The sequence below is a fragment of the Hordeum vulgare genome, chromosome 6H (assembly GCF_904849725.1).
Source record: "Hordeum vulgare subsp. vulgare chromosome 6H, MorexV3_pseudomolecules_assembly, whole genome shotgun sequence".
In the NCBI taxonomy this organism is placed as follows: domain Eukaryota; kingdom Viridiplantae; phylum Streptophyta; class Magnoliopsida; order Poales; family Poaceae; genus Hordeum; species Hordeum vulgare.
In genome coordinates, this window is record NC_058523.1 from 120,657,197 (window position 1) to 120,729,285 (window position 72,089).

Here is a 72,089-nt window from a genome sequence, read left to right on the forward strand (position 1 = left end):
GATTACGTGGCCAGTCTACAAAGTTGCTTCCATCATCTTTCAACCTAGTTTCTCTAGGAACGTATTGAAATTCAGGGTTGCTACTGCGTGAGCCATTGATCTACAACCTAAAATATTGCAAAGTGGACTTAGACTATGTTCAAGACAATTAGAGTTTAACTAATCAAATTACTAATAAACTCCCACTCAAATAGCCATCCCTCTAGTTACTTGAGTGTGTCATGATTCAAATTCACTAACTCAAGTCCGATCATCACGTGAGTTGAGTATAGTTTTAGTGGTAAACATCTCTATGCTAATCATATCAACTATACGATTCATGCTCGACCTTTCGGTCTCTTGTGTTCTGAGGCCATGTCTGCACATGCTAGGCTCGTCAAGTTTAACCCGAGTGTTCCGCGTGTGCAACTGTTTTGCACCCGTTGTATGTGAACTTTGAGTCTATCACACCCGATCATCACGTGGTGTCTCGAAACGACGAACTGTCGCAACGGTGCACACTTGGGGAGAACACAATTTTATCTTGAAATTTTAGTGAGGGATCACCTTATAATGCTACCGTCGTTCTAAGCAAGATAAGGTGCATAAAAGGATTAACATCACATGCAATTCATAAGTGACATGATATGGCCATGATCTTGTGCTTCTTGATCTCCATCACCAAAGCACCGACATGATCTTCTTGTCACCGACACCACACCATGATCTCCATCATCGTGCCGCCATCGAGGTTGTCGTGCTAAGTTTGGGGGCGGCAGAGCCACGTGGGCCCCACAAGCTTGGTTGTCGCGGCTAGGGGGGTGGTCGCAGCAATAGGGCTTGTGGCCCGCTGGCCCATCCCCTCCGGTGGATCTTTGCGCAGGTATTTTTCATATTTTCCAGAAAAATTCTCCGTAAATTTTTAGGACATTCCGAGAACTTTCATTTCTGCACAAAAACAACACCATGGCAATTCTATTGAAAACAGCGTCAGTCCGGGTTAGTTCCATTCAAATCATGCAAATTAGAGTCCAAAACAAGGGCAAAAGAGTTTGGAAAAGTAGATACGATGGAGACGTATCAACTCCCCCAACCTTAAAACCTTGCTTGTCCTCAAGCAACTCAGTTGACAAACTGGGAGAGAAAGAAAAACTTTGACAAACTCTGTTTGATCTTGTTGTTGCAACAATGTCTAACTCATAACCAGAATTTCAGCAAGATCACAAGTTAACCACGTAAGCAAGTGACACAAAGGTCTCACGGTAAACTAATATCAATGGCATAATCAGCTAGCGAGCAAATAATAATGAGTTTCAGATACCAACAATTCAATCAAAACAAGCATGAAGCAATATGAATAGGTGGTATCTCGCTAGCTCTTTCTGAGACCGCAAAACATAAATGCAGAGCACTTCAAAGATCAAGGGCTGACTAAACATTGTAATTCATAGTAGCGAAGATCCAGTCATAGTCATACTCAATATCAATCAAAAGCAAAGCATAAAAATGACAGAGGTGCTCTCTAATTGGTGCTTATATAAGAAGAGGATGACTTGACAGGAAAATAAATAGACATGCCCTTCGCAGAGGGAAGCATTGATTTGCAGAGGTGCGAGAGCTCAAGCTTTGAAAACAGAGATAATAATTTTGGGTGGCATGCTTTCATTGTCAACGCAATGACCAAGAGTTCTTGATATCTTCCACGCTACTCATGCTATAGGCGGTTCCCAAACAGAAAAGTAAAGTTTTAACTCCCCCACCACCAATCATTCACACTCCACGGCTAGCCGAATCCTCGGGTACCGTCCATACTAACATCAATCCGGGGGGAGTCTTGTTTTACAGTTATGTTTTTGATTTAATCGTGGAAGTGGGCATTCCAATTACCGGCCCCTTTCTCGTGAATGACAGTGAATAAACACATGTCGAGGATAACACGCCTAACATGGAAGATACCAATAGCCCCCTGTCACCACATGAGCGGTTCGGGCATGCAAAATAGGTTATTTCTTGAAGGTTTAGAGAATGGCACATGCAAATTTACTTGGAACGGCAGGTAAATACCGCAAATAGGTAGGTATGGTGGACTCCCATGGAAAAACTTTTGGGTTTATGGAAGTGGATGCATAAGCATTATTTCTCTTAGTACAAGTGAAGGCTGGCAAAAGACTGGGAAGCGACCAACTACAGAGCGACAACAGTCATCAAGATGCAATGAGTTTGACTAACATGGAGTGCAAGCATGAACAGGAGATAAATCACCATGAACACGAACATCATAGAGGCTATGTTGATTTTGTTTCAACTACATGCATGAACATGCGCCAAGTCAAGCCACTTGAATCATTCAAAGGAGAATACCATCCTATCATACTACATCATAGTCATATCAAAATCTATGTTGGCATTCAAGACAAACCATTATAAGCTCCTAGTTAAATAAGCATGGCATCAGAAACTATGATCTCTAAGTTGTCATTGCAAACATGGTTCTCTCACAACAAAGCTGAATCTGGGATGACAAGCTAGTCATATTTACAAAAACAAAATAGATAGAGTTCATACCAGCTTTTCCAGTCTCAGTCACTTCATCATATATCATCATTATTGCCTTTCACTTGCACGATCGAAAGATGTGAACAATAATAAGAGTGCTCATGCATTGGACTAAGCTGAATATGCACGCAAACACAAAGGAGAAGACAAAGTAATATGGCTCTTTGAAAGCTAAATAGGTATGCATGCAAAAGCCACTAAACATTGTAACCAATATCTTCTACCTTGACCCAAAGAAAAAGAAAACTATTTACACGGGAAAGCTCCCAACAAGCAAAAGAAGAAAGTAAAATCTTTTTGGGTTTTCTCAAAAGGACACAAAACAAGAAAACAAGAAAACGAAAATAAACTAGCATGGATAATACAGTGGCAAAGTGTGAACACCGACGAACAAAGTGAAAGCATAAGCATGAATGTAAGGTCGGTGAGAACACGTACTCCCCCAAGCTTAGGCTTTTGGCCTAGCTTGGTCTACTCCCAAGGCGGGAAATAACCAGCTCCGGGATACTCCAGAGCGGGCTGTGGATGCCACTGCTGTGTGAGCTCCTCTGGCTCCCACTCATAAACTGGCGCCTGGTACTCGACTGCGGCTCGGGCACGGGCACCTGTGGTTGGGCTAAGCCCCAATATGCGTATATGTCCGAGGGCATAATAGTGTACCTGCCTGCATGAAGATCGAACAAAGAAGGAGCAGGCAAAGTAATAGTTTCTCGAGTACCCTGACTAATTACCAAGTTATAAATCATCCATCTACTAGCATCTCTATCCAGAAAATCATGGCGAACCATGCTGTCATAATCCAGATATTTCTCAGGAAGAAGCATCTCTTCTTCCTCGCGAAGTCTAATAGGTATCTCAAAGTGTCTAGCAAGACGAGTAGCATAGATACCTCCATAGACGACACCTTTGGAACGGTTTGTGTTCAACCGCTGAGCTACTATAGCACCTAGGCTATAAGTCTTAGTGCTATAAAGGCCTTCGCGCAAAACCGCAAGGTCTGGAGAGCTAAGTGATCCAGCCTCCCCACGGCCAATCAAACATTTTTCCACAAACAATGAGAAGTACCGAAGCACAGGAAAATGTATGCTAGCAATTCTAGCGCGAGACACTCCTCTCTCCTCTCCAACAGCAATAGTACCTATGAAATCCTCCAAGTCCCGTGGACGAGGATCATGAATATCCCCAACATAAGGTAATTTGCATGCATTGCAAAAATCATGTAGTGTCATGCACTGGGGGATATCGTACAACATGAACTCAACCATGGGAGGATTATTTCTCGGATAAAAGTTAAAGCTTTGAACGAAAATATTTGTGAGGAGGAGGTATTGTGAGCACTTATCTTCAATGAATGCGGTAAGACCTACGTTCTCCACCAAGTGATAAAACTCTTCATAAAGCCCGGCGCCGCGTAAAAATTCATCACTTGGCCACTCGCACGCTCGAACTTCTGTGACTCGAGGAACCACGTACTTGGGGTGGTTCTTCTCATCCTCCTTGGGGTTACGGCTTGAAGAGCCTCTCAAGAACCTCCTCATCTTTTTCCTTTTCTAGCTGTGAAAAAATCTGAAATTTTTAGAGACTTCGAAAGAAAAGTGAATAAAGATTAACCCAACTCGTAGCAACTACTCCTACTAGTGTCTAGAGACCGTATCACGCACTAAAACTACTTGGGACCAGCTAAAATCAACATTTCAAGCTCAAGAACAGGGTCACCAAGGTAGTAAGAATACGCGAAAGATAAAGCACTAGAGCAAAAACTAATTGGACCAATGGAGGAGTCACTTACCAAGGAGCAATTTCCCCAAAACGGTTCGGAGAATGATGCTTTGAGCAAGGAGATCAAAAATCACAGCCAAATGAGCAAGAACATGGGTTTGATCTGCAAAACAATTTTTTCTGGAGGAAGAAGAAGAGGATGGGAGCTAGAATGAGTGGAGGGGGGCCCTGTGGGCCCCACAAGCTTGCTTGCCGTGGCCAGGGGCTGGCCGCGGTGACAGGACTTGTGGCCCACTGGGGTGGCCCTAGGCCAGCTCTGTGTCCCAGTATTTTTCAAATATTCCAGAAAAAATCATACTAGATTTTCAGGACCATCGGAGAACTTTTATTTTCGAGGTATTTTTCTCCGGGACGCTAAAACAGAAAACAGAAAAACTAAACTAAACCTATCATTTTTATTCTAAGCAAAAGAAAGTGAAAGCTTAAAACAGAGGTATGTGACTCTTTGATTCATCCATTTCATGGTCATCGAAAGAAATCCGTCAATGGGGTTGATCAAATCCTTATGACAAAACTTTCTCGAATCGCAAAAGAGAATGGAGAATTTTCGAATAGCTGATGTTTGCTGTGTATCCCTTGCAACGGCGCCAGAAATAGTTGTGTCGACGGCACCAGGAATCCTTCAGCTGCGACTACGCCTTAAGGGACTTCCTAGGCAAGTATGCAAAGGATTTCCCCCGTGGCCTTGGAGCCTTGCATTGGTGTTCCCTCGAAGCGAAAAGGGTGATGTAGCACAGCGACGGTAAGTATTTCCCTCAGTTTGAGAACCAAGGTATCAATCCAGCGGAAGAGTATCTCAAGATCCTGCACAAAGACAAAAGCTTGCACCCAACGCTATGAAGGGGTTGTCAATCCCTTATAGATTGTTTGCCAAGTGAGAACTGAAAGCAACAAAGTAACAAAGCAAAGTAAAAGCGGAGGTGTAAACGATGGATGTGAATAGACCCGGGGGCCGTAGTGTTTACTAGTGGCTTCTCTCATGAAAGCAAGTAGACGGTGGGTGAACAAATTACTGTCGAGCAATTGAGAGAACCGCGCAAAGTCATGACGATATCTATGCAATGATTATTTCTATAGGCATCACGTCTGAAACAAGTAGACCGATACTTTCTGCATCTACTACTATAACTCCACACGTCGACCGCTATGCAGTGTGCATCTAGTGTATTAAGTCCATAAGAACAGAGTAACGCCTTAAGCAAGATGACATGATGTAGAGGGATAATCTCAAACCAATGATTAAAACCCCATCTTTTTACCCTTGATGGCAACTACTTGATGTGTGCCTTTCTACCCCTACTGTCACTGGGAAAGGTCACCACATGGTAGAACCCAAAACCAAGCACTTCTCCCATTGCAAGAATCATAGATCTAGTTGGCCAAACAAAACCCAAGAGTCGAAGAGACTTACAAGGATATCAAATCATGCATATAAGAAATTAGCAAAGACTCAAATATATATCATATATAATCTGATCACAAATCCACAATTCATCGGATCTCGACAAACACACCGCCAAAGAAGATTACATCGGATAGATCTCCATGACGATCATGGAGAACTTTGTATTGAAGATCCAAGAGAGAGAAGAAGTCATCTAGCTACTAACTACGGACCCGTAGGTCTGAAGTGAACTACTCACGAGTCATTGGAGGGGCGATGATGATGATGAAGAAGCCCTCCAACTCCAAAGTCCCCTCCGGCAGGGTGCCGGGAAGGGTCTCCAGATGAGATCTCGCGGAAACGGAAGCTTGCGGCGGTGGAAAAGTATTTTCAAGGCTCCCCTGATTTTTTGCGGAGTATTTGGGAATTTATAGGCCAAAGACCTAGGTCAGGGGGCGGCCAGGGAGGCCACAAGCCTGCCCACCGTCGCCTCCCCCTAGTGGCGGAGTGGGGGCTTGTGGGCTCCCTAGAGCCCACCTGGCTTGGCCCAAAAGCCCCTTGGTCTTCTTCCGTTCGGGAAAAAATCATTTCAGGGTTTTTCTTCCGTTTGGACTCCGTTCCAAAATCACATCTGAAAAGAGTCAAAAACACGGGGAAAACAGGAACTGGTACTTGGCACTGAATTAATAAGTTAGTCCCAAAAAAGATATAAAAGGTGCATAAAACAACCAAAGAAGACAAGATAATAGCGTGAAACCATAAATAATTATAGATACGTTTGATACGTATCAATAGCCACTAAGTCACCTCAATGGGGATATGTATCTCCCCAACAAGCAAATCATACTTCATCTTGACACGAGGAATAGGGCATTCAAAGCTCCCAATAAGAATCGATGAAGTTTTTTCGATAGCATTGATGCAATGTACTTGATATCGTTTCTTCGAAAAGTGCACGGTATGCTCATTACCGTTGACATGGAAAGTGGCATTGCCTTTGTTGCAATCTATAACAGCCCCTGCAGTGTTTAAAAAGGGTCTTCTGAGGATGACAGCCATGGCATCGTCCTCGGGAATATCCAAGATAACAAAGTCTGTTAAGATGGTGGTGTTAGCAACCACAACAGGCACATCCTCGCAAATGCCGACAGGGAAAGCAGTTGATTTGTCGGCCATTTGCAGAGAGATTTCAGTGGGTGTCAACTTATCCAGTTCAAGTCTACGATAAAGAGAGAGCGGCATAACACTAACACCGGCTCCAAGGTCACATAAGGCAGTTCTTACGTAGTTTCCTTTAATGGAGCAAGGTATAGTGGGCACTCCGGGATCACCAAGTTTCTTAGGAGTTCCACCTTTGAAAGTGTAATTGGCGAGCATGGTGGAGATCTCAAGATCTGGTATCTTCCGTTTATTAGTCACGATATCTTTCATGTACTTGGCATACGGATACATTTTGAGCATATCAACTAACCACATCTGCAGAAAGACGGGTCTTATCATTTCAATAAAGCGCTCAAAATCCTCATCATCCTTTTTCTTGGATGGCTTAGGAGGGAAGGGCATAGGTCTCTGAACCCATGGCTCCCTTTCTTTACCATGCTTCCTAGCGGCGAAGTCATTCTTATCGTATCTCTTAGGCTGTGGGTTATCAGGATTAACCGTAGGTTCAATCTCCACATCCTTATCATTGTTGGGTTCAGCATTATTATCGTTGTTCATATTGTCACCAGGTTCATGTTCATCACCAAATTGTGTTTCTGCATCAGACGCAGAAATATCATTTGGTTCTTCAGGTGTGACAGTATTCGGTGAACTAACATGCAGGTTTCTATCATCCTTCTTCTTCTCCTTAGGATGACTGGGTGCATCTGCATTAATTCCTTGAGAATCTTGATCGATTCTCTTAGGATGACCTTCAGGATATAAAGGTTCCTGAGTCATTTTACCTCCTCTAGTAATGACTCTGACGGAGTTGTCATTTAATTCATTGAGCAAGTCATTCTGAGCTTTAAGTACTTGTTCTACCTGAGTAGTAATCATAGAGGCATGTTTACTCAGAAGCTTCAGATCATTGACATTTCTGTCTACACAAGCACTTAAATGACTAAGCATATGAGTACTTTGTTCCAAATGTCTGCTAACATAATCATTGAAACTCTGTTGTTTGGCAACAAAGTTGTCAAATTCATCAAAGCATAGGCTAGTAGGTTTATCAAAAGGAATATCACTCTCATCAAACCTACGCAGAGAATTTACTTCCACTACCTGTATCGGGTTATCGAGACCATGGATTTCTTCGATAGGTGGTAGATTTTTGACATCTTTAGATCTAATGCCTTTCTCTTGCATAGATTTCTTGGCTTCTTGCATATCTTCGGGACTGAAGAATAGAATACCTCTTTTCTTCGAAGTTGGCTTAGGAGGTGGTTCGGGAATAGTCCAAGCATTATCATTGATCAAGATGTTTTTCAATAGAGTCTCAGCTTGTTCTACAGTTCGTTACCTAAAAACACAACCGGCACAACTATCTAGGTGGTCTCTAGAAGCATCGGTAAGTCCATTATAGAAGATATCAAGTATCTCGTTCTTCTTAAGAGGGTGATCAGGCAAAGCATTCTATAGCTGGACGAGCCTCCCCCAAGCTTGTGGGAGACTCTCTGTGATAACTTGGCTTATTAGGGATGATAGACTACTCATATCAATAAGGAATTCCTTCTTTTCCGTGAGCCCATTCGAACAGAACTCTCAGGTTAAGCATGCTCAACTTGGAGTAGTTCTAGGATGGGTGACCGGTCGGGAAGTTGATCTCGGGTGCGCATGAGTGAGGACAAAGTGCGCAGAAAAGACTAGTATTGATATGTGGGGCCAGTCTAGATCCCGCGAGGAGTAACGACCGCCGACGGGTGTGTCTGGGGCATTACAAGTTTGGTATCAGAGCCGACCCTCGCGGTTACACGGATGTTTGCGGACAGGTGTGCGTGTTGGACATATGCCCTAGAGGCAATAATAAAATGGTTATTATCATATTTCCTTGTTCATGATAATCGTCTATTGTTCATGCTATAATTGTATTAACAGGAAACAGTAATACATGTGTGAATAAATAGATCACAATGTGTCCCTAGCAAGCCTCTAGTTGGCTAGCTTGTTAGTCAATAGATGATCATGGTTTCCTGATCATGGGCATTAGATGTCATTGGTAACGGGCGGATACCATAGGAGTGCTTTGGGTGTATCAAACGTCACAACGTAACTGGGTGACTATAAAGGTGCACTACGGGTATCTCCGAAAGTGTCTGTTGGGTTGGTACGAATCGAGATCGGGATTTGTCACTCCGTGTGATGGAGAGGTATCTCTGGGCCCACTCGGTAGAACATCGTCATGAGCTCAATGTGACTAAGGAGTTAGTCACATGATGACGTGCTACAGAACGAGTAAAGAGACTTGCCGGTAACGAGATTGAACAAGGTATAGGTATACCGACGATCGAATCTCGGGCAAGTTCTATACCGACACACAAAGGGAATTGTATACGGGATTAATTGAATCCTTGACATCATGGTTCATCCGATGAGATCATCGTGGAGAAAGTGGGAGCCACCATGGGTATCCAGACCCCACTGATGGTTATTGGCCAGAGAGGTGTCTCGGTCATGTCTACCTGTCTCCCGAACCCGTAGGGTCTACACACTTAAGGTTCGATGATGCTAGGGTTATAGGGAATTGTTATACGAGGTTATCGAAAGTTGTTCAGAGTCCCGGATGAGATACCGGACGTCACGAGGAATTCCAGAATGGTCCAGAGGTAAAGATTGATATATAGGACGGATGGTTTCGGACACCGGAAGTGTTTCGGGCGTCACCGGTAACGTACCGGGACCACCGGAGGTGGCCCCGGGGGTCCACCGGAAGGGGGCAACGACCCCGGGAGGCTAGATGGGCCAAGTGCAGGAGGGAACCAGCCCCTAGGTGGGCTGGTGCGCCCCCCACAGTCAGCCCAAGGCGCAGGAGGTGGAGAGGGGGGAAACCCTAGGCGCTGGTGGGCCTAAGGCCCACCTAGGGGTGCGCCACCCCCTCCCCGTGCCCTGGCCGCCGCACCTCCCATCTGGGGGGGGCTGCCGCACCTCCTAGGGTGGTAACCCTAGGGGTGGCACCCCCCTCCCCTCCTCCTATATATAGTGGGGGTTTCGGGGCTGTTTTGCACACAGTTTTCCCTCTCCCTCGGCGCAGCCCTGCTCTTCTTTCTCCTCCTCTCTACCGGTGCTTGGCGAAGCCCTGCCGGGAGACCTCATCTCTCCATCGACACCACGTCGTCATGCTGCTAGAGATCTTCCCCAACCTCTCCCTCCTCCTTGCTGGATCAAGGTGCAGGAGACGTCACCGGGCTGCACGTGTGTTGAACGCGGAGGTGTCGTAGTTCGGCACTAGATCGGAATCACACCGCGATCTAAATCGCCGCGAGTACGACTCCATCAACCGCGTTCTAGTAACGCTTCCGCTTAGCGATCTTCAAAGGTATTAAGATGCACTCACCCCTCTCTCGTTGTTGGTCTCTCCATAGGAAGATCTGAATATGCGTAGGAAATTTTGTGAATTTACGCTACGTTACCCAACAGTTCCATCCAAGCCAGGTTTTCTATGCGTAGATTTTATGCACGAGTAGAACACAAAATGTTGTGGGCGATGATTTGTCAATTGCTTGCCGCTACTAGTCTTATTCTTTTCCGGCGGTATTGTGGGATGAAGCGGCCCGAACCGACCTTACACGTACGCTTACGTGAGACTGGTTCCACCGACAGACATGCACACCATGCATAAAGGTGGCTAGCGGGTGTCTGTCTCTCCCACTCTAGTCGGATTGGATTTGATGAAAAGGGTCCTTATGAAGGGTAAATAGCTTTGGCATATAATCGTTGTGGCTGTCACGTAGGTAAGAAAGCGTTCTTGCTAGAAACCCAAATCAGCCACGTAAAACTTGCAACAACAATTAGAGGACGTCTAACTTGTTTTTGCAGGGTTTGACATGTGATGTGATATGGCCAAAGTTGTGATGTTGCATGTATGATGTATGAGATGATCATGTTATTGTAATAGGTTTCACGACTTGCATGTCGATGAGTATGGCAACCGGCAGGAGCCATAGGAGTTGTCTTAATTTATTGTATGAGATGCAACGCCATGTGCTTACTACTTTTACTTCATTGCTAACGGTTAGCTATAGTAGTAGTGATAGTAGTAGTTGGCGTGACGGCTTCACGGAGGCACGATGATGGAGATCATGATGATGGAGATCATGGTGTCACGCCGGTGACAATGATGATCATGCGATTCCTAAAGATGGAGATCGAAAGAGCAAAGATGATAATGGCCATATCATGTCACTATATGATTGCATTGTGATGTTTATCATGTTTTTCATCTTATTGCTTAGAACGACGGTAGCATAATAAGATGATCCCTCTTAAAATTTCGAGAACGTATTCCCCTAAGTGTGCATCGTTGCGAAGGATCGTTGTCTCGAAGCAGCACGTGATGATCGGGTGTGATAGATTCTAACGTTCGCATACAACAGGTGTAAGCCAGATTTACACACGCGAAACACCTAGGTTGACTCGACGAGCTTAGCATGTACAGACATGGCCTCGAATACAAGAGACCAAAAGGTCGAACATGAGTCGTATGGTTGAATATGATCAGCATGAAGTTGCTCACCATGGTGACTAGTCCGTCTCACGTGATGATCGGACACGGGTTAGTCAACATGGATCATGTATCACTTAGATGACTAGAGGGATGTCGATTTAAGTGGGAGTTCATACTTAATTTGATTAAATGAACTTAATTGTCATGAACTTAGTCTAAAAAGTTGTCTTTATAAATATTGTAGATGGCCAACGTCAACCTCAATTTCTACGCATTCCTAGAGAAAAACAAGCTGAAAGATGATGGTAGCAACTATGCGGACTCGGTTCGCAACTTGAAGCTCGTCCTTGAAGCAGCTAAAAAAGCTTATGTCCTTGATGCGCCGCTAGGTGACCCTCCCGCCCCCGCAGCAGCCCAGGACATTCTGAACGTCTGGCAAACGCGGACTGATGACTACTCTCTGGTTAGGTGTGGCATGTTATACAGTTTAGAAACGGGGCTCCAAAGGCGTTTTGAGCAACACGGTGCATATGAGATGTTCCAAGAGCTGAAGCTAGTTTTTCAAGCTCATGCCTGTGTCGAGAGATATGAAGTCTCCGACAAGTTCTTTAGTTGTAAGATGGAGGAGAACAGTTCTGTCAATGAGCACATACTCAAAATGTCTGGGTTACACGATCGTCTGACTTCACTTGGAGTCGAACTTCCAGATGATGCTATAATTGACAGAATCCTCCAGTCTCTCCCACCAAGCTACAAAGGTTTTGTGCTGAATTACAACATGCAAGGGATGGATAAGACCATTCCCGAGTTGTACTCGATGCTCAAGTCTGCAGAAGTAGAAATTAAGAAAGAGCATCAAGTGTTGATGGTCGGCAAGACCACTAGTTTCAAGAAGGGCAAGGGTAAGAAGAACTTCAAGAAAGACGACAAAGTCGTTGCCGCGCCGGGTAAGCCAGATGCCGGGAAGAAGAAAAAGAATGGACCCAAGCCTGAGACTGAGTGCTTCTATTGCAAGGGAAAGGGTCACTCGAAGCGGAACTACCCCAAATACTTAGCGGACAAGAAGTCCGACAACGTTAAAGGTGAAAAGACCTCGATGACGCCTAGAGGGGGGGTGAATAGGCTATTTAAAAACTTCTTCGGATTTGGCCTGAACCTAATGCGGAAATAAAATAAAGAGGGTACTTGTCAAGCACCAATCCTAAATGCACTAGGCACTGCAACGTGTATCAACAACACGATCTACCAAGATGGACACAATACAGTAACTAACAAGCACAGGTAAGTTACACAAACTTACTTGAGCTATATCACACGACAAGTAGGTGAACAACACAAGATACTAGATCACACTATATCAACACGATATATCAAGGGCTGCAAGTATGAACGTGTGGATATAGAGGGTATGCTTGAATGATTAATCTTGTACAAGAAATAGCCAACACAATATAATGAGCACAACCAATATGCAATGTATGTATGCTCAAATAACACAAGTAAACCACAAGTAAGGAGTTAGGGTTAAGGATAACCAAGGTCACTGAGACAAAGATGTATCCCGATGTTCACTTCCTTGGAGGGAAGCTAGTCATCGTTAGAGAGGTGGATGTTACCACGAAGGCACACCAACGCCACGAAGGCTCACCCTATTCTCCCTTTGAGATAACACCACGAAGGCGTTTCTCAACCACTAGTGGTAAGCCTTTGAGGTGGCTTCCAAACCCTCACAAACTTTTCCGGGGGAAATCACACGGATTGATTCCTCTCCGAAGAACTCCTACCGCCTAGGAGTCTCCAACCTCCAAGAGTAACAAGATCACGGGGAATGCTCAAAACTTGCTCAAATCACAAATAGCTTGGGTTGAGAGAAGGAGAGGGAGACGATCTATCTTTTGATTGGAACAACTCTCAAAGGGTCTCACAAATGCTCTTGTCATCTAAGATTTGGAGTGAGCAAATGTGTGTGAGGTGGAAATGTGTTCTTATGAGAATAAGGCTGTGTTGGGCAACCCTCTCACGAAGTGGGAGGGGGTATTTATAGTGGGGAGAGAAACACAGCCGTTGGGGACACTTTAAGTCACACAGGGTCCGGACGTCCGACAGTTTCCGGAAGCCCGGGGGTCCGCGAGGGGTCAGACGTCCGACAGGGGTCGGTCGTCCGAGGCCACTAGATATCACTGAAAATACTGTTAATTGAACAGCGATCGGACGTCCGGAGAAGGCCGGAAATCCGAGTTATTCGACTCAACTACTTCTGGTGGGAAGTTCCGGATTTCCGAAAGGGGACGGACGTCCGGCCCTCGGACGTCCGCAGCGAGCCGGAAATCCGAGTTATAGAGCACATGTTCTTCTGGTGCAGGGCTCCGGATTTCCGAAGCTGGTCGGTCGTCCGACCCTTGACCGGCCGTCGCACGTCCGGAGGGAGCTAGAAGTCCGAGTTATATGGCTCAAGTTTCTGTGGTGCATACTTCCGGAATTCCGAAGCTGGTCGGATATCCGGGCCTCGGACGTCTGGAGGGAGCCGGAAGTCCGAGTTATATGGCTCTGATTTCTCTGGTATAGGATTCCGGATTTCCGAAGCAGTCGGTCGTCCGGCCCTCGAACGTCCGCAGGAAGCCGGATGTCCGAGGCACTGGTTCTGTTTTCAGATAACAGCAAAGCAGTGGAGATGTGATCTGAGCAGAACAGTGAAGATGTAGTTTGAGCAAGTTCATCGCAAAACCTGTGATCCCCTCTTAATAGTGCGGGATCCCTAAGGACTCAAGAATCATAAAAGAGTACTGATGATCCATACTTGAGTGTATACTTTTATTCGCTGATCATCACTCCGCACCACTAACGTCAAAGGAACTGATACCTTTGAGTTAGCCCTTTCACTTGAGCTTGATGTTGTTGTTCCTTCTTGGCTCAAGTTGAAAGCAAGACATGATGAAGTCTTCAAGTAGCTTTCCCATACACAATGCGGAAAGCCTAGCTTATGTATTCATCTTCATTTGTCCACCATGTGAACATCCACAAGAATCAAGCATGTAGTGCTCAGGAATGCTTATCTTGATCTTGTCCTTGTTAGCACATGAGGTTGTCCTCATCAACACATGATCATTGACAATAGTTTCAATGATATATTCGTGCTGATCCACTTGAACTTGCACACCACAATCTTGATGACGATCACCACTTGACGTCATCCTTCATGGGTTGTATGAGATCTTCCTTTTGACGCAAGCCTAATGGAAGCACACCTAACCCCCACATAGGAGTCTCACAAAGACCATGGGTTAGTACACAAACACGTAATGGAAAATGCTTACCATACCATGGGATCACTTGATCCCTCTCGGTACATCTTATACGCTTTGTGTGTTGATCATCTTGATTTACTCTTTGTCTGAGATCTTGATCAACCTAGTGTTTCTATGACCATTCTTTGGATAATACCTTGAATAACATCTTGGTCATCATATAAACTCCTTGAACCCAACATATGGACTTCAAGAAGTGCCTATGGACAAATCCTATAAATATAACTTAAGGCAACCATTAGTCCATAGGAATTGTCATCAATTACCAAAACCACATATGGAGATATATGCTCTAACAATCTCCCCCATTTTGGTAATTGAAGACAACCACTTCAAGAGAGTTTATATAAGTAAATAAGCATAACCAAGCGCACACATACAAGGTAATAATGCATGTGTGCAAGATGTAAATGCTTACGCAATAAAAGCAAAACCCTCTAAACATATCCAAAGTAAACTCTCTAAACTTCTCCCCCATTGGCATCGATTGCCAAAATGGACGAAAAGTTTAGAAAGCCAATATAGTAGGTGGTCCTCCAAAAAGTGTGTACTTCTCAGCAAATGAGTGCAGAAAAATACACAAATACAATGATAAGTAGTTGGAGGAAAACAAACTATATTGAGGACCCAAAGATTGCAAATAAAAGGATCGTATGCCACAAAGACATACAAAGATAGAGGCAAGCAATCAAAAGATTCCAGATGGAACAAATAATCATATGGTCCTTCGAACCACATGAGAAAAGATATTATGATAAAGGCAACATAGTGCTTTATCAAAAACTAGAGAAGCTCCCCATGATTTGTGCACTTAATATGAGATTTTTGTATTTGACACAGGTGCACAAAATAGGATCGTTGCTCCCCCAAAATTTATAAAACACACAACGAGTGCAAGAAGATAGATGAGACAATGAGCATATCAATTGCACAAAACAAATGGTTGAGCAACATGTAATTGAAGCAGCTTAAGAATAGGCTCAAACAAAATAATGTGTGTGAGTCATGGAAAAGCACTTGAGAAGACTAAGCTAAGGATGAGCATTACTCATCAACATAGTCTTGATGAAATGAGATACAAAGTGCAAGACATATCATTTCCACACACACATACTAGAAAATGGGTTCACAAGCTTACTAATAAACAAAATAAGAACCACCGCTTGTGACAACCCATTGTGAAGATAGGAAGTAAGAACCTTGCCAAGAGGAGGGATACTAATTGAAAATGGCAAAACCCTCATCAAGACAAGCATGAGGAAAAAATAATCTTCACGACCAAAGAGTGCATCAAGATGTAGTAAAATAAGATACGCACTCAAAATAAAACCTTTCACGAAGCCACCAAAAACTGAAAAAGGAAATGCAATGATGATCGTGAAAGAAAAGAGGATATCAATTAGAGATGTAACTTCTCTCATGTGTAAAAGATTCTAAGTAGAAGACAATCATGATGATATATATCCACAAAGAAGGATGTACACACGAAATGGTTACAAGAAAGAACAAACTGGATATCCAAAAGGAAGTCATAAATATATCAATGAGATCTTTTGCTTGGAAGCATAGCACATGGCCTAATATTTTCTTATTGTACAATATGAACTTCCAACATACGAACATCAAAGACATCCCAACTAGTAGTAAGACATCATCGTTCGGATGCTTTGAGAAAGCAAACAAGTACTACGAGAACAAATCAAGAGATTCATGCCATGATGCAACCTGGAAAAGAAAAAACAGGTTGGGTCCTTTGCAAGAAAAGAATGCATGAAGTGAATACTTGTTACCGAGACAACATTGGATTGATGTAGTAGATAGTTGTTCTTTGATCATCCTAACTTGGCTCCAATAATCACATGGTCTCAACATCTTCCTTATAGGTGAGCCGAGCATCCAATGCATCTCCAGTTGTTCCTGGAACAACAAAACAAACAAAATGGTGCCCAAACTCATTGGGACCAAAGAGTTAGAAAACCAGCAATACATAGGACAAACTCCATACACATATGTGCATATAGATATGAATTTGAATTTCATGCACACTTTAGCCAATTTATGACAGGGTGGAGTTTCCCTTATATATTGGGTCAAAGGAGGAAAGCAAGCAAAAGAGGTTGTATATAGTAGCTAGATACGCATGCTCAAGACTCTCAAGAATCAACTCAACACAAAGTTGATAAGTCATCAAAAGACAAGGTATCAAGTGATAATAAGATCCTAAAACAAAAGAACTATCACTTGAAGGATATCAATTAAAAGATACCTCAAGGAATGAGATATCCATTGACACATGCCAAATAGAAGGCAACAAGAAACCAATTGAAGGAAAACAAAGACGAGGTATCTAGTTTCCAAGAGAGAGCTAGGTTCCAACAAACAAAGCCCTCTACAAATTTTCATGATGTCACAAAGCATCATAAAGAGCAAGACTTGCCTCCCATCAACACACACTTGATGGGGATCAAATGATTTTATGATGGGTGAATAAAGAGAGTGTTTTAAAGAGAATATGATAGCTCCCCCAAGGGACGTGCATTATATAGAATTTGCATTTGAATACAAAACGCACACGATGGGATCATCACTTTCTCTATATCTATGAAAACACTAGACATGTTAAAAATAGATTCATAAGAAGCAAGGAAGACAAATGAAACACAAAATCCAATGTAAAGATGATTAGCAATTCCAATCACATGATGGGAATACCAATTGTCAAGGACAAGAAGTATTTTTGAAATGATACTCATTGGTAGATCACAAATATATCCAAGATCATCTTTACCCATAAAACGCAAGCAAATGACACTTGTAGAGCTAACATGCCACCTAGGAACAAGATAATTTACAATACCAACACTAAGTGGCAATACGTCAAATGTACACATTTTCTAGGTTTGTAATATGCACATAGCATATTACTCCCCCATAATGTGATAAACCAATAACATTAACAAGTGGAAAATTAAAACCAACAAGAGATACTTAATGTGTTGGTGAACGTCGCATGGGAAACAAAAAATTTCCTACGCGCACGAAGACCTATCATGGTGATGTCCATCTACGAGAGGGGATTTACGATCTACGTACCCTTGTAGATCGCACAGCAGAAGCGTTAAGAAACGCGGTTGATGTAGTGGAACGTCCTCAGGTCCCTCGATCCGCCCCGCGAACCGTCCCACGAACCGTCCCGCGATCCGTCCCACGATCTGCTCCGATCTAGTGCCGAACGGACGGCACCTCCGCGTTCAGCACACGTACAGCTCGACGATGATCTCGGCCTTCTTGATCCAGCAAGAGAGACGGAGAGGTAGATGAGTTCTTCGGTAGCGTGACGGCGCTCCGGAGGTTGGTGGTGATCTAATCTCAGCAGGGCTCCACCCGAGCTCCGCAGAAACGCGATCTAGAGGAAAAACCGTGGAGGTATGTGGTCGGGCTGCCGTGGCAAAAGTTGTCTCAAATCAGCCCTAATACCTCAGTATAAATAGGAGGGAGGGAGGGGAGGAGGCAGCCTCAAGCCATCAAGGTTGGGCCGAAATTTGAGGTGGAGGAGTCCTACTCCAATCCTACTTGGAGTAGGATTCCACCTTCCCACTTGGAAACTCTTTCCACCTTGTGTTTTTCCCTTCTCAAACCTTATGGGCCTTAGTGGGAACTTATTCCAGCCCACTAGGGGCTGGTTTATCTCTTCCCATAGCCCATGAGACCCCTTGGGGCGTGACACCCCTCTCGATGGTCCCCGTCACCGCTCCCGGCACTCCCGGTACACTACCGTTGAGCCCGAAACTTTTCTGGTAATGCCCGGAAACTTTTCGGTAACCAAATGAGGTCATCCTATATATCAATCTTCGTTTCCGGACCATTCCGGAAATCCTCATGACGTCCGTGATCCCATCCGGGACTCCGAACAACATTCGGTAACCAACCATATAACTCAAATACGCATAAAACATCGTCGAACCTTAAGTGTGCAGACCCTGCGGGTTCGAGAACTATGTAGACATGACCCAAGGGACTCCTCGGTCAATATCCAATAGCGGGACCTGGATACCCATATTGGATCCTACATATTTCGAAGATCTTTATCGGTTGAACCTCAGTGCCAAGGATTCATATAATCTCGTATGTCATTCCCTTTGTCCTTCGGTATGTTACTTGCCCGAGATTCGATCGTCAGTATCCGCATACCTATTTCAATCTCGTTTACCGACAAGTCTCTTTACTCGTTCCGTAATACAAGATCCCGCAACTTACACCAAGTCACATTGCTTGCAAGGCTTGTGTGTGATGTTGTATTACCGAGTGGGCCCCAAGATACCTCTCCGTCACACGGAGTGACAAATCCCAGTCTCGATCCATACTAACTCAACTAACACCTTCGGAGATACCTGTAGAGCATCTTTATAGTCACCCAGTTACGTTGCGACGTTTGATACACACAAAGTATTCCTCCGGTGTCAGTGAGTTATATGATCTCATGGTCATAGGAACAAATACTTGACACGCAGAAAACAGTAGCAACAAAATGACACGATCAACATGCTACGTCTATTAGTTTGGGTCTAGTCCATCACATGATTCTCCTAATGATGTGATCCCGTTATCAAGTAACAACACTTGCCTATGGCCAGGAAACCTTGGCCATCTTTGATCAACGAGCTAGTCAACTAGAGGCTTACTAGGGACAGTGTTTTGTCTATGTATCCACACAAGTATTGTGTTGCCAATCAATACAATTATAGCATGGATAATAAACGATTATCATGAACAAATAAATATAATAATAACTAATTTATTATTGCCTCTAGGGCATATTTCCAACATAATGGACCATATAGAATTTGAATTTCTCATGAGTAAGACATACCACATAGACACTAGATAATCTTGAAGCATCAAAACTAAGTGGTATTCCCATGTATACACATTTATAGGATTGTGAGGTGTGCAGAGCACATCACTCCCCCACAATGGGATAATCCATTAATCTCTCACAAGAGCCAACAAAAATACAGACAAGACGCAAATAGGCTCAATACAAGACTCACATGTACATGATGTGCAAACCAACATACACATACTCGATTACTCAAGATAAGCAAGTTGGAAGCACAACATATACAAACGCATGCAAGGTACAAAACCACAACATGCAAAGGGGCAAGCACCTAACAATGTAAACAGTTTAAGTATAAGTTATCGTAAGGAGGCACATTGGATATAAGATAGAAACTCGATAATCCAAATGACTTGGCTTGAGATAATATGAATGATGAAGACCCCTTAATTCTTCATTATGTATCCAAGTCTCTAATGTCCTCCATAGTCACCTATTGATCAAGTTTGAACTTGTTGGTCCCCAACTGCGTTGGGTCCTAAGAGGTTAATCACAATAGGCTTGGCAAACCAAATGGTTCTTTTCTTGACACCATTTTGAGTACCAACAAACTTGGCAAACACATTGCCAACCTTATCCTTCCCAAGGGAATAGATATCATCAACAGTGATTGGGTTAGATAAGTTACCTCTTGTGCAAGACGAAGCGACGTGACCTTTCTCACGACATAAGTAGCAACATCTACCCTTTGCTTTCTTCCCAATTGATTTCTCACCTCGGGGAGTGTTGGCTTGGGTCTTATTGGGAAGAGGCCTTCCTTCAACTTGTAGTTGAATATGTGATTGAGTTTGTGGCCGCTTCCCTTGTTGCTTGTGACTTTGAGACTTCGTCTTCAGAGGGCAAGATCTAACATGGTGCCCTTTAACTTTGCACTTGAAGCAAATGATTTTGGCCGAATTCTTGACTTGTTCTAGGCCCCTCTTGTTCTTGTTTGAGTTTACTCCAACATCATTTTTGTCATTCGGAGATGTTTCCTCACACAGGACGTTGTTGAGTGTGGGCATCCCTTCATGACACTGTTCCAAGTCTTTCTTCAAAGAAGTGACTTGGGCCTTGAGCTCTTTGATTTCCTCTGCACGGTTAGTATCAATGCAAGTACTAGAGGAAGTGTAAGCTTCAATGCTAGAGCAACAAGGCAAGGAAAGTAATTCATCACACGAGGTAGCAATATTATGAGTAGACGAATTACGAGGACTAGCACATGGAAATATAGTACTTTGACTAGAAGTAGTGCCATTGTCCACATGAGGCTCACTTGATGTTACCTTGGTGATGATAGCCTCATGACCTAACCTTTGCACATTATAGGATGTTAGAAGATCGGCATGAGAGCTTGTAAGCATTACATGGTTTTCTTCCAACTTCCCATAATTGCTAGTTAGTAAATCAAGTTGAGCACGTAGCTCAATATTCTCCTTCAATGTTGATACTTCAAATGAGGTAGAGTTAGATGTACAAGTATCATCAACAACATGAGAGGAGTAAGTAGCAAATAGAGACTTCTCATGAGTAGATTGAAGCTCCTCATAGATCTTAGAGGTTTTGATGAGCTCTCCCTTGAGATTATTGCATTCAAGGAGAAGGACCTCAAAATCCTTTTTAAGTTTATCATGAGCAACTTCAATCTCTCCTTTTGAAGATCTTAAGTCTCTACATGCTTGATGACTCTTCTCAAGTTCATGTTCAAGTTGTTCACTTTTAGCTTGTTCATGATTAAGTGAATCATTACAATTTTCAAAGTAAGCAAGAACATCTTGGAATCTTTGAAAAGCGTTATTTTTAGCTTTATGAAGAATTTTACTGATCACATAGATATTTTCAGTCAAGTCATCATCATCATCCTCATCGCAAATATCATCGTTATTGCACAGGGAAGATGATACCTCATTATTACCTCTTGCCATGAGGCACATGTGAACTGGAGGAGTTGATGATGATTCTTTTGGTGAATCAGATTCTTCATTAGTCAAAAGTACTTCATATTTCTTGATTTCCCCTAAATTATTAGTCATAGAGCAACTAGGGAGAAACAAGATATTTTGATCAAGAGGACACGAGGAAGCAGGCATATCACCACAGACATTTGTCGAGGAATCTTTAGGTGAAATGCATGACCTATCAGCACAATAATTTACACTATGTGTGGTTCTAGATATGCTCGTGTCCATAGAGGCTATGACATTTTCATCAACATGTATTTCTTCACTCACCATGTCATTACCTTGTGAGATTGAAGATGCTGAGGTGTGCAAGCAATCGGATATGGAAGTGGTGGTGGACTCTTTAAGATCGAAAAGAGTGAAGAGCTCGTGCACCAACTCCTTCATCATAATACCGTCTTCATCAAGATTGGACCCACCATATATATCTTCAAGTTTAGTCCAAACTTCATGAGCTGACTTGCAAGTCGAGATAGACTTAAACACTTCAGGACTTATGGTTTGATGAATGGCAAGAAAAGCCTCACAATCAAGATACATTTCATTAGTAGATGAAGATGCATCATCCTTTTTGTCTGCAATCCCTACAAGAACAATTTGTAAAGTATTTGGGCCCATGGCCCGAAAGTGATGAAGCATACGAATTCTCCATAGGGTATAATTTGTGCCATCAAAGTCAAAGGTGCCATTGTGCACTAATCCAATAGTCGACATCGATACTCTCTAGGTCGTGAAACCTAATTAAAGAGAGACCTAGCTCTCATACCAATTGAAAAGACCTCGATGACGCCTAGAGGGGGGGGGGTGAATAGGCTATTTAAAAACTTCTTCGGATTTGGCTTGAACCTAATGCGTAAATAAACTAAGAGGGTACTTGTCAAGCACAAATCCTAAATGCACTAGGCACTGCAACGTGTATCAACAACACGATCTACCAAGATGGACACAATACAGTAACTAACAAGCACAAGTAAGTTACACAAACTTACTTGAGCTATATCACACGACAAGTAGGTGAACAACACAAGATACTAGATCACACTATATCAACACGATATATCAAGGGCTGCAAGTATGAACGTGTGGATATAGAGGGTATGCTTGAATGATTAATCTTGTACAAGAAATAGCCAACACAATATAATGAGCACAACCAATATGCAATGTATGTATGCTAGAATTAACACAAGTAAACCACAAGTAAGGAGTTAGGGTTAAGGATAACCAAGGTCACTGAGACGAAGATGTATCCCGATGTTCACTTCCTTGGAGGGAAGCTAGTCACCGTTAGAGAGGTGGATGTTACCACGAAGGCACACCAACGCCACAAAGGCTCACCCTATTCTCCCTTTGAGATAACACCACGAAGGCGTTGCTCAACCACTAGTGGTAAGCCTTTGAGGTGGCTTCCAAACCCTCACAAACTTTTCCGGGGGAAATCACACGGATTGATTCCTCTCCGAAGAACGCCTACCGCCTAGGAGTCTCCAACTTCCAAGAGTAACAAGATCACGGGGAATGCTCAAAACTTGCTCAAATCACAAATAGCTTGGTTGAGAGAAGGAGAGGGAGACGATCTATCTTTTGATTGGAACAACTCTCAAAGGGGCTCACAAATGCTCTTGGGATCTAAGATTTGGAGTGAGCAAATGTGTGTGAGGTGGAAATGTGTTCTTATGAGAATAAGGCTGTGTTGGGCAACCCTCTCACGAAGTGGGAGGGGGGTATTTATAGTGGGGAGAGAAACACAACCGTTGGGGACACTTTAAGTCACACAGGGTCCGGACGCCCGACAGTTTCCGGAAGTCCGGGCGTCCGCGAGGGGTCGGACGTCCGACAGGGGTCGGTCGTCCGAGGCATGTAGATATCACTGAAAATACTGTGAAATGAACAGCGATCGGACGTCCGGAGAAGGCCGGAAATCCGAGTTATTCGACTCAACTACTTCTGGTGGGAGGTTCCCGATTTCCGAAAGGGGACGGACGTCCGGAGGGAGCCGGAAATCCGAGTTATAGAGCACATGTTCTTCTGGTGCAGGGCTCCGGATTTCCGAAGCTGGTCGATCGTCCGACCCTTGACCGGCCCTCGGACGTCCGGAGGGAGCCGGAAGTCCGAGTTATATGGCTCAAGTTTCTGTGGTGCATAGTTCCGGAATTCCGAAGCTGGTCAGATATCCGGGCCTCGGACGTCCGGAGAGAGCCGGAAGTCCGAGTTATATGGCTCTGATTTCTCTGGTATAGGATTCCGGATTTCCGAAGCAGTCGGTCGTCCGGCCCTCGGACGTCCGCAGGAAGCCGGATGTCCGAGGCACTGGTTCTGTTTTCAGATAACAGCAAAGCAGTGGAGATGTGATCTGAGAAGAACAGTGAAGATGTAGTTTGAGCAAGTTCATCGCAAAACCTGTGATCCCCTCTTAATAGTGCGGGATCCCTAAGGACTCAAGAATCATAAAAGAGTACTGATGATCCATACTTGAGTGTATACTTTTATTCGCTGATCATCACTCCGCACCACTAACGTCAAAGGAACTGATACCTTTGAGTTAGCCCTTTCACTTGAGCTTGATGTTGTTGTTCCTTCTTGGCTCAAGTTGAAAGCAAGACATGATGAAGTCTTCAAGTAGCTTTCCCATACACAATGCGGAAAGCCTAGCTTATGTATTCATCTTCATTTGTCCACCATGTGAACATCCACAAGAATCAAGCATGTAGTGCTCAGGAATGCTTATCTTGATCTTGTCCTTGTTAGCACATGAGGTTGTCCTCATCAACACATGATCATTGACAATAGTTTCAATGATATATTCGTGCTGATCCACTTGAACTTGCACACCACAATCTTGATGACGATCACCACTTGACGTCATCCTTCATGGGTTGTATGAGATCTTCCTTTTGACGCAAGCCCAATGGAAGCACACCTAACCCCCACATAGGAGTCTCACAAAGACCATGGGTTAGTACACAAACACGTAATGGAAAATGCTTACCATACCATGGGATCACTTGATCCCTCTCGGTACATCTTATACGCTTTGTGTGTTGATCATCTTGATTTACTCTTTGTCTGAGATCTTGATCAACCTAGTGTTTCTATGACCATTCTTTGGATAATACCTTGAATAACATCTTGGTCATCATATAAACTCCTTGAACCCAACATATGGACTTCAAGAAGTGCCTATGGGCAAATCCTATAAATATAACTTAAGGCAACCATTAGTCCATAGGAATTGTCATCAATTACCAAAACCACATATGGAGATATATGCTCTAACAAAAGGTATATGTGATATACATGTTATTGATGTGTACCTTACCAGCGCTCGTAGTAGCTCCTGGGTATTTGATACCGGTGCTGTTGCTCACATTTGCAACTCAAAGCACGAACTGCGGAATAAGCGGAGACTGGCCAAGGACAAGGTGATGATGCGCGTCGGGAATGGCTCCAAGGTTGATGTGATCGCCGTCGGCACGCTACCTCTACATCTACCGTCGGGATTAGTTTTAAACCTTAATAATTGTTATTTAGTACCAGCTTTGAGCATGAATATTGTATCAGGGTCTTGCTTAATGCGAGACGGCTACTCATTTAAGTCAGAGAATAATGGTTGTTCTATTTATATGAGTGATATGTTTTATGGTCATGCTCCGCTGGTGAATGGTTTATTCTTGATGAATCTCGATCGTGATGTTACGCATATTCATAGTGTGAGTACCAAAAGATGTAAAGTTGATAATGATAGTCCCACATACTTGTGGCACTGCCGCCTTGGTCATATCGGTGTTAAGAGCATGAAGAAGCTCCATACCGATGGACTATTAGAGTCTCTTGACTTTGAATCATTTGACACATGCGAACCATGCCTCATGGGCAAGATGACTAGGACTCCATTCTCAGGAATAATGGAGAGAGCGACCGACTTATTGGAAATAATACATACAGATGTGTGTGGTCCAATGAACGTTGAAGCTCGCGGTGGCTATCGTTATGTTCTCACTCTCACCGATGATTTGAGTAGGTATGGGTATATCTACTTGATGAAACACAAATCTGAGACATTTGAAAAGTTAAAAGAATTTCAGAGTGAGGTCGAGAATCAACGTGACAGAAAAATTAAGTGTCTACGATCTGATCGTGGAGGAGAGTATTTGAGTCACGAGTTTGGCACACACCTAAGGAAGTGTGGAATCGTTTCACAACTGACGCCGCCTGGCACACCGCAATGCAACGGAGTCTCTGAACGTCGTAATCGCACTTTATTAGATATGGTACGATCTATGATGTCTCTTACCGACTTACCGCTATCATTTTGGAGATACGTGTTAGAAACTGCAGCATTCACTTTAAATAGGGCTCCGTCTAAATCCGTTGAGACGACACCGTATGAACTATGGTTTGACAAGAAACCTAAGTTGTCGTTTCTTAAAGTTTGGGGTTGCGATGCTTATGTGAAGAAACTTCAACCAGAAAAGCTCGAACCCAAAGCGGAGAAATGCGTATTCATAGGATACCGTAAGGAAACTATTGGGTATACCTTCTATCTTAGATCCGAAGGTAAAACCTTTGTTGCCAAGAACGGATCCTTTCTAGAGAAAGAGTTTCTCTCGAAAGAAGTAAGTGGGAGGAAGGTAGAACTTGATGAGGTAATTACACCCCCTCTCAAACAGGATAGCAGCACAGCGCGGGAAGTTGTTCCTGTGGCGCCTACACCAACTGAAGAGGAAGTTAATGATAATGATCATGAAGCTTCGGATCAAGTTACTACTGAGCCGCGAAGGTCCACAAGGGTACGCTCCGCACCAGAGTGGTACGACAAACCTGTAATGGAAATCATGTTGTTAGACAACGGTGAGCCTTTGAATTACGAAGAAGCGATGGCGGGCCCGGATTCCAACAAATGGCTTGAAGCTATGAAATCCGAGATAGGATCCATGTATGAGAACAAAGTATGGACTTTGGTGGACTTGCCCGATGACCGGCGAGCCATAGAAAATAAATGGATCTTCAAGAAGAAGACTGATGCAAACGGTAATGTAACCGTTTATAAAGCTCGACTTGTCGCAAAGGGTTTTTGATAAATTCAAGGAATTGACTACGAGGAGACTTTCTCTCCCGTAGCGAAGCTGAAGTCAGTCCGAATCATGTTAGCAATTGCCGCCTTTTATGATTATGAAATTTGACAAATGGACGTCAAAACAGCGTTCCTTAACGGGAATCTTAAGGAAGAGTTGTATATGATGCAACTAGAAGGTTTTGTCGACCCTAAGGGTGCTAACAAAGTGTGCAAACTCCAGCGCTCCATCTATGGGCTGGTGCAAGCATCTCGGAGTTGGAACATTCACTTTAATGAGGTGATTAAATCGTTTGGGTTCATACAGGTTTATGGAGAAGCCTGTCTGTACAAGAAAGTGAGTGGGAGCTCTGTAGCTTTCCTCATACTGTATGTGGATGACATATTATTGATGGGGAATGACATAGAGATGTTGGAGAGCATAAAGGCCTATTTGAACAAGAGTTTTTCAATGAAGTTTTTCAATGAAGGACCTTGGAGAGCATAAAGACCTATTTGAGCAGTTAACCTCTGGAATTCTCGCAACACCTATCGCTCGGTGGTGGCACCAATTCTTACAAAAATTGGAGAGCTAGCTCTTAGTTTTACATCATTTTGTATTCAACATGTAATAAGATCAACAAATGGTCCTACACATCTCTTGTGCTAAGTGTGCTTGTACGCTTAATGTGACCAACAACTAGTTAGACTCTATCCATAGCTTCCTGATCAGCAGCCTCTTGGCTGACTGCTCAGCGAATGCATTCGTTGAATAAAGCTTTTAAAAATTCCTCGTAAAAAAATAATAATTAGTAAAAGTAATTGCGTTAGGGCTTAAATCTTGTCTATATTGTAAAAACACACACGTAAATTTAGTTGTGTCTTCTAAGAAAGTACTCCCTCCGTTCCTAAATATAAGTCTTTATAAAGATTTTATTAATGGACTACATACGAATGTATATATACATACTTTAGAGTATACATTCAATCATTTTGCTCTGTATGTAGACACATAATGAAATCGATTAAAAGACTTATATTTAGGGACGGAGGTAGTACTTATTATATTCAGCGTGACGTGAATCCGTAACCATGGATATAAATACTAATAAACCCTAACTAAACCCTTGTGCATACCTTGCCGCCCCGAATCCACCGCCTCATTCCCGGCGTCTCTCGCCGCCGAGACCCCTTTTCCACCCCCACCCCCTCTGTCTCTCCTCTGTACTCGACCTCCCATCCCTCACCGCCGCCAGCCCCCCTCCCCACTGAAACCGCCCTCCACCTGCTGCGCCGCTGCCGCCAGCCAGCCCCTCCACCCAAGGCGCACGCCTCCTCCGCCGCCAGCCAAGGGGGTTCAGTCAACTGAATCCCCATGCCCCCCGCTACGTCCGCCCCCGATGCCCCAGTGGCGGAGGGGGACGCGGAGGCCCCGCCGGTGCCGACTTACCGGTCACTGGCAGCGCCGGTCAGCAATCCGGTCGACAAGTTCGCGCTCCTCCCTGCCTTCCTCAAGGTACCATCTGGAACTGGATTTTGCGTTCTGCGGCTCCTCCTGCCCATGCAATTTCGTCTAAAATTCATGGTTCCGACGATGTAATTTAGCAGACACAGACCGTTTTTCTTCTTCTTTTCACGCACTGATAGATTTACAGCGGGCCCATTTTTATAGGAAGTTAATATGCCTTATTCTTTTTCTCCACACATCGTAACAGCTCAGTCCTCGGTTGGTTTAACAGCTAATACCAACACCACACTCTTCATGTTAACCAGCTATTGTCATCCTCGATTTAGTCGAGAGCCTATGCTACTAATGAAAGTAAGAATTCATACCATCACCCCAAACCTGACCAACGTCTGCCAAAGAAAAGTAGGACTGTTCTGGATTATGCTTTATTGTCTTCGTTGCAGTTAGTGCTAATCGAACATATAATCGACACTGCAAGACACACACAATTATTTAATCCCATGTTCTGGAGTATTTTCGTTTGGTGGGGTGGGGTTGGGGGATCAGGTGGCTTGCCAACCGTCTGATTGTGTCCCCACGTGCCGTCGGATCAGCCCCATCATCGTCGTCCCTGTTATGCAATCCCCTCGTGTCGTGGCACTGCACACCAATCCCACGGCGCCCTGCAGCACTGGCAATGAAGACCAAAAAAGTAAGGAGCTCCTCTGCAGCACTGATCGTCACCCCTTGCAGCAGCAGGCGACCTGACAACACTGACGGTGGCGGTCCGATGAAGCACTGATGACGTGGGCGGGGACGGGATAGGCAGCGGCCGGCATATAGAGATTGGAGAGAGAGATAGAGCGCCATGGTAGGAGCCTGGGGAATGGGGACAAGCTATGTAGATGCGCCAGGGAGAGAATAAGGCCGCACCATTGTTTCTGGAGGGCAGTGAACTGGTGGGGCCCAGGAGAAAATGTAGTGTGGTACAGCGTGCAATCGTGATCCCGTCTGATAGTCGTGCGCTGACTTGTCTGTGGGATTAAGGCGGAAATTGTTTCCCTAGTAATAATCACAAGCAATGATAATTCTTGGTGTAGATTTTTTTCAACCTTATATTATTGTTTCAATCCTCTGGTCTTGGGCTAACTCAGTCATATGTCCAAAAAAAAATGCATTGCACATGCATGATAGCTAGTCTAGTCTAGACAATGTCTCACATCACCTATCTTTGGCTGACTGCTCTCTGGTTTGTTCTGCCCTAGTTATAATCTATGCCTGACATGCGTTTGTTTCATTCTAACTGCAACACTACAGAGGCTTGAGTTTCTCTTTGCCGCATCTTTATTTTTTCAAAGGAGGTGCCAACTACTCATTTGGTCTGGGCATCTTTTGGTCGATCTATCTGATTTGCCCCCTTTTCTTTGTTTGATGGAATCATTAGGTTAGAGGTCTTGTGAAGGAGCACATTGACTCTTTTAACTACTTCATCACCAAAGGAATCAAGAATATTGTCAGGGCAAACAACCGAATCGAAGCACGCAGTGACCCAGGCATTTATCTTGAGTACGATGTTATTCAGTTATACAGCTACTGTTTTCTTTGTGTCAAATAAGGGTTCTCTTATCATATGTGTTCTTTTGTTTGCCTTGATGTAGGTACAAAAATATATACATCGGTGAGCCCTCGGTGCAAGTTGATTTTAGAGTTGAGACTATCACACCACACTTTTGCCGCCTTACTGATCGCACGTAAGCTTGACATTGCCTCACTTGTATCTATCTGATCTAAATCTCTGCCGATAATTAACTGAGCATATCAATGAGCTGTAGATATGTGACGAATATCTCTCTTTTGTCTACCAAGAACAGCAGGATAACTTCAAATAGCTGCTGGTTTGGTGAAACAGGCAGCCCAGGCTTGTATCTTGTCATGATCCTATGTACAAAAAGGCTTGATAAATAGGTAGATAGTTGGAATAATCAAGTACTATAAGCGAGGGTTTTATTTGGGAATGGTGTTGGGAAGAGAGAATATTGCCTATATAATTCAGGCTAGCCACTGCAAGATTGTTGTTGTAGAAATGTACAATGATCCAATGAACATCAGTATGGGTGTTTCCTGTCTGCCTACATAATTGAGTTTCTGGGCATATATTACTGGGGACAACTTAGGTTTCTGAGTGAATTGGTCTTTTTCATGGGCTAGAATTTTATAAGGGTCTCTTTGAAAATTGGAATGCATGGGTCTAAAAGTACAAGAACAGGAAAATTTAGGATTAAGATGTCATTAGAATCTTATAAGAAATCAGGCCACATAAATTTGAAAAACTGGCTCTTCGGATGCTCTGCAGGAGTTTAACATGAATTTGAGGAGACAATTTTCGTGCAAGAGATAAATATTTTTGTCAATGAGGTCCCAGCTCATGTTAGAATTCCTCAAATAATCCATGAATTGAGCCATTCGGCAGAAATCCTGTAGGGTTCCTACAACCTGATTCTCATGATCTGAAGGGCTTCTGTAGGAGAAATAACTATGGATTAGAACCCTACAAAGTTTTCTTGAAAATCCCTCAATGAAAAAGGTCACTATGTTGGAAAAGCAAGAACCTTGATGCCCAATATTCCATAGGACAGACTAGCTGTGGAATGTACTTTTAACTAGCTGATTCATCTAACTTCAAGCTTGACCATCTTGATTGTACCGCAGTAGCACTGAATTTCATACATATTTTTTTTTTTGCCTTTCACAAGCTTCCTTTTACCTATTATCAGTTATCATTCTTGCTCAATATGTTCCTTTGTTCCTTCAGATATTCTGCTCCTGTAATTGTTGATGTTGAGTACACTGTAGGAAAGACACATACGCAGCATAGGAAGGTACCACATCTAATGTCTGGCTGAAACATCCCCCCTTTCCACCCCACAAAAGAATATTTACTTACTTTGCACGCGTATATGGTACTCCTTTGTTCCAAATTAATTTAAATTACTCCCTCTGTTCACTTTTATAAGATGTTTTAGACATTCAGACACTGCCCATAACAGTACAAAACGAGCTGTCTAAAACGTCTTATAAAAATGAACGGAGGGAGTATATCTTTGTCCTAAGTACTTCTTTTAGTTTGACCAGGTCTATAGAAAACTGTGCTCAGATCTACAACATTGAATACATATAGTACAAACTACTCCCTCCATTTCTAAATATAAATCTTTCTAGAGATTTGAATATAAACTAGATACGGATGTATATAGACGTATTTTGGAGTGTAGATTCACTCATTTTGCTTCGTATGTAGTCCACATTGAATTCTCTAAAAGGACTTACATTTTGGAACGGAAGGAGTATATTATTTTATAAAGAATCTAACGAAACTAATTTGCTGTTGTACATGTTGCTATATTTTCTATATAATTGGCCAGACTTATAAGAAGTTTGACTCCAGACAAACGAAGGGAACATGGCAGTATGCCAATGAACTCAGAAGTACCTGTTACATGCTTGGTTGTGAAGAAACTTGACCTCCTTTCGTCTTTTTTTTTCTCTAGCCAAGTTTTACCATTGGGTACATGCCTATTATGCTTAGAAGTTATGCTTGTGTTCTGAACGGGAAGGACGAAGCTGAACTAGCAAGATATGGTTAGCCTTCTTATGTTTGTCACTGTATATTATTTTTACGTTTCTCTTAGATAAATTTCCACTCTACCTTTCTGGTTATGTTGATGGTTCCACTATTGTGCCTGTAGGTGAGTGCCCTCTTGATCCTGGTGGTTACTTCATTGTAAAAGGAACCGAAAAGGTAGCTGGAAACATTGATGCAGTTTTCTCCACTCTGTCCTGTTTTTTTTTTATGTTGAGGTATTACCTGTAGCCACCTCCTACTGCATGCTAAAAGTGATATTGCTAATGCTAAGTGCTCATTTTTTGCGACGCAAGCTCCTGGTGGATTCTTATGTTAGCATTATTGATCGTGCAATATGTTTTGTTTCTCAGGTCATTCTAATACAAGAACAGCTATCAAAGAATCGTATCATTATCGACACTGATAATAAAGGAAGGTACTACGGCTCTCTCCTATTTTGAAATTTATTTCAGTATCCAGCTGATTGTTCTATTTTATAGGTTTGACAACTGTTGGAAATTGCATTTATTTCGTGAATTACTTATCTTTGTTGCTATTTCCCTGAATTTACAATCTTGCACTAGTTTGATAATTTACTTGAAGTCATACATTTTGATGTATGGACACATGTTATAAATCGATATGCTACCGTACACATGGGAGCTTTGCTGCAAAGTAAGATTAAGAGCCATTGGTGTAAACAAAGAAGGATATGTTTTCTGAAACGCAAGGCAAAAGCTCTGTCGTGGTCTATTAATTAGGAAGAAGATTATTGCCTAGTTAATTACGGAAAACCTGGCGGAAACTGATACAAACAAGGCCAAGCCCACTCGAACAACAACATCACGGGGCTATGCCCACTCGAAGCCTGACACAACCCTACTTTCACCGATGGCACGCCGAAGATCACAAAAGCACGCCAAAAACATGCACACAAACCAACGGTGATAGCTGCCTTCCTCCATTGCCGGAGAAATAGAAGCCACAACTGCTATGGGAGGAGCAGACCAGGGACTCTCCCGCAGAGGTGAAGATGTCTGCACTCCATAGGACCATGCGCCAAATGCGACGCCTGACATGTCGTTGACAACCATGTCGCCCACACGACCGAGGGCAACATCCATGGCGCCTCCAAGCTTTCGTGACGCTGCCCAAACTTCCAAACGCTTCGCCGAACCCTGCATAGTCTACCTGCACCACCTTTCGGGGTCGCTGCCCCGACGTACCACCGCTCACCCTCGAGGTGCAACACCACCAAACGTTCGATAGCCTGCAGCCCGCAGCTAGCAGCCAGATCTGCACAAGGCAAATGCCCACAGAAGACAACCGCCACACCACGTAGGGACCGCCGCCTGGACATACTGTCCAACTTTCCTTACCAGGACATGTGACCAAGCTGACTACCTTGTAGCCCGTGACGCACAAGGTCACCACCGAAATTGGGCTCATCCGAAACCCTGTCCAATAAGCTGCCACGACACCGTTGGCCGCCGCCTCGACACATAAACCATTCGGGCCGCTGCCCCGACATCCACCAACCCCATGCAACCGCCTCAAGACGACACTCCAAAGTGTTGCCTCCCAGGAGGTCACACCGTAGACGTCGCCATCGACCGCTCTGGAAAGACCAGAGCTAAGGTTTTCACCCGGAGAGTCCAAGCTCTTCTTGAAGTGGGAGGAGAAACTCCACAACGGGGCCTCCAAAGAGGGAAAATGACACCTGTCCGTCGCTGGCCTGACCGAAGTCGGGGCAAAGCTTTCGCCATAGCTCCTCCTCTTCCGTCAAGCCTCAAAGGGAGAAGGGGGCTTGCAGACCGGCAACACCCGAGAGCGCGTAGATCACTGGAGTAGGCCATGCTGCACAGGAAACCTCCACCACTTTCAGCCCAACCACCACATGGTGCCACACTGCAATGCCTCAAGCTACGAAGAATGTCGTGCCCTTTCACAGTGACAACATCCGCCGCCACCGTGGATGATGCGGGGCCACCAGTCATGGTTGGACCTGGGCGGTAGATCAACATGCTCCCTGAATTGCCACCGCCGCAACCTCTAACGAGAGGACCCCCCCCCCCCTCCCCCCGTGCGTGTAACCTGTGGCAGGAGCCAACGGTGGCAGCGAGCTGGGAGTTGCCCCTTTTGTCCCCTGGGGGCAATATGGGACGAGACCGGTTCACCTGCTGACTCCCTGCAGTAACTTTATAATGTACATGGTATGATGTGGCAGTGAAAGGTTTAATTCTTTGATGTTAGAGATTTTATAATTGTTACACAGTATGTCATTGTCTTATGATGTTGCACATACTTCTGTGCTTTCTCAGATTCACAGGGCCAGTGTCACATTTATTCTAAAACACCACATTTGGGCTAGGTTTGATGTCTTGTTGAACGTTGAAGCAGAAGTATGTCCTCATGGACGCTAATTTGGAATATGCAACCCCATCATCTGGGTTTATGTCCTCATGGACGCGAATTTGTGTTCCTATTTATACTGTATGGGTCTCCCTTGCAGTTTTCTTTCGAAAAGAATGTCGTTCTGTATGTTCCATTCCCTTTATGAAGTGCACTGCAATCCATTACAGGCTGTTTAGAATCTTACGACTTTCTTTTTCTGTCATTTAGGGTAATTGCATCTGTTACTAGCAGCACACATGAAGTAAAAAGCAAGACAGTGATTTGCATGGAGAAAGAGAAAATTTATCTACAGCTGAATCAGTTCACTAAGGCGGTATGCAACTGATGCACTTTTGTCCTATAATAAAAAGTCATTTCATTTCATAGTAGTAGACCGTCCTACTTGACCCTTGTTTAACAATATAGGATCCACACATTTAACGAGTACTTCAATTTCTACATTAATTCTTTACAAATACTTTATGGTCATGGCTTGGTGGTTGGTAATATGGTTCATTTATAGATATGCCATTTTCTCCTACGATTATAGACATGGTGAAAAAAGAGTAATAGGTGTTGGACTGTAACATGTTTTGTACGGGGCAGCTAGGTGTGCAGCTCCTTTTAAGAGATCAATCATCTCTAATAGGAACATCTATGGTCTGAGTAGTCTTCTCTTCCCTGATATCACACTTGATGTATCCTTAACGATTGCGAACATGCAAGGCCTTACGCTTCTTTCCGGTAATTATTAAGTTGATCATAACTGTAGTTTCCGAGCATTGGAACTTCTGCAGATTCCTATAATTGTGGTTATGAAAGCTATGGGAATTGAAACTGACCAAGAGGTTGTACAAATGGTTGGAAGAGACCCAAGATATGCTGACCTCCTATATTTGTCTATTCAGGTAACTTATTATTTTTTACTTTGTTGCTTTACTTTTGTGGCTATATTATACTGACAATCCTCTCACCATATTATTATTTGATCTGTTAGACTGTCAATTGTTAAATCTTTCAGGCTGTCTGAATTTTGTTGTTTTTGCTCTATTAGGAATGTGCCACAGAGAGAATATACACACAACAGCAAGCTTTGCAGTACATGGATGACAAGGTGAAACTTCAAATTGATGAGCATAACTTAATATATCGTCGAATTTAACTTCATGTTGTATTACTATTAAATAGCGATGAAGCAGTCTAAGCTTTGGAAGAGTAGATCCTTTTTGCGTTTTCTTCCGTGTCTGTTGAAATAGTGTTAAGTCATTTGATCAGAAATGTCTAATACTTCCCAAGAGTAGTCTGTGACACTTCTGATCTCTTTATTACTTATCCAATCGCAGTATTTAGTTCTTTCGAAACTGCACGTTATTTAACCACCCTACATCTATACTCAATTTGAGGAGGGTGTGTGTGTGGTGGTGGTGGTGGGGGGGAGGGGTAGAGAGTTTCTTTCACTTTTTACCATTATACTAAGGTATTTGCCAATTACCAAACTATCAAAACTACCAGGATCTGTAGCATCCATGGACTCTTGTCCATAGACCAACTGAAAGAATGTATTTGATGGTTTTTCATTTTACCGAAACATGAAGCTGATGGTTTACCTAGCATAAAAAAAAACTGAATTTCTTATGTTACTTGCATGTGTGTATTGAATGTTGGATCTTTTCTGAACATACACTTTGTGCTATATTTGCAGGTGACATATGCTGGTGCAGGAAATATTAAGGTAATTATTAGTTGCAGATCACATGTTCCTTTCTTTGAAAAGTTGATGGTAATAAAAAAAATATAATAGTTACATAATCCCATATTTCTGTTGCTAAACTGATTGTTATGGATTAGTAATAAAGCTCAAGTTACTGCATCTGCTCCACGTGTCAAACTATGCTCTCAGAATGGTATATATACTGACTCCTCAGTTTAAATCATCTGATGCTGTCTCTTGCACTCACTTTCAGGATGGTCGGTCAAAATTAATCCTCCGTGATGTTTTTATTGCGCATGTACCGGTGAGATAGATTTTTCACCTAGATCCTGCAGCCAGAATATTTTTATTCTTTCTCACATGCATGCGGGCTCTCCTGTAGGTTAACAATGGGAACTTTCAACCAAAGTGTATATACACTGCTGTAATGTTAAGGCGAATGTTGGATGCGATTTTGAATTCTGACACCTTCGATGACAAGGCAAGTCCAGAGCTGGTCACTGTATCATTGTACTGAATAACTCCTAAGATCTACCAAAAACACATTTCTTTTGTGCTTTACTATTGCTTCGTAAGGAATGAAAATAAGAATACATGTAAGTTTCAGCCTGGGCCTAAAGAAGAATTAACTTGTTTTTTTTTCCTGGAAGGCTAAGAACTTCTATTCACAAGTCGCAAGATTTCTAAGGAAATCAGCTAATCGCAAGTCTACAGAATGTTTATTGTGACATTTATTTTTATGATGTACGCTTGAGTACTGTTCACAGTAAGTTCAGTAAATTAGACTAGTTTGATCTTAGAAAAACAAGGAGTAACATATCGTATTTATTTCTTGGACATTATTCAACTTTGAATTCCAGTCCGCTTTTACTTTTTATGCATGACCACAAGTGTGAAAGCATGCAATCTGCTGATAATCTAGGAACCAAGGTCATTTTTACATGAGAAGTTGAGAACTAAGCATGGCCTATTCTCACTAGACTCTATTTAGACATGTTTGAATTATCTTATACATCAAATTTACCTGTTTGCCGCCCTATTGATATTTCTTGTTTGATTTTTTTTCAGGATTATGTGGGAAACAAGAGGCTTGAGCTGTCTGGTCAATTAGTATCCCTGCTTTTTGAGGTATTTATTTTTCTTATCATTTCATTAGATGTTGTGCATTATGTGATTGTCTCTTACTGTGCTTCTTTGTGAAGGATTTGTTCAAAACGATGAATACCTATGCTGTAGACCGTATGAACAAAAACAGTGACATGGCCCGTTCCAGTCCTTTGGATTTTAGCCAGGTAATGAGAATCAGGTGCATATTATGGGTGCTCATCTAGTTATGCCTTCTATACCGCAATAATGTTACTGTAGCGTCACACTTTGACGTTGCGCACAGTTTTTGTTGCACTATTTCCTTTTAGTTGCAGTCTCTAGGTAATCCAATTATATATAGCCGAGTTTACTAAGTGGAGTCATTTTTTGTTGTTTGGTAGTTTTTCTACTTCTTAATTCCACATATTGAAATGTCTTTGGAACCACAAGCTTGTTCAGCATATCGGTGAAATATTTTCTCATTTATAAAAATACGAAATGAATTTGTTGTCTGCTCTTGCAATACGAATTTGGAGGTTGTTAAGTTCTTAAGGACTTTAGTTGTTTTTGCATGTCCTGAAAATACAAGTTCTACTGGTTAAACATATACTAATGTAACAGGTAAAGTAGCAACTCACAAGCAAAGACTAATTTAACTCTGCAAGTGGTTGCTCTTTACATAAGTCGCACATTCACTCTTAACATGTGGGCGGCAGGTGCAAGTTACTCGTTCCATAACAATGTGCAGCTTAAAGTAACCATCTCTTTGCATGAACCTTTTCTCTTATACATTACGAGTTACGTTTGGATGCTGAAAATGCCACTTTCTGTATCACGAGACCCCATAGCAAGGTTGATAAACGATAAATTCATTACCATTTTGGTCTTGCTCTGCACATTATATTGGAATGCATCTTATTTGGAGTGTTCTACCACGAATCAGGAACCCAGTAGAATAGTGAATGAGGTGATAGTGTATGAAATAATTCAGTGTAGTTCTGAAACAAACAGTGTAGTTTGGAGAAATTTCCCAAAGTCGTTTGGGATGCTCGGATGTGGTATATTGGATATATCTAATTCCCTTCCTTTGCGCAGTTGATAATGCAGCAGGATGTAATAACCTCTGGTTTGGAGAGAGCTATTTCCACGGGAAATTGGGACATTAAACGATTTAAGATGCATAGAAAAGGTGTTTCACAGGTATCTACTCGTTCAACCTATGAGTCCCAATTCTCTGTTCACTGGGTTTGAGGTGTTTTAATTTTAACTTCTACTTCTGTGCAGGTTCTGTCTAGGTTATCCTATATGGCATCTTTAGGCTATATGACACGCATAACACCACAGTTTGAGAAGACCCGGAAAACAAGCGGTCCACGTGCTTTGCAGCCCAGTCAGGTGAGGACAAAGTTTAGTATGTTTGTATTTCGTAAAGGTACATAAATATGTCTTTTTTTTCTGTAACAGTGGGGTATGCTTTGTCCTTGTGATACACCCGAAGGGGAAGCTTGTGGATTGACGAAAAATCTAGCTTTAATGACCCATGTTACGACAGATCAAGAGGAGGGCCCACTGAGGAATCTGGTTTGTTTTCTCTAATTCAGCTATTTTTTTCCTTGGCTTTAATGCTTTGTATCTTCGTCCCAGTGCATTTTTAGCATGTTCATGTGTGTATGAGCTATTGACGAGCCCATAGTCAAACTTTTGGTTGGTTGGTGGAATTCGGGAGTATTCACATACCATGTTTTGGCACCTCAGTGGCTAAGCGAGTAATCTGTGATGTGAAGCTGCAGATTTGTTCATGTCCTCCACAACTCTATGTGTGTTGGCGTGTGCATGTCCACTGTTGCAATATAGAAAACAATATTATTGACTCATTACTGAATTTGGTTTTCTCTTTGTTCTTTTCTTGAGCTCTCCTTCCATGCACCCATGATTTTAGATGGCAGATCTTGGTTCATTTCTCTTAGATTCTGTAGTATCCCTTGGTTATCTGTAATAACTCATGCTTTAAGCCAGCAGCATTTTGCTGCTTCCAGATCAATCATGCCGTGAGCAGGTGGCCATGAGCATCACCGACGAGTTGCGTTTTTTGCAATCTCGGTGGGGTGGAATTGGTGCATGTTGTCACTAGTCCAGTAAGTCCTAAAAACTGGAGGCAGGTGGTTCATGGTCTCTTCTGATTGGTCACGCAAGAGACAAGCCGGGGCATGCTGCAACCCTTGCACAGTGAGCCTCTTACCGCCCAGCAGTGGTCTTGACATGCCAATCAGATGAAGAACTTCACCCGCTTCCAGGACCTTGTTAAGCTTCAGGCTAAGCTTGGACCTTGAGATGGTGCTCCCTGTAAGAGGAGTTCGTAACAAAGACTTGGACCTCAACACCAGGTCAGCTTGTGCAGCAGTGTTGTGAGATGCAGCACACAGACCATGAACCAGACTTGGATGTACTGCCACAGGGCGAGCGAGCCGAGTGCCCCCTGATGTTAATGATCCACCACCTGCCCTCCAGCACCTCCTTGCACAATAAGGCACACAACACTTCCTAGTGCGTCTTGAGCTGAGCTTCTATAGCTCAGGAGCAATCTTAATTCTGCCATTCGACCATCGATCCTCCCAGAAGAGTGTTGTTGTTCTGTCACTAACAACAGTCTTCGAGGAGACAGCAAACATACTCCGCTCGCCTCTAGGAGATTGCATATCGAACCCCCACCAAGGAGGTAGCGGGACTGTGCACAACGAGAGGCTAGTCGCAGATTCGCAGTCCTTGGATACCAAGGCCACCATACTTCATCGGCCAGCACACCTTTTCCCAATTGGATGTGCCACCCACCCTCGGTGTCCAATCCAATGGAATTTCCTGAAGGATCTTCACTGCTTTTGGAACTTCTTTATACAAAATGAACATCAGAAGCTGATGAAACTGATGAAGCAGGATTTGAAGGCTTTGCTGGAGTGTTTTCAAAGGCTCCACTAGCACACTCTATCACCGTTACAGCATCCTCGGCTTGCTCCTTGGAGTAACCTATGAGGGTCACCAAACACTTGGCAAAGTTGGTGTGCCGCCACTGAGGAGCCGCCAGGGAGAAGACAGACAGGCTGCTCGCTCGCCCAACCTCGGAGGAAGCCACATCACACCCTGTTGCTTTGTGGACCTCCCCACGGCAGAGCACTTTGCCATTGTGGATCTTTCTTCGCCGATGAGCTCCTTCAAAAATCTCTTGGTCCTTGGACTGGAGAACAAAACCACCAAGCATGATCGCTTCTTTCTTTCCCTCTTCTAGAGAGCAGGAAAGGGAGAACGAAAGCTTGTTTGGTCTGAGTCGCAACAATCATTTATGTTATGCTTCTTGATCAATGCACATTTGTTCTCCATGAGGGTTTTCAATCTCTATGGCAGCCTTGTAGCAAAGGTCTTTGCCACTGGCTTGGCGAGGGCAGAGATGAGACTGATGTCGTGGTAGTTCCCTGAGAAAGATGGCCTCTTACCACTTCGAAAATAGGATTAGCAGTGCCTGTTTCATGCCCTAAATACCACACCCTCTAAGCGAGTGCAACTCCGAAAAAGCTGCCACCACATTGCTCTTAGTGGTATGGTATCCAACTCACCTGTGAATCTGTATGGCCCAGGTGCCTTGCTTCACAGCATCTCACATCTCCACACCAAATGGGGTGTCAAGGTTCTCTTAGTCTTCTGCGCGTGCACCTAGAAAGTCTAGGTTAAGTAGGAATTCCTGTTGCTCTGCCGTACCAGAGAGTGAGTTGAAGTGATCAGAAGTTACATTTGTCACAGCCTTGTTGTTTGAGACTTTGAATGTTTTGAGTCAATATATGTGTTGCAATATTTTGTTTATCACCTTTCTCTCGCTTGTCTTGCATCCATTGACATATAATTCGATGTTCTGTTCATTCTTTGTTGTAGTGTTTTAGCCTAGGTGTGGAAGATTTGTCACTTCTGTCCGGAGAAGAAATCCATGCACCGGGTTCATTTCTGGTCATGTTCAATGGATTAATACTAGGGAAGCACAGGCAGCCTCAGGTCTAGTTTCTTATAAACAGTACATACATCTCAAATTATTTCCCTTACTTATTCTCATAAAATTACATATGATGCTTTCCAGAAATTTGCTAATAATATGAGAACATTCCGCCGATCAGGCAAAATTGGAGAGTTTGTAAGCGTTTTTGTAAATGAGAAACAGGTATTGTTTCTTCTCTTGATTACTACTAGCTTAAAATGGATCTTATCGCCATGCTAATAAATATTTCGGTCCTATCAGCTGATAACCAAAAAAAAAAAGGTTTTTGAGAACCTGAAAACTCTATGTAGGACGGTACTAATTGAAATTTTGTTACTCAAAGCTTTCACTGGTGGATTTAATGGTTGCCGTGGGCTCGAGGCGGCATCAACTGACCCAGAGCTTTTCGGAAACAGCTTTAGAGTTTGAAACTTTGGATTAACTGATTTTACATATAATATTAATCTAGTTATGTATGAAGGATTGACCAAATAGGCATTTATACCTGCGGCCATCACTGCTTACACCTGCAACTAACTAAATCTGCTAGACTGATTATGCAAAGGTGATACCCCCAGATTGTGTCCTGTATCCAACTGTATGATAACCGTTGTGGTTCAGCATCCTCATATCATACACAAAGAGCTCTCAACTTTTTGTAGCGAGGGTCACTCTTGCGCCCTCTTCTTGTTTGCAAATCTATCGTACCTGCATTTTGCAATGCAATTTGGTGTAAATATTTCAGTCTAGTGCAGCCAGTTCAGTAAATCCGTGCTAGGACCATATTGCGACATGCCATCCAGAAGTAGGGTTTTGCTGTGCAGTTCTGCTATTTTGAAGCTGTAACATAACGTTGGCATTTGCTGTCAAATGCGGGTTTATGTACCAACTACCAAATTAATCAATTCCTATGGCAAGCTTAGTTTCAATGCCATAAGGCTTGGAGGCCAAACAATTTAGTACTCTTTAAGATTTGAGTCAAAAGCCTATGCAGTGTTCAGGATGTATTGCTCTCTCCATAGATGCACCTTATGAAGTTGCACTGTGTAACAAACACTCATTGATCTGCCTTTTTGTTCTTTCTTTCTTAAGAATGTGTTTTGAGATACTAACATTGTTTGTCATTATAGCATTGCATTCATATTGCTTCTGATGGTGGCCGCGTTTGTCGTCCACTTATAATTGCTGACAAGGGCAGAGCAAGGGTTAAAGAGCATCATATGAAAGAACTGAGGGTTAGCAACTTGTTCTTCTTGATGTATTGTAATTTGTTTGATCTTTATCTCACATCTGATTTCACTGTAGGATGGTATTCGTTCATTTGATGATTTTCTGCGTGATGGATTGATTGAATATCTTGACGTCAATGAAGAGAATAATGCATTGGTATATCTTGATTCTTTTGTGTTTTGGTGCATGGTTCATTTATATTCTGATCATGTGATTAAGATGATTCAAACAGATTGCATTGTATGAGCATGTGGATCAAGATGGTGTTCAAAGAAGCAGCATCACTCACATTGAAATAGAGCCAATGACCCTATTAGGTGTTGTAGCTGGACTTATTCCATATCCACACCATAACCAATCTCCACGTAACACTTATCAGGCAAGGATGCGGATTATTGATATACACCCTATATAGTTTTTGGAATATTCTTACTTGATGCTTTCTTGTCTGCAGTGTGCAATGGGTAAGCAAGCGATGGGAAATATTGCTTATAATCAGGTAAGAAGCACCTGGAATTCCCTTCTCTCAGTTTAATCCTCTTGCTTTCCATGAATGGTAAATAAAGCGGTCTTGTTGCCGACGGTACATGCATCTAGATCATTCAAAAGCATCTACCCACTTCCCTGGATAAAATTAGTCTCATCTGCACCATATTTGACTCTATGATGTTATGATCCTGTGGTTCTTCCTTGCTCAATTCTTCTTTCCCTCCTAGTGTGCACTAATGTGTATTTGGAATTTTCTGTAGTTGTTCCGAGCAGATTCTCTACTTTATCTACTAGTGTATGCGCAGCGTCCCCTGCTTACAACAAAAACAATTGAGTTGGTTTGTCCACCCATCCACCCCCCCCTCTCTCTTATCCCCGTGCAGACACACACACGCACACCCTCTCATAGTTCATGTGACAAATACTTCATGGCGAATCTTTCAGGTGGGTTACGATAAACTTGGCGCTGGGCAGAATGCGACTGTTGCTGTAATGAGTTATAGTGGATATGATATTGAAGATGCAATTGTGATGAACAAATCATCTCTTGACCGTGGCTTTGGCCGTTGCATAGCAATGAAAAAGTATGATACAATTCAAATAAAGATGCTGTTTCATTTGCTCTGACTGAAGGGCTTGGGGAGCATGTCCTTAATGCTGTTGTTTTTGTTTCTATAATTGTATTTTTGGTTCTGATCCTACAGGTACACCGTAACATCGGAGAAATATGGAGATGGTATATCAGACAGGATTGCTAAACCCCAGAGAAATAAAGATGGTGTCTTGATAAAGCAGAATATGCGGGTATAAAAATGACTGATTATTGCTATTTATCCTGAACTGTTAAACCCTTCACTTTCCTCAGTAGGATGGCTTATTAGGTAAATTTAAAGTGAGCAGTACAGAAAGTCATGTTGAAAATCTAGGATAAAAGTAAGAAAATTGTGTAGGCAGTGAATGTCCAACTCATTCCTGTTGAGCTATTTGGATTTTCGGAAAAGAAATAAAACAAAAGTCTGCTATTGTCCACATTTGGAGATATATAAAGAGGATGTTTTATTCAAGTCTGTTGTATCTCAGTCCCATCCGCCTAAATATGTTTATCAAATTTGGATTTCATGAGCTTTCGTCGAGATAATATTGTTGTTGTGTTACAGCCTTGATAATTTTGACTTCTTAGTGTCAAATTTCATTTTTCTTCAGAGTGTTTTCTTAGAACTGCAATAGAGAAAGTATAACAGAGCCACAGTGGTGTCCTCAGTTCATTGTTTATTTTTAGCGTGGTTGTTATGAGTTGTAGGATCAAAAGGGGTTCATCAGTTCCAAAAACCAGAACTGTCTATCTTTTTGTATCTTATATAATCTGTGTATTTAGTTATTCACAAACATTTTAATATAGCTCCTAAAACAAGAAACATTTTTGTAAGGCATTGGATGAAGATGGATTTGTTGCGCCTGGTCAAATAATCCGCAATCATGATATTTATGTGAACAAGCAAACACCCAAAGTTACAAATAAAGCTCCTGGTACTACGTTAACAGACAGGTGAGTATTGTTATGTTTGTAATTCATTTCGTTATGTTCCAGCCTCCGCGTATTTGCTTTTGAAGACTGATAAATGTGCTTTATTGTTTAATATTACTTATCCAGGGACTATAGGGACTCACCCGCTGTTTACAAAGGTGTGGATGGCGAGACTACCGTCGTAGATCGTGTAATGCTTTGTTCAGATACAAATGACAAATTGACCATTAAGTGTATCATCCGTCACACTAGGAGGCCGGAGGTAGGTTTATTTGGTAAATTCCCTTGAATTCAGTTGTAGAAATATGAACTTAAATTTGCTATCCATGTCCGTGACTTAGGTTGGTGACAAGTTTAGTAGCAGACATGGACAAAAAGGTGTTTGTGGCACCATTGTTCAGCAGGAAGACTTCCCCTTCTCTGAGAAAGGAATATGCCCTGATTTAATTATGAATCCCCATGGATTTCCAAGGTTTTGTATTGGCTTTGGTTATATTCTACACATGTTTTTTTTTTTTGCTGATTTCCTTGACCTAGGATCTCATATAATCTCTGGTTATGGGCTTCTATCTTTTGCATGACTCTGACTGGAACCACTTAACTGGGAAATTTTAATTCATGTCTTACACTCTTATTTAACTCTGCTTCAACACACACACACATGCTAGCCATCTCAAAGAATCCATTTCTAGAGGTTTTATTTGAATAATTTGTTATCGTCTCCCCTCCAGTTCAAAAAAACATGTTGTACTGGACATATTTTTTGCTTTGGTAATTGTGCTTAGATTCAATATTTTGGATGAAAAAGTGAAACTGGGTTACCATCACAACTTGTGACTTGTTATTGTGATAACTAATCAAATAAATAGATTAGATAATTATTCCATCATCGGAGTTGTGATTGTGACACTTGAAATAGAGGGTGATTCATGTGATCCAGTCCAGCTCGTCTATACCAACCTGGGTTTTATGATGGTCATGTGCATACGAAAGAGTAATAACAGTGTTATATTCTGATTGTTTGAAGTTGGTAGTTCCTCCGTGTCACAACTTCCCAGTACATGTCCTATTAGAATCTGCACCGGTCAAGCATTTCCAAGTTTCACTGTTAATGTAGACTAGGTACATCGTGGAATATACTGAAATTATGTAATGCTTATTTTTATTTGAAGAGGCATTTTCATGACCAAAATGTAACCTTGACGAACGTGTTAATGTTTTTAAAACATGTATCGTGACAGAGGGAGTACTATTTTGTTTTGTGGTGTTTGTTCAGCCTGACTGACTCTTATTCTGCTCACCAGTCGTATGACAATAGGTAAAATGATTGAACTTCTTGGGGGAAAGGCTGGTGTTTCTTGTGGCCGATTCCATTATGGCAGTATATTTGGTGAACCAAGTGGTAATGCTGATAAAGTTGAAGACATAAGGTATGCTGATACCATGTAATACCATAGTTTGCTGACAACAAATCATAATTGGAACATATTTACAATGATTCATCAACATTGCTTTTCTTTTGCATACCAGCCATACGCTTGTCAAGCACGGCTTCAGCTATAGTGGAAAAGATTTCTTGTACTCAGGTGTGTTTTCAATATGAAGTTACTTTAGCAAAAAACTTTGATTATGTTATTACAAGTCAGTATCTAGTATTGACTGAATTCACTGAATCTGAAAGTAGTAGTGCCACAGCTAATATCCTAATAAACTAAGAAAACAGATTCTTGAACCTCTTTCACTCTCTCGTAACAGGCTTTCGCCCCGCTTTATAGATAAAGCAAACATTACAGCATCCAAACAACCAGTACCGATCATAGACCAAAGAGAAAAAGGCAGGGGCCACAGCACAATCATGCCCAAAAGACAAGAAAGAAACAAAAAAGGCCGCCACAGGGGCAGGCTAAGACGCAGGCGCACGTACGGAGAGCCTACGAGCGGCCGTCAGCAGGGCGTCCAAGGAAAGCTGAAGCCGGTCGCGATCACGGGGCCTAACGAGCGGATGCCAGTGCTGCAAGAAGGCAAGAAATTTGACGAACGAGTCAGAGGCACGTAGCTGGAACACCTGTTCAATAACCATTTTATTGCGAGTAGTCCAAAGAGTCCACATCATGGCTGCGAAGATAAGCTAGAACAGTCGCGCTTGCGGCCAGCCTGAGTAGCCCTAACCTGCAGGAATTCTGCAATGTCATGGGCCTCCCAATCCGGTCCCAGAGCCTCACGAACAAAGCTCCAAAGTGCCTGAGCAGCTACGCAAGAGAACAAAATGTGCGTCCCGGAAAACGTGGCACAAGGGACACAGGCCGTTGCCCGGACCGTGGCGTTTCAGCACCTCGGTCCCCATAGCTGGCGTTTCAGCACCTCGGTCCCCATAGGGAGACGGTCTCGGAGAAGCTGCCAGACGAAAATCTTGATCTTGAGGGGCATCGGGGCCTTCGAGAGTGGGGATAACCACTGGAGAACCGGCTGCCGGCAGAGCACCTGATAAGCCGATCTAACGGAGTATTCTCCCGAGGGATTGAGACTCCAAGAAACAGAGTCAGGGTCCTGAGAGATCGGAAGAGGGACGACTTCCCTCAAGACATTCCATTCCAGTACCTCGGCTGGACCAAAGGAGCGACGGAACGCAAAATGCCAACCGTCCTCCAAAGCAGCCGCAGATACTAGCACAACCGGGTTATCACATATTGCAAAGAGCCTCGGGAACCGTATGCGGAGAGGCTCACCATCAAGCCAGGGGTCCAACCAAAACTGAGTCCCAGACCCATTGTAGACCGAGAACCGCAAACGCATCCTAATCTCCTCCTTGATGGCCTGAATAGACTTCCAAAACTGGGACCCAGCCGTGCGAGCAAGCCAGGAGAGGTTTACCCTGCATGTACTTGGACTCAAGCAACTGCAGCCACAGGCCACCATCTCCCCGCAAGATCCGCCACACCCATCAGAGCATGAGGGCGACGTTCATACGGCGAGACGCAGGGATGCGCCCAACCCCCTCGGTCCTTCGGCAGGCAGATGTCATCCCACTTCACCATATCATATTTAGGGCGGCCATTCCCTGCCTGCCAGAAGAACCTAGCCAGTTCCTTATCAAAGGAACTATGTACACCCTCGGGCAGGATGTACAACCCCATCATATACATGGGTAGACTGGCCAGGTTAGAGGAAACGAGGACGGTCTTGCTGCCCTGAGAAGTGAACCTACCGCACCAGGGCTCCGTACGGGACGCAACTCGTCCCACAAGCGGATCAAACCCGCTCACTAAGATCCTGAACTCTGCCAGGGGCATCCCCAAATAAGATACGGGAAAAGAAGCCAGCCTACAGTTGAGGCTGTCCGCAATCCTGTGCTGCTCAGCCTCGGAGTAGCCAAGGACCACAACCTCGCTTTTATCGAAGTTAATCTTAAGACCGGACATTTCCTCAAAGCAGAACAAAAGGAACTTAAGATGGACAATGTCCGAGTATGAGCCTTCAACCATAATCATGGTGTCATCCGCATGCTGCAAGTGGGTAACTCCACCCTCCGGGATGAGGTGACCAACCACACCCTGAAGGTGACCGGCAAGCTTGGCCTTATCCAAGATGCCAGCAAGGGCATCGACTGCCAGGTTGAATAGCAGGGGGGAAATAGGGCCCCCCCGCTTAACCCCCTTGGAAGCTTGGAAAAAGGGTCCTACTTCGCCATTGATGTTGATCGCCGTGTTCCCAGATCTCACTAGAAGCATGATCCAGGAGCACCACCTCTCATCAAATCCACGACGTTGCAGGACCAACCTCAAAAAGGACCAATTCAGACGGTCATAAGCTTTCTGGAAGTCCAACTTGAGGAAGACTCCCTTGAGGTCCTTCGATGCCATCTCGTGGACAATCTCATGAAGGGCTAGAATCCCGTCCTGGATCCGCCTGCCCTTCAGGAAGGCGGACTGAAGGGGGTGGGCAATCCGTTCCGCCACGAGGGATAAACGGGTCGCGCACACCTTCGAAAAGATTCGCGCCAACACGTTGATAACCGTGATTGGGCGGAATTGCCGAATGTCCGAAGCCCCAACTACTTTGGGGATGAGAGCAATGACACCGAAGTTAATCCTAGCCATGTCCAGGGTTCCGATGTAGAACTCATGGAACATGGGCATAATAACCGGACGCAGGATCTCCCAGAATCTCTGAAAGAAAACTACCGGGAGACCATCCCGTGGCCGAGCACGCTTTCATAGAGGCGATCGCCGTACCCACCACCTCTTTCACTCTCATGTCCAAGGTTTTTAAGGCAGTAAGGGGTTTAAAGGAGATCAATCCCTGCCTTACCACCTAATGGACGGTTAAGAAGGTGAAAAGGTGCCAGGGCATCTTACTGCTTAAAAGTTGCCTTATGGACACCTTAAATAACATGCTCATGTCACGTTGAGGCACTGCAGAAAAAAAGAACTGCAAAATCCCATCCAATTTTTTGTAAACATATGAGGACTTCATTCAATCTCGTTCAGTTGATGTGAACTGCTCCATGAATATTTTCAGTGTAATTTATAGAAGTGCAGACTGTAAGTTCAATCTCTGTAAAGATAACAAAATAGGGATGTCTTGTTAGAAGCAAACTTTTATCTGGCAGTTTTTGCCCGTTTTGGTCAAACTAGTCACCATTGTTCTGATCGAGGCAAAATCTATTCCAAGGACCTTAGGCCAATATATGTACAAGTACATGTATGGAGATAAAGTAGGAATCCAAATACGGAAGCAAATACATAGGGCACCTAGCACAATAAATTTCTCTAACAATCATCAGTCTCCTGAAAAAGTGTACATGCTATGTACCTAAGAGTCAACCATCAGCTTCCTAAAACCCTATATTATTACCTATTAGATGTGTCCGAAGCTTCAAATGATATTTATTACTTTGGAAGATGATTGATTGAAAACCGGCTGCTTTTTTTTCTCCATTCGTGACAAATCAGGCCAAGTAATGTTTTTTGTGTGGAAAACATATTTCTGGACCCTCCCAAGTTATAACCACAAATGAAGTTTATCATCCACGGTCTATGGCCCCCAAAGCGACCATGACAAGCTGCTGTTCCTGCAGGAGCTGCGAGACATTCGCGCCGCCAGTCCAGGCCCATGGATGCTGTGCGGGGATTTCAACCTCATCTATCGAGCCACGGACAAAAGTTCAGGTAGCCTGAACCACCGCATGATGGGCAGGTTCCATCGCACCATCAACGACCTCGCCCTGAAGGAAGTCTTATCTCAATGGGTGTCGCTTCACGTGGTCAAACGAGCAATCACCGCCTACGCTTGTGCATCTCGACCGGGTCCTCTGTACCGCGGATTGGGAGGACAGTCATGGCGAGTGTCATCTCCGCTGCCTGGCATCTGTTGTATCCGACCATTGCCCATTGCTGCTGGATTGCTCTCCTATGCCCTCGGCTCACAAGCGCTTCCATTTTGAGGAGTATTGGTTGCGCCTCGACGGCTTTCATGACACGGTGGCTACGGCTTGGGGATCGGTGCTCGATCCGGTCCCTTCCGGTGGCTGGTAAGGCGCCTGCAAGCCACAACCCGTGCCCTTACTAGCTGGAGCGCCAAGTCTACGGGCAACATCAGGGACAAACTCGCCATCTCCCGCGAGCTGATCTCACGCTTCGACCATGCGATGGAGGTCCGTGTGCTCTCCCCCCCGGAAGACTGGATGCGCAAACAACTCAAGATGGCCTATCTCGGCTTGGCCTCGCTCGAGCGCACGATTGCCCGGCAGCGCGCTCGCATATCCTCCCTCTCGGACGGAGACGCGAACACGAGCTTCTTTCATAGGCAATGAATGTACCGCCGGCAGAAGAACAGAGTGCACAACCTGCTCGTGGATGGGCAGGTGCTCTGCGAGCATGAGGAGATGGCCCAGGCGGCATTCGCGCACTTTGACGGGCTGCTGGGCAGAGCCCCCGTCCGGGCCCACACGCTGGACCTCGAGCAGCTCATCACGCCTGGCCAGCCTGGAGGCGCCATTCAGCCCAGAGGAGATCTGGGAAGCGGTCAGGCGCATGCCCGCGCAGAAGGCGCCAGGGCCGGACGACTTCACCGCTGAATTCCTGCGCGCCTGCTGGAGCATCATCAGGCAGGACATCCTCGATGTCTTCGAGCTGCTAACCCTTCTGCCGAAGCGCGCCGACGCCCACAAGCTTGGCGACTACCGGCCGATATGCCTGATCCACATTGTGGCTAAGCTCTTCGCGAAGGTTCTGTCATTGCGCATAGCCCCGAAGCTAGACAGTCTGGTGAGCCGCAACCAGAACGCCTTCATTGCCGGACGCACGCTCCATGAAAACTTCGTCCTTGTCCGGCAATCCCTCAAGTTGCTTGCTTCACCACCTGGGCGTGCCGAGAATCATGCTCAAGCTCGACCTCACTCGGGCCTTCGACTCCATATCCCGGCCCTTCCTCTTCGAGGTCCTGCGCCAATATGGGTTCGGGGATAGATTCCGGGAGTGGCTGGCCATCCTCCTATCGTCGGCCAGCACCCGCGTCATGCTCAATGGAGTGCCCGGCCCCCCGATATGGCACCGCCGCGGGCTGCGCCAAGGTGACTCGACATCCCCGCAGCTATTTGTCTTGGCTGACGACACGCTCGGCCACCTCATGCAACGAGCCCTCCAGACCGGCATCCTTCGGCGCCTTCATCCGCGCCGCGATATTCTGGCTATATCCCTTTACGCTGACGACGTGATGCTGTTCTGCCACGCCACGACCGATGAAGTCCTCACCGTGAAGAGCATTTTGGGTGTCTTCGGTGCGGCTTTCGGACTCCAGGTGAACTACGGCAAGAGCTCCGCAACGGAGCTGCATGGAGACGAGTCGAGTGCCGACTTGCTGGAGATTCTCGGATGCCCGGCGGCGGACCTGCCTATCACATACCTTGGCATTCCGCTCACCACCCGCCGCCCTTCCGCGGCCCAGATGCAGCCGCTTGTTGACACGGTGGCTGGACGCCTCCCGTCATGGAAAGCTTGGCTTATGAACAAGGCCGGGTGGCTGGCGCTTGTCAAGTCTGTGCTCAGTGCGATCCCCATTCACCAGCTGCTCGCCCTCGCGCCCCCGAAGAAAACCCTGAAGCAGCTTGAGAAAATCCAGCGAGGTTTCCTTTGGGCTGGCCGTGAGGCCGCCCATGGAGGGCACTGTCACGTGAATTGGCGCAGGGTCTGCCGGCCGATTGAATATGGCGGACTGCGTGTCCGCGACCTTGAGCGCACGGGGCTCGCCCTCAGGCTCAGATGGCTGTGGCTCTTGAGGACGGAAACTGACCGGGCCTGGCGAGGCCTTGACCTGCAGTTCACCCCTGAGGGGCGTGGTCTCTTCCACGCCTCCACAACCATGTTGATCGGGGACGGATCGACAACCTTTTTTTGGGAGGACCGCTGGCTCCACGGTCAGTCCATCCGCGAGCACGCGCCCTTGCTGTACCTATGCATCCCCAAAAACCGGAAGAAATCACGGACGGTGGCGGAGGGCATCGGCGGCAACGCTTGGGCGCGGGACATCCACGGAGACCTTGGCCTGCAAGAGATTGGGCAGTACCTGCGGCTATGGCAGCTTGTGTCGCACATCACTCTGTCCACCGAGCCGGACAAGCTCGTCTGGAACTGGACGGCCAATGGCATCTACTCGGCGCGATCATGCTACCGGGCCACCTTCCACGCATCTACAACATGCTGCTCGTGGAAGCTGATATGGAAGGGTTGGGCGCCGCCGAAAGTGAAGTTCTTTCATTGGCTCGCCAACCAGGACCGCTGCTGGACCGCAGAGCGGCTCGCCCGCCATGGCCTTCATCACCACCCTCGATGCCTCCTATGCGACCAAGAGCCGGAAAAGATCCGACACCTGCTGCTCACATGCCCATTCGCGAGGCAAACCTGGCATGAGACCCTCTCCTGGCTGCGCCTGCCAGCACCGGCGCCAGATCAGGACGCCTCGCTCCAGGACTGGTGGCTTCAGGCGAGGGACGCCACGCCACACCCGCTTCGCAAAGCGCTGATCTCGGTAGCACTCTTGGTGCCTTGGATGATCTGGAAGCATAGAAACACGTGTGTTTTTGACCATGTAACCCCATCGCTTGTTCGTTGCCAAGATCAAGGGCGAATCCCGATGCTGGGCAAGAGCCGGGGCCGAAGGGCTCAGGATAACCCTGCCAGCATCCTGGGACGTCCACTCATCATCTTGTGACGCTGATGTACTAGCCTGTTAGGAGGATGTAACCCCCCCCCCTCTGCTCAATACAATGAAACGCAAAGGTTTTTTTGCGTTTTCTCGAAAAAAAAATTCCACATTTTGCCATGTCTAACCCATTCCCCGCTTGTCTGTGATTACAGCATGCTGGTAAGAGTGTTTATAAATTGCATACAAATACAAACACAAATAGTTAACAACTATTATCACTCTTAATCACATAGAAACTTAAGACAGATATTCTGTGCAATCTTCCAATTTCTTGACTACACATTCTGTTCTTATGTTGTGGTAATCCGAATTTTTGTGGCACTAGATGTGTTGTTTTAGATTTTGATAATGCAAATTCGGTATTGTCTTATTTGTGAGATGTTCTATCTTCATGGGGTGGGTTTTGAAAGCTGATGTTTTCCCCCATTTCAGGCATTTTAGGCCATCCTCTGCAGGCATATGTCTTCATGGGGCCAATCTATTACCAGAAACTGAAGCACATGGTAGGCATGTTTTGTTTGTCTGGTTCTCTTTTATTTGGTCTTTTGGGGGCTTTTTTTTCTGTACAATGGGTGATGAATGTTGACAGGACTGACCAAATGCTTTTTCAAACTTCAAACTGTACATGGAAAGTTCTGAAATGTTTTGGCAAGCACATAGTTGTTGCTTACTGGTTTATCCAAATTAACTGGGTTCCTATGGTGTCTTCTTCTCAGATTGCTTGAGATGTCATTGTATTTTTTTTTGTATAATTTTGTAAAATATTTGCTTACATATGGATTCCCCAGGTTCTTGATAAGATGCATGCTCGGGCTAGTGGACCACGAGTACTACTGACCAGGCAACCTACTGAAGGGCGAAGTCGTGATGGAGGTTTACAGCTCATATATATTTATGCAGTTTTGGAGGCTGGCCTTTTTTCTTGTTGACTCTTAGTTCATCATCCTTGATATGTTTTTTGATAGGTCTGCGTCTTGGTGAGATGGAGCGTGATTGTTTAATTGCATACGGTGCTAGCATGCTAATCTTTGAACGTCTCCTACTATCCAGTGATCCATATCAAGTCCAGGTAATTTTCGAAGTAGTTTGTGATTCTTTCAGCGGTTGCAATCATGCATGGAACACAAGTACGCATGTTGTTGTAGCATCAGCATGTTGTTGCACAATTCATGCTCATGGTTCAATGGTTAAGCATCCCACATAGCTACATATTACATCTGGTTGAAGTGTAAAAGAACTAAGGTGTCCGGTTGAACTGTACCATGGGCCCATTAGGCATTTAATTTCGTGGTGGCCCCATCTTATTCACTGTTCATGTCCCACAGGTTTGCAGGAAATGCGGTCTGTTAGGCTACTACAATTACAAACTGAAGACTTCCTTCTGCTCGATGTGCAAAAATGGAGAAAACATGGCCAAGATGAGGATGCCGTACGCTTGCAAGCTTTTATTTCAGGTACGACGTCTTGTCAAAGTACTACCAGCGCTGGCTGTCCCTGCACAACAGGGCTAACCTGGTTCTCCCTTGTACTGTTTGGTGCTCTTTTCAGGAACTGCAGTCGATGAACGTCGTCCCACGCTTGACGCTGACAGAAGGATAAATGCAGAACTCGAATATTAGGAGCGTCGGAGGAGAATCAATCTCTATTTCTCCTGGCGGAACAATCCTGTAGCAGCAACGCAGTCGCCTCCGTCATGCTGTAACCTGTGGACATCGGCCCGGGGTGATTGTTACAAGGATAAGTGTGTGTTTATGGTTTTATATAGATCGATCTCAGGCTCTCGTCGTAGTTCCTGCATGCATAGAAGAGATAGTAGGTACTTCCTCCGTAAGTAGTGATCTAAACATTCTTATATTTCCTAGTACTCCCTCCGTTCCTATATATAAGTCCTTTTAAAAATTTCCTCAACAGACTACATATGAATCAAAATGAGTAAATTTATACTCTAAAATATGTCTATATATATCCGTATGAATGTAGTCCTGGAACCTTAAAAAGCACTTATATTTAGGAACGGAGAGTATATGATAGTAGAGGTTTTGTTGCTCTCTTAATATATTATTAGGAGGAAGAGATGGTCAGAGGAGTCGTGAAATAATAGTTGGAACACTATTTGGAGCAACTCCAATGTGCTGACCCGTCTGCGTCCGTTTGGGTCGTGACCGAGGAAAGTGAAGGCCCAACGCGTTTGGGCGGATCCATTTCAAATCTAAAATTGTGCCTGAAATGTGTCGGCACGAAAATGAAGTGGACGCCTGACTATTGTTGGTCATCAAATTTAGGATGACCACCGCCATTGGGCCCACTAGTCAACCAATGGAAGCGTCCTTTTTTAAGTCACCCTTACAACTCAAGGCCTAGCCATGGGGCTCTTCGGTAGCAGCTTTGGCAAGGGCATGGGCACCCCCAACGCCTCATCCTCACGTGCTCCTCCTTTCCTTCCTATCTCGTTGTCGACGTTGGCATTGGGAGTTCTCGCTGTCGTGCTCGGGCGTCATGTTGCCGCACCATTGACACCTTGATCCACAGCGAATCCCGGTGCCGGCGGTGCGGTGGACACAACGAACGTACGACGAGGAGGTGCGCACGCGTTGGGCGCAGCTCATGCTGATGCAGCGGGTGCATGCCCGAGTTGTGACACCCTTGGAATCATGTTACACCTATCAATTTAATTAAGTTATAGTAACATTAGGATTAAGCTAATTCATTTTACTAATCCATGTGTGAACATCTGTGAAATTAAATCCTAATTCATTTTCCTTCGCAATTTAAATTCATTCGAAATGTGGATTTGAAAGTTTTGCAAACTTGAAAACAAAAATCATGGATAGCTTGAAAATATTTCATAAGCAATTATAAAACTGTAACCCATATTTTATAAGTTATTTTGGTGCCTCAAAATAAATAAAATAGAGATCAAATTAATTATTAAATTCCCTTTTAAATTACTAGTAAGTGTGCACATGCAACACACGTCTTGACTATATTACTATAAATGATTCAAGAATTCAACGTATATAGAAAATATAAAGTAAAGGTATCCTAATAGTAATGAAATTAAAATATTGAAGAAACACTATAATTTAGCATTGTAGAGTAAAGACGAAACTAATTACTTATTTCCTAATACGTTTTGAACTTCCCGTATAATGTCAGGAATCTTGGGTGCATCATTACTCCCGATTCGCTACATAATTACTTCCTTTATTCCCAACCACCGTATAACAACTATAAGGTAATGGTAAATACCAAAAAAGTATTGTTTTATTTGGTAGTTGTACCCATCATCAATTACGCGAATACCTTTCCATACTATTCCATTAGCATTAGCATCATTCTAATATTCTATACAAGATAGTGTTTTTTGACAGTGATAATAATGCTTTTAGTGATATCTTTCAAAGTGAGGTTTTGATTAACATGGTGTGCATCACAAGTTCCATGCATGTCTTGTAGCTTGCATTAACTTTCGATGCCATCACCAAACATAAAACCTAGGCTCTTCGCTCCCCTTTCTTTCTCAATGTAGTGTTCAGGAGCTGAGTTTGTCTGGACAACACAAACTGTTGTTACGGTATTCTCAAAATAGTAGGTGGCTTGTTAAAGAAGGTTGTTTAAACTTATAAACAATAGAACATAGCTCTAAGAAATAAAGAGAAAGCAATAAAAATATATTTGATAAATAAACATCCGCCACCAAACAGAGTGGTAACATTTGAAAATTTAAATGCAAGAAAGATTGTTCATACAATTTAGATGCACCAATGTTTAGTAACGGAAATAGTACATGACACATTACAAAGCCAAGCATTGCACTGTATTATTTGCAGGCCTCGTTGGAAGTTATATTTGCTAGTGATGATAAGTTTGGAATAAAACAAAAAAGAGAAAGCATTTCGTGCAACTTATAAAAAGTGTCCCCATCAAGTTAGCTCTACACAATAGGATCATGCATGTATTAATCAATAAACAACCAAAACCAAGCAAACTTGTGACCAAAGAGGTTCCCTACCTGCACGGAATGGAGATTGATCACAATGTGAATCCTTCTTTAGACAATTTATTTCAAGACCGAAGCCTGAAAGAAACAAAAATAAACCAAACAATTTTAGTAATATGTTTCCACCTAACCAATTCAAATACTTTCCTTTCTCGAGAAAACAATATGAATACTCTTTTGTATGGTACTCCCTCCATTCGGTGAAAAGTGTACATATAATTTTTTAGGACAAATTATGGAGTGAAATAAAAAATACATTGAAAAGATGCAAGCCACCTTCTCTCTCCTATTTAATTACCCAACCCCAAATGAGCTAAGTGCATGTAGAAATTAAGGAGATCATGTATAAAATATTATTGGTCTTTATTATCGTGTGATGAGAGAGAAGCGTTTTTTCTACTTTAAAGTGCATTGAGAAGATAGAAGTACATTCTTTTGTGGGCAAATTCTAAAGCCAAACGTCCACTTTTCACCGGACGGAGGGAGTTGTGATAGTCTGGTTTATTAGGGATGATAGACTACTCGTATCAATAAGGAATTTCTTCTTTTTCGGGAGCCCATTCAAACAGAACTCCTAGGTTAAGCGTGCTCGGCTTGGAGTAGTTCTAAGATGTGTGACCGACCGGAAAATTGATCCCGGGTGCGCATGAGTAAGGACAAAGTGCGCAGAAAAGACTAGTATTGATATGTGGGGCCAGTCTAGATCCCACCAGGAGTAACAACCGCCGGCGGGTGTGTCTGGGGCGTTACAAGTTGGTATCAGAGCCGACCCTCATGGTTACAGGGATGTTTGCGGACATGTGTGCGGTCATGTTGTTCATGACGTTTGTGACTCGTCGTGGCACACGACATGACACATGTACTGGACTGGATGCACAAACGTTTGTGGCAAGAGAGAACGCTCCTGTGGCTCGACGAGGACGCTAGCCTGGCTTATCAGGGATGATAGAACTCATATCAATAAGGAATTTTTTTTCCCGAGAGGCCATTCGAACAGAATTCCTAGGTTAAGCATGCTTGGCTTGGAGTAGTTTTAAGATGGGTGACCGACCGGGAAGTTGACTAGGAGTAACGACCGTCGGCGGGTGTGTCCGGGGCGTTACAAGTTGATATCAGAGCCGACCCTCGTGGTTACATGGATGTTTGCGGACAGGTGTGCGGTCATGTTGTTCATGACATTTGTGACCCGTCGTGGCACACCACATGGCACATGTACTGGATTGTATGCACATGCGTTTGTGCCAAGAGGGAACACTCCTGTGGCTCGACGAGGACGTCGGTTCCTCTGAGTGGTGGTGTATGTGATAGCCTGATTTATTAGGGATGATAGACTACTCATATCAATAAGGAGTTCCTTTTTTTCCGGAAGCCCATTCGAACAGAACTCCGAGGTTAAGCGTGCTCGGCTTGGAGTAGTTCTAAGATGGGTGACTGACCGAGAAGTTGATCCCGGGTGTGCATGAGTGAGGACAAAGTACGTAGAAAAGACTAATATTAATATGTGAGGACAGTCTAGATCCGGCCAGGAGTAACGACCAACGACGTGTGTGTCTGGGAGGTTACAGGAGTATAAGCCAATTTTGGACTGCACACTTTCTAGTACCCCATTTATTACGAATAAAGGAAAATACATAACAATTCATAAAAGGTCAATGTGCATTCCCTAATAACATTAGTCTCATGCATTGCGTCTAGCATCGTCATGGGCCCATCAAGGACATCCACACAAGAGATAGCGGCACTAAGAAGAGACATCTCTGAAGCTATTTTTCTACTGGAAATTCCACACACTACCCTGAATCCGCGGCATGTTATCTGATTGGAACAAAAACTCCCAAGTGCGACTAAAATTTGGATGAAGTTCCAAGAAAAAGACCAAAGTTTTGTAGACCATGGGATTCAATGGTGTTACTCGGAGAAGGGGAAGGTTGTGTGTGCATGCAAGATCTCTTGCTGCTCCCGTAGAAACGCATGTCCTTCTTTGTTTATCAGATCTCATGGCTCAACAGAATGTTTTTGCAACAAACATAATTCATTCGAGACATTAGTACCAAACCTACAACACACACAAAAATATCAAATTATACGAGATCTAAGTGGAACAAAAACTCTCAAGAGCAACCAAAATTTGGATGAAGTTCCAAGAAAAAGACCATTTTATTGTAGACCATGGGATTCAATGGTGTTACCCGGAGAAGGGCGGGGGGGGGGGGGGGGGGGGGGGTTCCGCATGCAAGGTCTGTTGCTGCTCCCGCGGAAACGTCCTTCCTTCCTTGTTTATCAGATCTCATGGCTCAATAGAATGTTGTTGCAAAAAGCATGATTTATTCGAGAAATTGGTACAAAACCTACAACAATGTTTTAAATAGCGGGCTACGGCAAATAGCGGCGAGCCTCTAAATCAGCTATAGCGGGCTATAACGGCATATTTGTACATGATACCATTTAGCGGCACCCTGCTGAAAAGGCTATAGCGAGGCTATAGCGGGGCTATAGCGGGCTATTTAAAACTATGCCTACAACACACAAAAAAGATCAAATTGTTATGAAACCCGTCGTCTGTCCTGAAGCAAAATCTTTTTTAAAAGTTTGTGGCGAGCATGTAGTGCAGAACTAGATAAATCATTAGTTCTTAAAAAGGGTGAAACAAGGATACATACAAAGTTAACAATCGAGTAACCCTCCATTTGTCTTGAAGCTAGTTTAGTAAGAAAGAAGATTTAGCAAAATAATTTTTTAAAGTTTGTGGCGAGCACGAAGTGATTCATTACATTAGTACCAAACCTACAACACACACAAAAATATCAAATTATACGAGATCTGAATGGAACACAAACTCTCAAGAGCAACCAAAATTTAGATGAAGTTACAAGAAAAATACCATTTTTTTGTAGACCATGGGATTCAATGGTGTTACCTGGAGAGGGGAGGGGGGGGGGTCCGCATGCAAGGTCTGTTGTTGCTCCCGCAGTATCAGATCTCATGGCTCAATAGAATGTTGTTGCAAAAAGCATGATTTATTCGAGAAATTAGTACATAACCTACAACACACAAAAAATATCAAATTGTTATGAAACCCGCTGTCTGTCCTGAAGCAAAATCTTTTTTAAAAGTTTGTGGCGAGCATGCAGTGCAGAACTAGATAAATCATTAATTCTAAAAAAGGGTGAAAAAGGATACAGAAAAAGTTAACAATCGAGTAACCTGCCATTTGTCTTGAAGCTAGTTCAGTAAGAAAGAAGATTTGGCAAAATATTTTTTTAAAGTTTGTGGTGAGCATGAAGTGTGTAAAACTGGATAAACCATTAATTCTACAAAAGTGAAACAAGGATACATGAAAAGTGGACACTCAAGTTGTAGATGTTAATCATGTTGCTCATGTAGGATTAGGAAAGAAAGCCAAACCGAGTCCTAGTAGTATTAGGATTCCTAGTCCTAGTCTATTTCCATAGTCCCTTGTGGACGTGTATAAAAGACACCCTAGGGGTGTTGATTGTAACACCAGAAAAACGAAAAGCAATACAAAGCAAAGGCTCGACACGGGCCTTTTAGCCATCAAATCCATCGATCAGTTTTATTCGTGTCGCTAGTTACGCAAGTTCCGTCAAGTAGCCGGCCGAAGCAAGAATCGCGTAGGCACGCCTGTACAGCTGCATACGCACGTTCAAAAGCCAATAATTGGACAGCGACGCTGTGTCGGTCAAGTCCGGCAGCGGCGGTGCCAAGGCGAACAAGAACGGCGACAAGGTGAAGAAGGGCGTCAAGTCAGCAACCAGTGGTGGAGGAACGAGCGGCGCTAACGTCCAGGCGCATCGCAACATCCCCATCCAGTACCCGATGCTCACCGACGCCAACTACGGCGTGTGGGCGGTGAAGATGAAGATTATTCTTCGATCCCTTCGAGTGTGGGAGGCCATCACGGACGACGACGTCGACGAGGAGCGCGACGAAGGTGCCATGGCCGCCATAGCCCAGTCTGTGCCGGATTCCGTGCTGATGACATTGGCGGAGTTCGAGACGGCAAGAGAGGCGTGGAACGCACTCAAGGAGATGAGAATCGGAGAAGATCGCGTCACCAAGGCTCGGGCACAAGTGCTTAAGCGCCAATTTCACAAGTTGTAGATGGAGGAAACTGAATCTGTGAATGACTACGCCATGCGTCTTACTACTTTGGTGGAAGAGATCCGCGCGCTTGGTGCAAAGCTCGATGAGACCGAGATCGTGGAGAAATTTTTCAGTTCTGTCACTGATAAATTCACGTACATCATCGGCACGCTCGAGCAGCTTTACGACATCGACGACATGACCATAACGGAGGCGATCGGACGATTGCGGACATGGGAAGAGAATGCTCGTGGCTGTCGGAAAGGCAAAGGAGGAGGTAGTGACCAACTCATGTACTCGCGCACAGATTGGGAGGCCCCAAGTAGCAAAGGAAGGCGTAACGGTGGCGAAGGCTCAAGCAACACGAAGGGCGATGGACAAAATGGAAAAGGCAAAGGAAAAGGCAAACCACAAGGTCGTGGTAAGGCGGGCCAATCTAAAGAGCAGAAACCACGGAACTTGGACTTGTCCGAGGTCAAGTGCTATAACTGCAATAAGATGGGTCACTTTGCGAAGGATTGTCCAAAGCCTAACAAGCGGGAGATCAAGGCAAATTTGGCAAAGCAGGAATACGAAGGTCCAGGTCTTCTGATGGCCGAAGTTTGTGATCTCGCTGAAACGGTGGTTGTAAAACCAAGCCGGAAGGTGCTACTTCATGAGGAAAAAGTGACACCAAAGTTATCCGGTGATCAGAACGTGTCGTGGTATCTCGACACGGGTGCCAGTAACCACATGACGGGGTGCAAGGAGAAATTCCTCGAGCTGGAATACGATGTTGAAGGCTCGGTCAAGTTCGGTGATGGTTCAGCTGTGGAGATTTGAGGGCAAGGATCTGTCCTCTTTGAGGGTCTCACAGGCGAACATCGCATACTCACCGGAGTGTACTACATCCCACGGCTGCGCAACAACATCATCTCTATTGGGAAGCTTGACGAGAATGGATGCAAGGTGAATATAGAGAGCGGAGTGATGACGATCTTCGACAACCTCCGAAACGTGCTAGCTCGTGTTAATCGCACACGGAATAGGCTCTATATCCTCAACCTTGATCAATCTCAACCGGAGTGTTGGCTCGCCAAGAGTGATGATGATTCGTGGTTATGGCATGCTAGATTTGGACACGTTAACTTCTACGCCTTGAAGAAGATGTCAAAGATGGAGATGGTATCCGGGATGCCAGTTATCGACCATGTTGATCGAGTATGTGACGGGTGCTTGGTTGGAAAACAGCACCGCAGGCCATTCCCTGCTCAGTCTACCTATCGTGCAAGTGATGCACTCGAGCTGCTCCATGGTGATCTATGTGGCCCTATCACCCCGGCAACTCACGCTGGAAAGAAGTATTTCTTCCTTGTGGTAGACGACTACTCGAGATATATGTGGGTCGTTCTCCTACGGTCTAAAGATGAGGCGTTTGAAGCGTTCAAGAAATTGAAGGCTGCAACAGAGATGGAACACAAGCTGAAGGTTCGCGCTCTACGGACAGATCGCGGCGGAGAGTTTACGTCGAATGAGTTCAACGACTACTGCGAGAAGATTGGCATAAAGAGGTTCCTCACGACACCTTACACGCCGCAGCAGAATGGGGTCGTTGAAAGGCGCAATCGAACCGTCGTTGACATGGCAAGGAGTTTACTCAAGAGCAAGAACCTGCCGGGGACTTTTTGGGGAGAAGCTGTCTCGACGGCGGTCTATCTTCTCAACCGGGCTCCAACGAAGGCGGTGGTCGGCAAGACTCCGTATGAAGCAATTTACGGACGTAAGCCGAATGTGTCTCATCTACGGACATTCGGGTGCGTGGCACATGTGAAGACGGCGGAGCCGCACCTCTCAAAGCTTGCCGATCGTAGCACCAAGATGGTGTTCATCGGATACGAGAGCAGTTCTGGCACCAAGGCATACCGTTTCTACGATCCACAAACCAAGCTTCTACGGATTTCACGCGACGTCGTGTTTGAAGAAAACCAAGCGTGGAATTGGAGCGCCGCAGCCGACGATGCTCCAAACAGTAACATATTTGCAGTTGAATTTCCAACTGATGATGATGCAGGGGAGGATGTCCAGGTGATTGGCAAGACACCCAACCAAGGTGACCACAATGGTAGTGATCATCATGGTGCCGACACCGACGATGACGCGCATAGGTCGCAAGGAGATAGCGACAACGCCGCGCACGACACAGGCGGAGATCTTGACGACAACATCGACAACGAGGCGCATAGTGACGACGACAATCAAGATGATGGTCACGGTCACGACGACTACGCCGACGACACGGATGTCGATGACACACCAAGGTCTCAGCCGTCTTCCTCAAGTGCATCAACACCGACACAATTTGTGTCGCCTCCTTCGCAAGCCACAACGGACTCCTCAGGGCCTCGTCGCTACAAGACCCTCAAGAAAGTCTACAAGTACACAAAGCCAGTTACGCTCGAGTACTCCGGACTATGTCTGTTCGGAGTTGAGGAGCCGGCGAACCTCGTAGAGGCGAGAAAAAGTCCTAGCTGGACGCACGCCATGGATGAGGAGATGAAGGCAATTGAGAGCAATGGCACGTGGACTTTGATAACCCGACCTCCAAACCAAAATACGATAGGTTTGAAGTGGGTTTACAAGTTAAAGAAGGACACGGAGGGTGCCATTGTGAAGTACAAGGCAAGACTCGTTGCAAAGGGCTACGTTCAACGTCAAGGAGTTGACTATGATGAGGTGTTTGCACCGGTTGCTCGAATCGATACGGTGAGAGTGCTCCTAGCTTTGGCAGAACAAGAGGATTGGAAGGTTCATCATATGGATGTTAAATCCGCTTTCCTCAACGGCGATCTCACAGAAGAAGTGTACGTGGAACAACCCCTCGGCTACGAGAAGAAAAGCAAAGAAGGGAAAGTTTACAAGCTCAAGAAGGCACTTTACGGGTTAAAGCAAGCGCCAAGAGCTTGGAACTCAAAGTTAGACCGAAGTCTGGTCTCGCTCGGGTTCAAGAGATGTCCCCTCGAGCACGCAGTCTATACAAAGAACTCCAAAGGCTCAAACCTGCTAGTTGGAGTTTATGTCGACGATTTGATTATCACCGGAGATAGCGTACAAGAAATTGAACGTTTCAAGGTGCAAATGAAGAACAAGTTTAGCACGAGTGATCTGGGATTACTCAGCTATTACTTGGGCATCGAAGTGAAGCAAAGCTCCGGGGAGATTTCCCTATGTCAATCGGCTTACGCGGTCAAGTTATTGGACAAGTGTGGCATGTCAGATTGCTACGCGACACAAGTTCCAATGGACCAACGTCACAAGTTGAGCAAGCGTAGCTCAAATCCGTCGGTGGACACCACAATGTATCGAAGCGTTGTGGGCAGCCTAAGATATTTGGTGCATACCCGACCTGACTTGGCTTATTCAGTCGGGATCGTGAGTCGTTTCATGGAGAATCCGACAACTGAGCACATGAGCGCGGTCAATCAAATCTTGCGCTATGTGAAAGGCACCATTAATCTTGGTTGCACGTACAGAAAGGGAAATGAAGGATTGATCCTTCGTGGATATTCAGATAGTGACATGGCAGGTGATGTTGATGACCGAAAGAGCACGACGGGCATGGTTTTCTACCTTGGCCCGAATCCGATTAGCTGGAATTCTCAGAAGCAAAAGGTGGTGGCACTGTCTTCATGCGAGGCAGAATACATAGCGGCAAGCACGGCAGCTTGTCAAGCAGTGTGGCTGAGAAGACTCCTAGCTATTCTTGCAAAGCGGGAGGTGCAGAAGGTGTCACTGAAGATCGATAACCAAGCTGCAATCTCGTTGTGCAAAAATCCGGTTCATCACGAAAGGAGCAAGCACATAGATACCCGGTTCCACCATATCCGGGAGTGCATTGAAGAAGGGTTGATCGAGGTTCAACATGTGAACACGAAAGACCAACTTGCCGATATTTTCACCAAGTCCCTCGGTCGACAGAAGTTCATCGAGATGAGGAGGAAAGTCGGAGTGCAAGAAGTGAAGTCAAGCAACAAGATTAAGGAGGTGAATGTAGATGTTAATCATGTTGCTCATGTAGGATTAGGAAAGAAAGCCAAACCGAGTCCTAGTAGTATTAGGATTCCTAGTCCTAGTCTATTTCCATAGTCCCTTGTGGACGTGTATAAAAGACACCCTAGGGGTGTTGATTGTAACACCAGAAAAACGAAAAGCAATACAAAGCAAAGGCTCGACACGGGCCTTTTAGCCATCAAATCCATCGATCAGTTTTATTCGTGTCGCTAGTTACGCAAGTTCCGTCAAGTAGCCGGCCGAAGCAAGAATCGCGTAGGCACGCCTGTACAGCTGCATACGCACGTTCAAAAGCCAACACAAGTAACTACTATCTGAAAACATCATACTGCAAAATTTGCATTGCCCATGAATTCTGAGTGATTACCTTTTCCACAATGGTGCCCTGGTCAAAGATCTCCTACCAAGGGCAGAAGTGATACCAAACCTGAAAAATATCACTTGGATTATAACTCCGTTAATACAAATTCCATTATTACTGCAAATGAATACTCGATAAGTGGATTTCATACCATACATTATGCAGCACAGATGGAAACAAATATCACTTATATGTACCGCGGAACATATATTCGATAGGATGCTTTAGGTAAAAGTTTTTCCCCTATAGATTACTCAGGAGGTGATAAAGGCTCCAGATCAAGGCAACCTATAAAATACTCCATTATAATTCTTGAAGAGTTATAAGTCTAAAGAGTACGAATGTAAAACCATCCAATCTACTGATGTATTAACTATCAGCGGCATCTAGTCAAGTATTTTAAGAGAAGAGCACAAGCCCAAGAGTTTGAAACCAAAGCAGACCCCAAGCTCCAAAAAAGCACCTTCAACAATCTTAAACTTCCATCCTATTAATTAATCTAAACAACCAGAAAACCTTGCGTATAGATTTGTCCTCGGCAAAATAGATTAACTCTCTAAAACCAAAGAAATAGCTTCACCACATTTCTCCAAAAGTGATAAATCAGTATGATCTGGGGCAATATGAGACCATATCCAGAGCTCATACGAGCACTCAATCAAGGTGATTTGGAATTGGAGACATACACGGGCCATTGCAGTAGTGTTTTTTGCTTGTTGTGACAGGTCATCTCCTAACACCGTTCAGACTTGCATTGGGTAGGACTCCTGACGGATGGGACCTAATGTGTTCAATCAATAGTGGCAGTAACAGTGAGGCATTGAAAACATGCAAATCAACAGAGATCAGGGCAAGCCAGTGGATCAAGCGACACAACAAGCTAGAGTTGCACCGCAGGCATTGTGGCGACGAAACCGAGCATTTGGACTTTAATAAAGTACCTGCTGAAGAAGGTCGCATACCTGCACTATGCAACATAGCACAATCAACACTACATTGTTGGAAGAAATGAAGACCACTACAATCGTTCAGGTCGATTGGTATACCTTTTGCTCGCCACAACATAAAAGTTCTCCTGGCAGAATAACTACATGATGTATAGACCAGCTGCAAAACCAAGCAAACAATTATGATAAAATGTAACTGAAATTGTAGAAAATCACTAAAGAACTAGTCTGCACTTTTTGATATTAAGAAAATTCAATAGCCAGCATCTGCAAACTGAAACTTGGTAGCAAACCCAAAGCTATGTGCATATATAACTACAAGGAGGTCCCCCTTTGAATCATAAATTCCGACCAACATGATATGCTATATACATGAGTTTAGTTTCTTCCCTCTAGCCCCTGTACAAATCTGCCGACTACTTGTAATAAGAAATAAATTGATATGGAGGTTTGACCACTTTGGTAAGAAACTTACTTCCTGTAGTGTGTGGACACTTGAAGAAACTTGCTACATGCAATCTGTACACACTTGAAGCAGGCAAGATGCTAATAAAAAACTGAAATGAAGTTCCTTGTATTAGTTTACCAAAAGAAAAATCATAACATGACAAATAGCAAGATATCCACACAGAAAGATCGGTCTAATTTGACAATTTGACACTGATTAATAGTACTTAGAAATTAATTGGATTTACAAAGTCAACTAGAACAAAAGAATAAGCAAAATTAGGTTATAGAATCACTTCTTTATTTTTGAAAAATCTATGAATTATGAAAAACACTAAAATAATAAGTACATAATTTTAACAATTAGAAATAGCAGGCTTGTGAAACACTAATTTGAAGGGAATTCATTAAAGAAAGAGCAATGCTACAAGGAAAACAATATTTAGGTGAAACTATAAACAATTGGATTTCCTAAATAAGTGTAAAATATTTATTTCCTCAACATGGATTCAAATACCTTTCAAGAAAGGAGAGGGTATTAAATATTTGAAAATGCATGGGAGATATAAGAAGTAGTGTCTTAAACTCAAGAGTTTCAAGTGTAATTTGGTATAGTTGCATGTGAAAGCACATAAGCTCCCTTGGTCGTTTTGATAATTCATGACAACATACATTGTCTCTTGGACTAACACTTTTATCTAGTATGTTTCACGTATAGTGCACAAAGAGCTTTGGATATAGGATTGTGTGGAGATGCCCCTTGATGAAGAAAGGAATAGGATTAGCTCAAGCTTCAAGCTACAAGACTCTTCATTTTATATTTGTGAGAAATCACTTTGAGTCCATAAGAAAGCCAATACTATTAAAATGGTATGAGGTATTATGATAAATTGGTTGCTCAAGTGCTTAGAGATAGCCACCAAAAATACGGAGCCACTTTCCCACAAAATATATCTGTCCCAAGCAACATAAGAAAAATCAGTGCCACCAACAAATTCCACTCGACCATACCAATTTTACACTTAGACAGATCCTATGCCAAACCCACCATCTCGGTACAACCAAAATTTTATCGGTGCCACCGAGATTGGGTGACCAACATTCTGTTGAGGAAACTTCAAGTTTTGGAATTTCCGACTTTGAAGTCGGTCTCACCGAGTTTGGGAACTAGTCTAGGTCATCTTATCGGTACCACCAAAATTTATATATCGGTCTCATCAAGAATTCAAAGTTGTCAGATTTAGTGCAACTCGGTACCACCGAGATTAACATTTCGGTGTCACCGAGTTGGGCAATAATGTTGTAACGGTTGGATTTTGGGGGATGCCTATATATACCCCTCCACCTACCTCTCATTCGCAGAGGAAGCACTCAGAACACACTTACACTTGCCAGATCAATTTTTTTGAGAGAGAGCCACCTACTCATATGTTGAGATGAATATATTCCAATCCAATCATTTGAAACTTTATCTCTAGCCTCCCCAAGTTTCTTTCCATAATATGAATCTCTCCTACCCCAGCCAAATATGAGAGAGAGTGATTGAGTGTTGAGGAGACTATCTTTTGAAGCACAAGAGCAAGGAGTTCATCGTTCTACCATATCTATTACCTTTTGGAGGGTGATGCCTCCTAGATTTGTTAGGTGTCTCTTGGGAGCCTCCTACTTCGTGTTGTGGAGTTGAATCAAGATGTTTGTAAGGGCAAGGAGATCGCTTACTTCGTGAATATCTACCATGAGTGAGGTTAGTCCTGTGTGGCAGGAGGCCGTGGTGGAATAGAAAATGCCGCTTCTTTGTGGACCCCTTGTGGGTGGAGCCCTCCGTGGTCTCTGGTTGCCGTTACCCTCCGTGGGTTGAAGTCTCCACTAACATGGACGTACGATAGCGTCACCTATCGGAACCATGCAAAAAATCGTCGTGTCAACTTCTTGCGTTTGATCTTCCTAAACTCTACTCCTTACTACATGTGCAAAGTCTTTACTTTCCGCTGCCATATTTGTTAACTAGCATGTGTAGGGTGCACTAGACTTGTTAGAATCGCTAAAATCTGCCAACCATTAAATTGGGAAAGGCTAGGATTTTAATTTATGTAAGTAGTCTATTCAACCCCCCCCCTCTAGACACCTCTTCTATCGATCTCACAACATGCTACTAGGAAATAACTTTTTATACCATACATTAGCGAACCATCTCAAGTTCTGATATTGACGTGACACGCACTTCTTTAATGCATGGTGGTATTGAGTACCACCTATCTTCTATAAAGAATAAACCTGCAGGTTAATATCATAGTTCAACAAACAAGTAATGAACTATAAGTGTTTATATTAACTTCGCTAGTGAGAAATTACCGCCTATAGAGATGACGAGCCAAATAATGGAACAAAGATGTCATGTAATATTTTTTTACATATGTCTGATGTATATAGCCAAGATTTATATGGCTTGTCTTGTACTTCTACCTTGTGTGTGCCCATGGAGGCCAAATCAACCATCCTTTAAAAGGGATTGCACACATTTAGGGAGAGCTTGTACTAGTCATGTATCTTTCAAAGTTGTCATATTCTATTGCCTATCTTTATTTGAAGCTTTGATTGTATGTTGTCATCAATTACCAAAAAGGGGGAGATTGAAAGCACATATGGTCCCTTGGTGATTTTGATAATTCATGACAACATACATTGTCTCTTGGACTAACACTTTCACCTAGTATATTTCAGGTATAATCCACAAAGAGCTTTGGCTATAGGATTGTGTGGAGATGCCCCTTGATGAATAAAGGAATAGGATTGGCTCAAGCTTCAAGCTAGAAGACTCTTCATTTTATATTTGTGAGAAATCACTTTGAGTCCATAGGAAAGCCAATACTATTAAAAGAGGATGAGGTATTATGATGAATTGGTTGATCAAGTGCTTAGAGATAGCCACCAAAATACTCAACCACTTTCCGACAAAATAATTCTGTCTCAAGCCACATAAGCAAAATCGATGCCACCAACAATTCCACCCGGCCATACCGATTTTACACTTAGACAGATCCTATGCCAAACCCACCATCTCGGTACAACCAACATTTCTATCGGTGCCACCGAGATTGGGTGACCAACATTCTATTGAGGTAACTTCAAGTTTCAGAATTTTCGAGTTTGAAGTCGGTGTCACCGAGTTTGGGAACTAGTCTAGGTCATCGTATCGGTACCACCGAGATTTATATATCTGTCTCACCGATAATTCAAAGTTGCCACATTTAGTGCAACTCGGTACCACCGAGATTAACATTTCGATCTCACCGAGTTGGGAAATAATGTTGTAACGGTTGGATTTTGGGGGATGCCTATATATACCCCTCCACCTACCTCTCATTCGCAGAGGAAGCACTCAGAACACACTTACACTTGCCAGATCAATTTTTCTAAGAAAGAGCCACCTACTCATGTGTTGAGATCGACATATTCCAATCCAATCATTTGAAACTTGATCTCTAGCCTCCCCAAGTTTCTTTCCATAAGATCAATCTCTCCTACCCCTGCCAAATCTGAGAGAGAGTGATTGAGTGTTGAGGAGACTATCTGTTGTGGTTTTGTCAAGGCAGATGTCCTCGTGAAAGGACTTAGTGGTGAAGCCATCGCAACTACGTGGCGACTCAAAGGGGTTAATCAGGAAACGGGAGACGAGTTTACCCAGGTTCGGCCCCTCAGGTTGAGGTAAAAGCCTACGTCCTGGTATGTGTATATTGCTGTGGAAATCGATTAGAAGGGTGCGGAATCGCCTGACCTACCTCTCGATTGATCTTAACTTAACCCTATCAACCCTAGTGACTCGCCTTTATATAGAGGTCGAGGCTCTAGGTTTACAAGAGTCCGACCCTCATTAGAATTCGTAAGCCGGTCTATCTCTAACTCGCCTTGTCTCGCACGTAAGGAAGCTTCTGGCGTCTCTTTCCTCACGTGGGCCGCAAGTCACCTTTGCTGGGTCTTGGGACAACCGTCTCATGTGGCGCCTTCCTCTTCTTAGACAACGACCCATCCTATTCATAGAGGTAGACCCGCCATTATCCTGACCCGACCTCATAGGGTGGGTCTTATAAAGGGATAATATCCCCAACATTAGGCCCCAGATTTACTTGAATTTATTCATGTCAATAGACTTTATTTTAACCTTTGGTGGCTCAATTGAATCGTCATCTTATTCCCAACGGAAAAATTGCCGACTTGTGTACTTTCTCTGATTTTCCGCCACATGGAGTAATGACGCCACTTACTCCAAAATTCCAGGAATCTTCATGACGTCATCCAATGGCTCCTTTTGATCTTATCTGTTCAGCCCGAAAATCGTGGCGCCATCAATTCCGGATTTACAGCGCCTCCTAATTTCCAATGCCCGCCGTTTCCATTTCCCCCCTCCGGTCTTTAAATACCAACAGAGAATCCTTTTTTACTTCTTACCTTAGCTCGTCTTGTTCCTCCTCGAGCTGTTCAACCCTCTACGCACCGCCACTGCATATTTTCCGGTGAACCTCTCCGAAGCATGGATTCCGCCTCCGTTCATCTCCTACGCCAAGCCTGAGTCTTCTTTCTCCGCCGATCGACGCTGTTGTTGGGTAACGTAGCATAAATTCAAAATTTTCCTACGCATATTCAGATCTTCCTATGGAGAGACCAGCAACGAGAGAGGGGTAAGATCATCTTCATACCTTTGAAGATCGGTAAGCGGAAGCGTTGCTAGAACGTGGTTGATGGAGTCATACTCGCAGCGATTCCGATCTAGTGCCGAACTACGGCACCTCCGCGTTCAACACACGTGCAGCCCGGTGACGTCTCCCGCACCTTGATCCAGCAAGGAGGAGGGAGAGGTTGGGAAAGAACTCCAGCAGCACAACGGCGTGGTGTCGATGGAGAGACGAGGTCTCCCGGCAGGGCTTCGCCAAGCACCGGCAGAGAGGAGGAGAAAGAAGGGCAGGGCTGCGTCGAGGGAGAGGGAAAAGTCTGATCTCCAATGGCCAAAAGTGCCCACTATATATAGGGGAGGGAGGGGCTGCGCCCCCTTGAGGGTTTCCCTCTCCTGGGGGGGGGGGGCAGCCCTAGATGGGGCTGGTGCGGCGGCCAAGGGGGAAAGGAGGGGTGTGGCGCACCCCTGGTGGGCCTTAGGCCCACCTGGCTTAGGGTTTGCCCCCCCTTTTTCTCTTCCCCACACATTGGGCTAAGTGGGGAGGCACACCAGCCCACCTAGGGGCTGGTTTCCTTCTCCACTTGGCCCACCTTACCTCCCGGGGTCGTTGCCCCCCTTCGGTGGACCCCCGGGGCCACCTCCGGTGGTCCCGGTGGTCCCGATACGTTACCGGTGATGCCCGAAACACTTCCGGTATCCGAAACCATCCGTCCTATATATCAATCTTTACCTCCGGACCATTCCGGAGCTCCTCGTGACGTCTGGGATCTCATCCGGGACTTCGGACAACTTTTGGTAACCTCATATAACAATTCCCTATAACCCTAGCGTCATCGAACCTTAAGTGTGTAGACCCTACGGGTTCGGGAGACAGGCAGACATGATCGAGACGCCTCTCCGGCCAATAACCATCAGCGGGGTCTAGATACCCATGGTGGCTCCCAATTTCTCCATGATGATCTCATCGGATGAACCACGATGTCAAGGATTCAATCAATCCCGTATACGATTCCCTTTGTCTGTCGGTATAGAACTTGCCCGAGATTCGATCGTTGGTATACCTATACCTTGTTCAATCTCTTTACTCGTTCCGCAGCACGTCATCGTGTCACTAACTCCTTAGTCACATTGAGCTCATGATGATGTTCTACCGAGTGGGCCCAGAGATACCTCTCCGTCACACGGAGTGACAAATCCCGATCTCGATTCGTACCAACCCAACAGACACTTTCGGAGGTACCCGTAGTGCACCT

General features: G+C 44.2%; 1 protein-coding gene across 1 annotated transcript; it reads left to right on the plus strand.

Annotated features, from left to right (window-relative positions):
* The first annotated feature begins 27,674 nt into the window (after window positions 1–27,674).
* On the plus strand, window positions 27,675–54,212 carry LOC123401108 (DNA-directed RNA polymerase III subunit 2). Its single transcript, XM_045094832.1, has 37 exons — window positions 27,675–28,056; window positions 29,432–29,553; window positions 29,646–29,738; window positions 30,800–30,866; window positions 31,536–31,626; window positions 31,734–31,786; window positions 31,981–32,045; window positions 34,232–34,337; window positions 34,801–34,911; window positions 35,058–35,117; window positions 35,706–35,735; window positions 35,968–36,018; window positions 36,097–36,195; window positions 36,783–36,842; window positions 36,917–37,006; window positions 37,896–38,000; window positions 38,085–38,195; window positions 38,265–38,381; window positions 40,719–40,835; window positions 40,918–40,998; window positions 41,946–42,050; window positions 42,121–42,201; window positions 42,278–42,424; window positions 42,500–42,544; window positions 42,795–42,872; window positions 42,979–43,118; window positions 43,239–43,338; window positions 43,962–44,080; window positions 44,186–44,321; window positions 44,401–44,531; window positions 45,364–45,489; window positions 45,590–45,645; window positions 52,694–52,764; window positions 53,050–53,134; window positions 53,227–53,330; window positions 53,587–53,715; window positions 53,810–54,212. Exons 1-37 carry the CDS (start codon window positions 27,916–27,918, stop codon window positions 53,858–53,860), a joined length of 3,474 nt encoding a protein of 1,157 aa, XP_044950767.1. The 5' UTR covers window positions 27,675–27,915; the 3' UTR covers window positions 53,861–54,212.
* The last annotated feature ends 17,877 nt before the right edge of the window (window positions 54,213–72,089 follow it).

What these genes read in the sequence shown, in the direction of transcription:
- LOC123401108 (XM_045094832.1), top strand. Translation starts at nt 27,916, where the DNA reads ATGCCCCCCGCTACGTCCGCCCCCGATGCCCCAGTGGCGGAGGGGGAC. An exon ending in CACATACGCAGCATAGGAAG is followed by an intron (nt 30,867 to 31,535) that starts GTACCACATCTA and finishes TTTTTTCTCTAG; the next exon opens with CCAAGTTTTACCATTGGGTA. An exon ending in CGTTGCATAGCAATGAAAAA is followed by an intron (nt 43,119 to 43,238) that starts GTATGATACAAT and finishes CTGATCCTACAG; the next exon opens with GTACACCGTAACATCGGAGA.